At 39.3% G+C, this 72,089-nt stretch overlaps 2 protein-coding genes across 2 annotated transcripts; both read left to right on the top strand.

The window, feature by feature from the left end:
* The first annotated feature begins 28,688 nt into the window (after positions 1-28,688).
* LOC104446920 (zingipain-2) lies at positions 28,689-31,313 on the top strand. Its single transcript, XM_010060711.2, has 2 exons — positions 28,689-29,127; positions 30,724-31,313. The coding sequence occupies exons 1-2, from the start codon at positions 28,689-28,691 to the stop codon at positions 31,311-31,313; spliced, it is 1,029 nt and encodes a 342-aa protein (XP_010059013.2).
* Positions 31,314-35,408: 4,095 nt separating this feature from the next.
* Positions 35,409-37,101, top strand: LOC104431019 (cysteine protease XCP1-like). Its single transcript, XM_039302409.1, has 4 exons — positions 35,409-35,578; positions 35,628-35,845; positions 36,728-36,792; positions 36,841-37,101. The coding sequence occupies exons 1-4, from the start codon at positions 35,409-35,411 to the stop codon at positions 37,099-37,101; spliced, it is 714 nt and encodes a 237-aa protein (XP_039158343.1).
* The last annotated feature ends 34,988 nt before the right edge of the window (positions 37,102-72,089 follow it).

Genomic DNA, 72,089 nt, shown 5'->3' with positions numbered 1-72,089 from the left:
CATATGTCATCATACCACATGTACACACATCCTCATGTAATCATCACCATCATATCATACATGTCCCATCATGCCATAGGTGCACATACATCCATGCACTCATCATCATATCATGTCACATATACCATCATGCCATAGGTGCTTATACATCCATGCACTTACCATCATGCATCCATGCATACATATTGCCATACCATGCATGATTCAATTTCAATTTCCAAATTTTATCTTTTCATTTTGAACCACCACATTTCTCTTTTTCCCGGGACCAATATTTGCATCCCACATTTATCGCTTGCACCCCACCTGGCATCGCGAGGAACCTCCGGCACAAACCTCCTGGGCATCCGGCACACTACCTGCCAGACATCTCGTACCCCAACTGGCATCACGAGGTATCCCCCGGCACAAACCTATGGGCTTCTAGCTCCCCACGCTCCGGGCATCTCGAAACTCCCGAGGACCCTCCGGCATTTAGCCATTTAAGGCCACCGGGCATTCGGCCTTTACCCTTCTAGCCAGGCATCCCGACACTCCCGGGGCATCGTCGGCCCACACCTCCGACGGCCTTCTCACTTATCTTAGTTCACATTTTCAATTATAGCTCAATTTCAACATGGCATATGATGTGATGGCAAACAAGATCATTTTCATCATTTGATTCTTATATGCAATTCCAATCATCATCATACATGCAGCAAGATACAACCACTTATGACAATACAATCCATGGGGTCCATACAACTTAGAATAATCCATACATCATGTCCTTTTTGAAATTTATCAAATTCCAGCTTACACAAATTTGGAAAACATATAAATTAAATATCCATATGATCTTCAAAAATCATAAAATCAGAGTATGTAATAGACAAGACATAAAGGTAGCAATTTCATAAAGAACACGTGCCCAAAAGAGCTTCACACAATAAGATATGGCTCACACAATACAGCATGCAAAATTCGGATAAAGTCAGATTGCGCAGTTCTTGAAATATTTCGATTCAAATACCCGAATGACCTCCAAAAATTATGAAATTTTACCAGGTTATATTTAATACCCTAAGGTAGATTTTTCATGAAGACATCTAGTCCATATTCTCTCTAGATAATTAACTATAGATGGTCGAAGCTCCCGTTCCTAGTACCAAACAGTCCAGTTTAGCTATCTCCGAAAAATTGAGGTTTCGCCTACTTATCTTTCTTCATTTCCTCTGAAATTTTGATATGTTTTGCCTCAAGAGGTCCCCTACAACTTTCATAAGGGATCTAGGTGATATTCTCAAAGGATAATCACCATATAGTCCACGAAGTCTCGGGAATCCAGTACCGTACTTCCAGATCTTCCGTCTTCAAAAGAAAACCGTTTCACTAGGCTACACGTGCTCGTTTTACCTCATATTTGAGTATGTTAATCGTCAGGATGTTCTATACAACTTTTGTGAAGAAGTCAAAGTGATATTCTCGGTAAAAAGTGAGATGAAACACACAAAACCACCAAGAGGTCAACAAAACAGTTTCAGATCTGGTGTTTTCGTAGAGGAAGGGTTTCACCCCTTAAAACTCAGCCATTTTGTCCCCAATTTTAGCATTTTATACTTTGAGATGTTGTCTACAACTTTTGTGAAGAAGTTGAAGTCAAAATCTGACTCGAAACCCACATGCAAGCCTCTACAAAATTCTGGGTCAGGCGGCACACTCGAAAACAAAACACATTTTGAAGAACAACACACTCAAGGTTCGGTTTCTCACACCCTAAACATCCGAGATTCACCACCATTCAAACACACAAACAAGACACAACATGAAAGAGCAGAATATAGATCCCAACTTGACTTTGTATCGAGCAAGCAATGGCACACAGATGGCGACAAGCGACGGACACACGGCGACGGGTGACGGACGAGCGGACCTCCTCCTCCTTCACGCAGCTTCTCCCTTTCTCTCTCGGTTCCTCACTCTCTCGCAACTCTCTCTCTCTCTCTCTCTCTCTCACTTGGCTTGGGCGACAACCCCCTCAACCGGCCACTCTCTCTTTTATTTCCCCCCACAAAATCATCATTTGCAATGATTAAGAGCCACCCACAATGGCCAATGCATGAAGTCTCCTTTTTGCCACTTGGCAAGACCCATGCATAATGGGCTTGAAAGTGGGCTAGGCACTCCCCCTCTCCTTGGTCGACGGCAGCCCTATCCATGGGCTTCATGGGCTGGCCTTTTGGCCCATCAAAGATCCATACTCTTGGGCCTAAGGCCCAAGCCTAATTAAATCAAATTTTAACCCTTTTTTTAAATACTAATTAAATATAGTGTATAAATTAAATAATTATACACTTAAAATCACAAATCCATAGATTCTAACCCACAATACATATGGCCAAAGATAGATGATCCTTTTCTAAAATTTATCCATTAAATTTGGCCATAGTCCTTAATACAAGACATTAATTTGAGCACCCCTAATGACTGGTAAGGAATTTTCAAGATGCCACACGATTCATGACCAATCCCTATTATCGGCATATTGATCCCCGGACCAATTTTTATGACCAAAATAGGGATTCGGACCATGGATGTAACAATAGTTGTCACGACCTCAACTCCATCTCCAGGGTTACGAACGACGGGGGTTATTTTTGTGACATCCTAAGCACGTCGCTGTCCCATTTATTTTTATCTTTCATTAAGCACATGCAGAAGCATAAATACAACACCTAAATAACAACAAGCAGCCGAGAAAATAACTATTTACAAATATACAATTACATTAGTTACATCTATAAGCCCCTTCGTCATGGGCCGTTATACTTACAACCATGACATTTTCTAAGCTCCAAAGGCCGGGTAAACCTTAGCTCCTTTAGCAAGACTGCAAGTCTAGCACTAGTAGGAGACCTCAATGCCTACAATTCTAGAAAAAAAAAGTTGAGTCATAGACTCAACAAGTAAAACCCACTAAATTCCGAGTAAGGGGATGCCTCGCCTATCAACAAGCATATAAATCATCCAAAACATTAGTCAATGATAGATCAATAACAAAACAAAAGCTTTGTCTTGGATGAAACATGAGGAATCCCCAATCAATAGTATGCAAGCATAAACCAATATTCATTCACAACATGAGAAAGTCACGCCTCACTCAATATTGTACAAGCATAAACAAGATCTATTCCATAGTATGAGGAACTCACGCCTCACTCAATAATATGCAAGCATAACCAAAATCCATTTCATAATGTGAGGAACTCATGCACACAAGATTCATTTATTAATAGTCGAAATCCATCGACTCTTCCGGAATCCACCAAGTATCCGATCTTAATCGGACAACATCCCTAATCGAAGGGTGATGGCTAGAATTATCACAACATTCCATCCTTCTAACAAGGCATCCCGTTGGCGTGGGGGCATCCCATTGGCTAGGGCGCATGTTCACCAAATCCATCAGTCGACAACATAAATTAGTTCATCATGTGTCCATGCATCAAGTATCACAATCCGGTTCTTATCTTCACTTTTAGGTCAAGGGCCTGAAGGCATGCCATGCATAAGTGTGTGAAATGACTTAACGAAACCGAGACATTAAGCATGCCAAGCACGAATCAAGGATTGCGACTTGATCCGACAGTTTAAACACCGATCTAATACCAAACTTGCCCGGGAACAATATACCTCAATATAATACTAAGACCATAATAGGACTGGCCCGTCATGACATGTTCACCAACCTAATACCAAACTTGGCTCAAGAACGATACGCCTCAATAACGCACCGAGACCATGAAATGACTGACCCGTCGTAACATGTTCATCGACCTAGTACCAAAGTTGGCTTGGGAATGATATGCCTTGATATCACACCAAGGCTAGGAGAGGACAAATCCATTGTGATCCCACATACGTCAAGGCCAATAAAACCCTTTTCCAGAGCTCGGAGTGTGAACTAGAATATGCACTTGTGAAAGTGATTAGAAATAGTTTTGTAAGAAAATAGCAAGCTTTCACAAAAATGCTTTTCGAATAGGTTTGTATCAAAGCAAAAGCCAAAGCATATCCAAAACCACATGAAGCAGGCTTCTTCCAAAACAACTCAAACCAAAGCACAAGCTAAAGCTCATCAAACAAAAATCAAACTCAATCAAGGAACAAAATCTAAACTAGCCCAAGCAAACATAACCGAACCTCAAGCAAGAACATAGTCACAACATTTCAATCAATAACTCGCTACACTTGGATTAGCATAATGCAACACCCTACCTAGATATTAGTAAATTCTACTTACCACACTTCAAGGGATGACCTAGGTGACCGAGCAACATGTAGGCGAGCAAATGGGCAAAAGGGGCGCAGCCACAAGAAAGAGAGAGAGGGCGCAATAAGGGTGAGGTTGAGAGAGTGAAGGAGGAAGAGGAGGTGGTGTGTTGTGTAAATGAGGGAGGGATGCCCCTCCCCTATGTATAGGCAATCCTAACTTGTTCTCCAAGCCTTAAAAGTCAAGACTTCCTCTCTAAGTCAATAAGTATTAAATACAAGATAACTTGGCCACCAAGTTTCAAGATAAGATAGGGCTTTAGCTTGGTAGCTTAGGACACTTCATCTCGACATTGAATAACTAGAAGCCAAATGTCATGACCCCAATTATGTCCTTAAGGTCACGAGCAGTGAGGGTTATTTTCGCAACATCCCAGACACGTCACCATCCCATTTCTTTTTATCTTTTCAATAAGCACATGCTGAAGTGTACATATAACACCCGGAACAACAACATGCAGCCACGAAAATAACCATTTACAAACACACAATTACATCAGCTACGTTTACAAGTCCTTCTATCACGGGCCATTATATTTACAACTACCACATCTTTAAAAGGTCGGGGTAAACCTTAGCTTGTCTAGCGAGATTACAACTCCCAAAATTGACATGAGACTTTCACGCCTACAAGACTAAAGGATGAGGGGTAGTTTTTGGGAAACTCAGTAAGTAAAACCCCTAATTCTCTACTAGGAAGACATCTCATCATCAAAATCTAGTAGATACAACACTCACAATGCAATATCAATGACAGATGATTAGCAAACTTATTGATACACTTCGACTACATGTAGATGTCCATTGCAACACACTTCAATGCATGCTTACCTTCAGCTTGTCAATGAACACATCAACATATCATTCTTATGCATATACTGGCACTCATGCAAATTCATTTATCGTCATCGTGGCTCAACCAAGCCCTCCCGGCTTAACTAAGGTATGCAACTTCAAGCTACGCATCCTGGCTCAACCAAGGCATCTTGACTCAACTGAGGCATTTTGGTGCTAGCTCACCAAGGCATTTGGGCTTAACTCAGGCATTCTAGCTCAACCAAGGCATCCCGGGGCTAGCTTACCCAAGGCATCCAGGCTCAAACCCAGGCATCCTAGCTCAACCAAGGCATCCCGTTCAATGAATGAGGCATCACCACCAACGTTATGTGGCGACAGGTGCTTTTTACTCTTTCAGTGCACACACAAATGCATCACACAAGTCGGTTTTTCATCTCTTATATTAGCCAACATATGCAAGGCCCAAGGGCATGCTCATTCAAGTGAGTGTGACATGTTCCTCAACATCATATTATAAAATATGCCGGGAATGATTCTTGGTTCGTGGTTAGGCCATTGCGACTTGACATTGATTCCAAGCCGAGCGAACCTTGACCTCGGCCCGGGGCATGAACACACTCAAGTATGCAAGCATGAGTAAACATATAAAAGAACATTACAACATACACATGGCATACACGGGTGAGCACACCACTAAACCTAACGATGTAGGCTATCGCCCTAGCTAAGAGTTAGAGATTCTACTTACTTGGATGAACCTTGAACTAAAGCTTGAACTACACAAGATGGACGGCTTGCCTTGAAGGTCGAAAGAGAGAGAGAGCATGAGGGGGGAGGAGGGGCGTTCTAGGAGAAGGAAGGTGGAGAAAATGGAAGGCAAGTAAGCAAAATGGGAAGTGCTCCTCCTATTATAGCCCTTGGAGCCATCATTACCAAGCCAAGCGGTCCTCTCCCATGTTTCCAAGTGTCCCGCCTACTTTCCTTGGGTGGCAAGCCCATTTTGCCTCATGATTATATCTAGAAGATGAGTTGGCTAAGCTAAAGCCTTACTTGGCAATCTAGGCTCCTAGGCATCATTGATTATGTCCCGCTTTTCATTCTCTCATTGGTCCACCAATACCCTGCATTCAATGGGCATTTAATGAAGCCTAATGATGATAGTGCTAACTCGGGGGTTCTAGAATATTCGACCATAATGATGGCTCATGTAGTGTGTTCCAATTGGTCCACATGTATGTCACTTTCTAGAATATCTAAGATATTTTGGACCACAATCATGACCTTTGAAAAGTCAAGGGACACCTCACCTTCTTCATGAAGGAATTCTAGAGTTTTCTTTCTACTTTCATTTCCTTCTTTAAGAAGGCAAATTTTCCTTCCTCAAGAAGGCAATCTGGAAAAGTCTATTATCCAAGTTGATTCCGAGGTTGAGGAAGATATCATTAGGTACACCTCAACATGGCATTTAAGGACTTGAGTCCAAGCTTGGGCATGACTCATACCTATTGGATGAGAAAAATAGTTTTGAACAATTTCCAAAACCAATGTTTTTACCTTATCGAACGGAATCGAGAACTTATGAAATTTTAATATGTTTTAGAGAAGATCTTAAACGGCATTTTTCATGAGGAAGTCAAGTCCAATTTGTGCTATGGAAAGAGCATTAAATCATTGAACACAACCCAAATATTCATCCGTCGAGCAAATTCAACAGTCGAAGAGAGAGACTCATTTTGAAATCAAAATCTTCACAAAATTCTTTGAAAATTTAATATGTTGTAGATATAGATGTCATTTAAAACTTTCATGAATGAAGCATGGTTAAACTTGAAAGGGAAAACTTTATAAAAATTTGAGAAGGAAACCTGGTCACCGTTTTCACTACATGGGACAAGTTCCAAACGGTGAATGATTGGACATTTGTCCCTACCATTTAACCTCAGAAAAATATGAAATTTAAGTATATTTTAGACCAAGATGTTTAGAAAAACTTTCATGAAGTAAGTTTCTTTAAATTTGCACCACAAAAATCGGTATAAAATTGGCAAATAGCGGAGGTCCAAAAATTTTGAAAATCAAAGGTGGCAACCTTAGTTGGGAAAAGGAGGCATCCCACTTGGTCAAGAAGCATTAATTGTTGGGCATCCTTATCTTCCAAGTTTCCAACTAGGTTCTAGGTAAGCTTGGACACTTCATCTCGGCATTAAATAACTAGAAGCCAAATGTATTTAATGTGCTCTTAGCTTGTCTAAGAAGGTTTGACTTGCTTGCTCTTTCTTCCAATGGATGTGTAATCCATTTCTTGGCTTCCAAGATCTCCTACTTAGTTTAGGGTTATAACTAGGCTAGGCTATAGGGACACATAAGCCTTTACAGTCATCATCCTCATTTAATGCTTTTCACACTTGTTCACACTTATTTTCTAGGAAGGTTTGACTAAACTAAGGCCTATCTAGCTTAGCCTCCTAGTTGAGACCAAAATAAGGGTTGAAATTGAGGATGTTACACCAAATGTAATTGATGTGCTCTTATCTTGTCTAAGAATGTTTGACTTGTTTGCTCTTTCTTCCAATTGTTGTGTAGTCCATTTCTTGGCCTCCAAGATCTCTTAATTAGGCTTAGGTGTCATTCTTATTAATGAGTCAAAGTTCAAGTTTCAAACTTGTCTTCCAACGCAAGAGCCTTTCATGCCAAGTGTCCACCCTTAGTCAATGTACATTAATTAACTACAAGCCAAAGGCATTGAATGCACCTTAGAAAAATATCTAAGTTTTGAAGGCCTTGTCATTGGGTAGGGATTAATTAAGTTTGATCGTGATCAACAACCTTATTTGGCCCGAAATTCATGCCTAAGCCATGCCCAAACAAAACCAAACACAACCCAGCTTGATTGGCCATTCAAAATCCCCTTTATCAAGAAAAGGGGTTGCAGCTGGATTTGCTAGCTAAGTCTTGACCTAGTCGATCAGTCCTCTAATCGGTTCGTGGGCTAGCTCGTGGGTCAGTTCTACTTGGCTAGTCCTATGGTCAATCCTTGGGCCAATTGACCAATCTTGTAGCTAATCATGTGACTAATCCAAGGTTCTACACCACAAGTCCTAGTTGGTCTGAAATTGAACCACATTGAGTTTATTCAATCTATGGTCGATTATCGGTTGTCATGTAATCATGTGGAATCGATCGATTCGTATCAACTTATGGTCGCATGGAATCAGTTCTTGGTCGTTTATGACCAGCATAACAACCAAATAGAATCACCCGTGACCAATGCGATGACCAGATGGAATTGAGCCATGATCGTCTGTCGATCTGTGCTGGTACGTAATCGTCCCATGGCTAATCCTTATGATCAAACAACCTTTCCATGGTTGAATACTCTATAACTGGACCTTGGGTTACCAATCCTTGAATGGCCAAGTGACTCATGACTGGCCTGTAGGTCGGCTCATGGCCAAGTCTTTTCTTTGACATATCGAGCTTTGGCCTACTAGTCAAAGCCAAAATAAGGGTCAAAATGGAGGATGTTACAATAGTAATCACTATTAATCAATTTATAGTGGGTCAATTCGAAACCCAAGTAAAATAATGAGAAATTTACTTTACTCTTATGAACTAGCGATTTTAGATACAAGGATTTCGTTACACTAAATTTCTTTAATGCCTTTTCATCTTTTATAATAATATAAAAATTTTAGCAAGTAATTTGGATTCATTTATTAAAATATTATTAAAAATTTTCTACATTAGCATCAATCATGTCATATAGGATGACTAGCATCTAGGTTAGCAAATTGCGATCAATTTTGGCTGAATTGACTTAATTGACAAAATTTAAATGTTTAGGACTAAATTAGCAAAAGTGTAATAGGTTTAAGTCTTTTGAGACAATTTTTCACTTTCAATAAGGAGACTGTATGTTCTCTATATAAAACTATAGAGGATCAATATTACATGGTAGAACATAAAACTAAAATCAAGGATCCACAGTTGAATTCTTGAGATAAATCTCGTTGTAATTGACAAGGTAACTTTTTATATTAAACTTTATAGAGGTGCACATGTAAAGGTGTTAGGTGAAAGAAGTTTCACATAAAATATATGGTGGAAAGTGGAATAGCTTACACATTATTGTCAGCCCATAACTAATTGACTTAACTTTTTGTGTAAAGGTTGGTCTAATTGTATATGTTTACAGGTTCAAACTTGAACTCTTTCTTAGTAATCTCCCCAAATGGAAACAACTTATATTTCACAATAGCATATACAATAAAAGCATGCATTCATTCTTTACCTATCCTATTATTTAGGAATAAGCACAATAAATGTAACATTCTCGATTTCAACCTTATTTTGGCCCAACTAGTAGGCCAAAGATCGGAACGCCAATGGTGGGACTAGACCATGAGCTAGCCTGAGAGTTAGTCATGAGCCAAGTAACCTGTTTGAGGATCGGCAACCCAAGGATTGGTTATAGAGTATTTGACGATGAAAAGTTTATTTGACCACAAGGATCGGTTGTGGGATGATTCCACACCACCACGAATCGGTGGACGGTCATGGCTCGACTTTGCCCAATCATTGTACAGATCGCAGGTGATTCCGTCTAGTCGTTTTACCAATCATGGATGACCATGGATCTACCCAATTTGATCGTGAGTTCAGGCGAATCGATCGATCCCACAAAATTACATGACAATCGAGAACCGACCATGGATCAAATAAACTCAACGTGGTTCAGTGTCAAACTGGCCATAAGTTGTGGTGCAGGACCCTAGCTGGCCCGAGGACCGACCAATGGATCGATCAATTGATCCAAGGCTTGGCCCTTAGACCCTATTACGAGCCTTTTCTCGATAGAAGGGAAATCCGAACTCGGTTTCACTAGTTAAGCCCGGTTGCATTCAGCTTTATCCGATCATGGCTTAGGCACAAACCTCAGGCCAAATATGGTAATCGATTGTGGTTGGACTTGATCGACTCCCGCCCAAAGAGATGGCCTTCTAACTTGATATTTCTCATGGTGTATTTAATGTTCTTGGAAGGTAGCCTATTAATGCATGATGACTAAGTAGAACACTCGGCACCAATAGTCTTACTCTTGAAAGGTAGTCATGAAACTTTGGATAGTTACATATTAAGAAAGGGTGAGTCATAAGCTCATTAATGGAAAGGCGTGACTCATGGCCTAGAAGAATGATGATAAGGGATCTTGAAGGCTAAGTAGGGCGCCACCCTCCTCCTTAGACTTGCCACTTAAAATTTCATAGGTTTTGACTCTCCAGTTTTTTTTAAATTCCTAGACCTTTACCGTTTTCCAATTTTACAAAGCTCTTTGTGCTTCGAATTTGGAGAAATTTCCTCATAAAAATTGTTCAAAACATTTTAATCTATAACATACTTAAATTTCATATTTTTCTGAGATGAAATGGTTGGGATGAAGGCCCAATCAATTACCGTATAGAACCTGCTTGATATAGTAAAAACAGTGACTAGATTGCCTTCTCGATTTTTTATAAAATTCTTCCTTTCGAATTTGAACATTCTTTCTTCATAAAAGTTTTAAAGGACGTCCATTTCTACAACATATAGAAATTTTAAATAATTTTGTCAAGATTTGGATATCTAAATAAGTCTCTCTCTAACCATTGAATATGTTAGATAGACGAATTTTTGGGTTGTGTTCAATGATTTTCTGTTCTTTCCACAGCACAAATTGGACTTGGCTTTCTTCATTAAAAAAAAAGTCATTTAGGGTCTTATCTATAACATATTAAAATTTTATAATTTTTCGAGCGCATTTGATAAGGTATTGACACTTATTTCAAAAATTACTTGAAGTTGTTTTCACCCCAAGATAAGAGGGTCACACACCCGTTGACACCTAAATTTTGGCGCACCATTTAGTCATTTATTGCATTAAAAAATTAGGGATTAATTTTATCATTGAAAAACTATTCATTGCATAGCATATAGATTTAGGTACATTTGTTTTTAATTTGCATTTTTTTACACTTTTAGAGGCTGGATGACGGCGGCATATGGGTCTTTGGCTCCAAGTGGCAGGTGGATCGCGGTTTAAGCGAGACCGGGGAGGCATTGGGTAGCAACAACTCGTCAAGATCATGGGTCGGCGCGGCACGAACGAGAGAGCTTGGACGGACACCAGCGGGGCTTCGAGCGAGGCAGTCGTGGCTGGCCTTGGCTTCCAGGCCGCATCGGAGTGGCAAGATAGCGACGTCCGGCAGGCAACGTCGGTGGCGGTCAGGATGCTAGCGGAGCGGTGGTGGGCGCATGGGTCTTCGCGGATTGAAGTTGCAAAACATTTTTAAAAGAAAAAGAAAAATTGGCCTAAGTCCACTAAGTGTTTTAACACTAATCGCCAGCGGAATCGCCAAGTTGTCGCGACCTATTTTTCTGGTGCACCACCTAAAACTAGGTTAATGGACTACCAAGTCTTTAAGGTTAGCTTGGGCTCTCCCAAGCCCATAGCAAATCACGACTTAAGGTTCAATTATCTAATATGCGAATGATTAATAACTAGGAGTCTCCTCTAATCAGTTTTCGGTAGGTCGATTAGATACCTAATTAAAATAATGGGAGCATTATTTTACTCCTACGAACCAGAGACTAGGGGTATGGGGACTTGGTTATACTAGATTTCTCTAATGCCCTTTCAATACCATTTCATTTTTTAATTTTCAAAAGTGTTTTTGCAAGTAGCTTGAATTTATTTTAACCTAAATTACTATCATGCAATGGGATGACTACACAAATGCTCAATCATCATTAAACATTGAATAAAAAGATAAATAAATAAATTGCATCACACAAAGCAAGCAATCATTTTATTTTATTTTGGTTTTCTTGAAATTCGAATTTTTTCATAAAAGCAGCATTTAAACTACATGACCTAAACTATATGACATGAAAAAATGCAATAATTAAATGCAATCTAAATGACCTAATTCTAGTGACATACAATGCAATGCAATGACATACAAAATTATTTCAACTAAAATGACATGTAACATGCAATTTAATATGCAAGCTATATGTCATGTGACATTTATTAGATGACCTTGTCTAATGATAAGCAATTCATAATATAATGAACTTAAAAACAATCACTAAATGACGTGCATTTCATGAACTTAATTCTATATGACGTGCATATGATTTTTTATCCCAAAAATGTATTCTATTCTAAATAATGAAGTGAATTTAAAATGAAACTTGCAATTTTATCCTAAGATGCCATGACATACAAAGAATGCCCTAATTCTACATGATATATGCATGATGATTCTTTGTGTTTTTATTTTTATAAAATTCGAAATTCACAATTGCCAAATAATTAAACGTGTAATTTAAATTAAAAACTAACAACCTAAATGAATGCACTTTTTTTTGTATTTATATCTTTCTAAATTCGAACTAAAATCCATATTCTAGATATGCAAGATAACAAGAAATATTCCAAAATAAACTGAATCCTAATTCAAATATTTTTTGGATTTTTTTTAGTGATTCTCCAAAACAAGCAATTATCAAATAAACATTGTATTTAAACTAATGAGGACATTCAATCAAATAAAGGATTAAAATAATCGAAAAAATAGCCTTTTGTCCAATCCGAATTCTTACGGATCGCATTAATAATTATATTGATTCAACACTTAAAATACTATCGACAAACCCTAAAAATTAATATAATTAAAAAAAATGATCCGACATCTTATGGATCAAATTAGTAATTACAATAATTATGGGAAAGACCCTGCGGATAATGCCTACAAAATTCATGAAATGAAGATCACTTCAAATTTTCACAATAACAACTAAACTTAAAAGAAATAAATAAAATAAAGTTAATATAAAAAGAAAATAAAACTAGCTAATTTCCTTTTCTTTTCTTTTTTTCTTTTTCTTTTCCCGCTTTCTTCACCCACGGCCGAGCGGCTTTGGTGGATCACTAGGGGTTGGGTCGCCGGCGTTGAGAGCTCCGGCAAAGACTAGCAACTGGCTGATTGGCGGCGAGCGGTGGCGCCGCGAGGAGCAGCAGTAGGCAACCTCGTTCGGGCTCGGGCGGAGGATCGGCGTCGGGCTATGGCGAGAATTGGCGTTGGCCGTGAGTGGGCTCGACTCAAGCGACCGCCGGGGGTGTGTCATGGCGGTCGGCGCTTGGGTTGTCGTGAGGGAAAGAGAGCTGCGAACCGGGTGGGTTTGTTAGGGGGCAGCTCTGGCGGCAACGAGTAGTCGGAATCGTGGGTCAGCCGGCAATAGGGATCGCTCGGACTTTTGGAGGCTAGACGACGGCGGCGCATGGGTCTTCGACTCCGAGTGGCAAGTGGATCGCGGTTTAAGTGAGACTAGGTAGGCGTTGGGCAGCAACAACTCATCGGGATCGTGGGTTGGCGCGGCACGAACGGGAGAGCTCGGACGGACACCGGCGGGGCTTCGAGGGAGGCGGTCGTGGCTGGCCTCGGCTTCCAGGCGGCATTAGAGTGGCGAGACAGTGGCGTCCGGCGGGCAACGTCAGTGGCCAGTCGGGATGCTGGCGAAGCGACGGTGGGCACGGGTCTTCACAGATTGAAGTTGTAGGGGGGGGCGAGCGGCGAGGGAGACGATGAACAATCGCCCCTCTGCCGCTTGTACTTTTCTCCTCTGCCCCCTTTTCTTTTTTTTGTTTTTTGCTATTTTTGCTTTTCCGCTTTTCTTTTTTCTTCCAAAGAACCGAAAAATCCCCCCCTTTAAAACCCTACATACACACCCTTTTATAGGCCAAAACAAAATGCAACTTAAAAGATTGCCTATAACCTCCTAATCACAAAAATATTTTTATTCTCCTTATCTCCCAAATATCCTCTACTGATTTTATCGCCTATTGCTGAAGATAAGATTGCAATGCGATTTTCTTAAATTTCAAAAATTCACCCTAATATCGCATCAAATCTTAATTTCTCAGAGGATAATTAATTAAAAAAACAATAGGCTTGGGCTAATTTGCTTATTTCATGGGCTTAGTCCGGCCTGCTAATTAAAACCCAAAACCACTAATTCGACCCATCCGCCACCGGTCCAGTAAATAAATGTAAAAAAAATGCAAATTAAAAACAAATGCACCTAAATCTATATGCTATGCAATTAATTTTTTTTTTTAGGGATAAAATTAATCCCTGATTTTTTAATGCAATAAATGACTAAATGGATCGCCAAAATTTAGGTGTCAACAGCTGCCCCTCTTTGAAGGTGAGCTCGTAGAGGTTGCATTCAAAGATAAATTGAGACCTAAATTTTTATCATGCACATATACTGAATGATTTTTTTGTCGGGAAATGTATCACATTTTTTAAAAAAAAATGCAATTCATATGGTGCATGGAAATGCTAATGCAAATGCATGATGTCAAAGGAAAGAATGTACCTACAATTACTTACCAGTTAGTGCGGTAAAGCATCTTAAGGTACATGATAAATCGCTATTTATTCCACAAGTACCCAACTCTCACTCAGGTTCCTTGAAAAGCGTAACAGGTAAGAACATTCACATCCAAAGTGAAATGTTTAACAACAAGAATTAAGACATCTAGATCCAGACTGTGATGTCAAGATTTTGTGCTCGAAATACCTAGATCCAAACTAAGGTATAATGAGAAGGATTGACAAACATTCACATCCAGAGTGAAATGTTTGAATGAAAATAATCAAGACATCCAGGTCCAGACTGAGATATCAAGATTTTTGTACTCAAGATACCTAGATCCAAACTAAGTATAACAAGAAAGGTCGAAAAACATTCACATCCAAAGTGAAATGTTTAACGAAGAGAATTAAGACATCCAGATCCAGACTGAGATGTCAAAATTTTGGAATGCAATTTGTATGCAAATGGTAAAGGAACCTACCTGGAATATCTTACCTTCAAGGAGAGTAGAGTGATTCAAGATAGTTGGTGTTACATGTTCAGGACCCGTACATTTCTACGGTTGCCTAAAATAGTAACGAAGAGACTACTTTCCTAGGACTCATACCTTTCTACGGTCGCCTGAACTGAGGTAATTGCTTTTCCAGGACCCGTACCTTTCTACGGTCGCCTGTTAGAGCAATAAGGTTGTCTAGGACCGGTACCTTTCTACGGTTGCCTAAACTGAGGTTTTGCTTGGCTAAGACCCAAACCTTTCTTCGGTCGCCTAATGTTGCAGCATAGATTATTTGACCAGGACCCGAACCTTTCTTCAATCGCCTTAATCAGACTGAATCTAGAGAAAAATCTTTGGGGGATAGCTCGATCGAGTGTTGGTGTTTTCAAAAGGGAATACCTGCACAATGACAAGTATTTAAGGTATGGATAGAGATATACTTACCTGGTATCATCTCTGTTCCTGGGGGAAATCTCTTCTGCAAAACATGGTCATAAGAGAAGCAATATGCATTTGTGATCACAAACATGTATTAATTTAAGGGAGGCTCATGCGCTATGATTTATATCAAGCCTGCATCACCTAATTTCCATTAGGAGACATTTCACAAAGAATGTTCCAATCTGAACACGTGAGTGTCATGGATGTGCCAAATGGGGGATCTCTTGGTCTGAAAGGACTTTTCACTTATCCTCATTAAAATGGGTTGTTTTATCCTGACCTTTGATGCATAATTTTTGACAATCACTCTATCTTTCCATCATAATGCCAAAGAAGGGTTCGAGCAATCTCGCAAGTGGTACGGACTTACCAATCTGAGAGGTCTTTAACAAGGACTGTAACGCTGGCTTGGTCAATGGCTTAGCAAAGGAGACTCTTTGAGTCGAGGCTATTAAAAAATGAATGATATTTCACCATCATTTTGGGGTTTACAAGTCAAGAAACATGAGAAATGAAGCATAAATTGTCTTACTCACACTTCTTCAAGCCATGCTTTCAAACATATGAACTTCTACGTTAATTCAAATGCTGTAATCTGAAGAGACTTTGTAAGGGACGTAACGTAGGTTGGGTTCATGGGTTGAGAAATGAAATGATCATTTGGCTCAAAAAGTGTTTAGGGTGTCAAAGTTGGTGATCATCTTGACATTTCCAACAATTTTCCTCCCCATCATCGAAGATTTTCTTCACATCACAACTCCACTGATTGCAACATCTCAACATTTGAGTTTTTTTTTTTTTTTGGGTACCACCTTGTTGGGGATACGACTCACTTCATCAAGTGTTTGATTTTTTTTCTTTGGGCATTAGCCTTGCTTTTACTAGGCACACTACTTTTTCATGCCCCATTTTTGCACTCTTTTTTTTTTGGACAAAGTCTCCATTTTTATCAGCATTTTAAATCATGCTACTTGAGTGGTTTGATTTTCTTTCCTTGCCCCGGTGTGGGGGATGATTACAACTAGGTTTAATGTGAAATGAATTCATAGGCTCAAATGGGCTATGCAATGGATAAAGTGTATAGGATAGAGAAAGAACTGCTCTTCATCGTCCTAAGACACTTCAAATTATCGTACAAGTCACACTGTAAAAGCAATACTCGAAGATTGACGCAAGTGCGAGTAAGAAAATTCCTCCCATTCTTGACAAGGATAATTTAAAAAGCTTCATGTGTGTGGGCTCAAAGGGCTGAACAATGGATTTACCTGTAGTGTTTCGAGTAGCAGAAGAAACTACCTCTCATCACCTTGGTTGACGTACCCTTTGTGAATCACCATTTTCCTTGTGGGCATGGAATTTTTCCACACAACTCACTGGGGGTCAGTGTATGGAATAGGGTTTGCATTTCATCATTCCAAAGTATCTCATTTCACACATTTAATCCATCTCAGACAATTCATCAAGGAAGAAAAATGCAAGATTTGCAATAAATTTGAACAATTCAATTCACTGAGGCAATTTACTCATCATAGAAATGTTTGCAGCTCAAATCATGACATGGCAAATTCTATCATGGATAATACTTCTTGAAAGCATTAGAATTCACTGGAGTTTGAAAACTCATGACCATCCATTTCTGCTAGGATGGCACCTCCTGGAAGTACCTTTCTTACCATATATAGGCTGTAATTTGGAGCAAACTTGCCCTTAGGATCTTCCACCGAAGAATGATGGTTCTCTTTAACTTGCCCCAAATCTTTTTTCATTGCAAGTGCGCTCTAAACCTGTTGATCACAAATCAAGTTTATGGTCATTGAAACTTGATATGCCATTGTCATCAAGTTAAACAAATGCACTGAGACAAGAAGCAAATGAGTTTTAATCTGCTACAAGCTTTGGAAAAATGTTTTTTTCTTTCTTTTTAACAATGAAATGCTTTTGCTTTCGAAAAAGTTTTTGGGAGGAAGCATGAAAAAATCCAGCCCTCAGGATTCCTCCGTGGATGATAGTTTCTTTCATGGTTGGATATCGTCATTGGGCTGGTTTGGAGTACCCCATCATGCCCTCAAAACAAAACTTGTAATTTTATTGATGTTCATCAATCAAATTACATTTATTGGAATAAAAAATATGATATTCAAGCATTTGAAGAAATTTAAACCAATCCCTAAAAAGCAATAAGAATTCCCACGCAGGGGAAGGTGCAACCGAGCATGCCCCTAATTAAACAAGGAAAGTGAACTACTTAGGACCATGAATCATGTATCCTTGAGTTCTTCACCCTCCTTGATCGTGTGATGCGAACCCTTCAGGTCAGAGATTCTTCCTTCTAGATATGTCACTAGTCTCTTCATGGTGGCATCAAATTCAGCTACCTAGGGAAAATGAGTCGATTCAAAAGTTCTCTTGGCTCTCTTCTTTGAGTCGCAGATTCTCACTAAAGATGGAGTACATATGTCATCACAGCCCTTTTGCTTAATGAGAAAAGCCACAGTAGCAGACAATTCATCAACTTGACTTTGGAGGTATGCAATTCGCTTATTTATATTGTCGATGATACGGTCCAGCACCTCGTTTTGATCCACCATTTTAGCTCTCGACCGTGTATGGATGGGTGAGCGAGATCACTTCATAATCACCTAATTTAAATAAATGGGAACATGGAAGCATGAAGTGTAAATAGAGAGCTAGTCCATGACAACAATTTATTTTTAGTCAAGAAAAGTCCACATATGAAGAGGATTTCCTAAAAATGAAATAAGAAAACAAAGATATGGGATGCTCCAATAGGGACGAAATTTCCTAAATATGAACTAGGAAGAGCCAAAACATAAATTGAAAAAAAATTCATTTTTTTTTTTTATTTTCCAAATGATTCATTGTATGGCAATTTATTTCCTCATTTCATTCCTAATTGACAAAGGAATTAAATCAATGATTAACCTAAATTGTCATGAACGGACAAAACTGCAATAAAGTAAGTAAATTGCAAAGTGAGACTTTAGACAACTTACTTTCACCAAAAGGGATGACAATCACATAGGCATGCGCATGAAATGTGAGGCTCAATTTCTACCTAGACGGCTTAACAAAATGGAGCTAAGAGGATGATCTGACCGTTGCAGTCTCGCATTAACATGTCAAGTCCCCCTAACTCCGTTCAGTCAAATGGAATACCCAATAATCACGCATTCTCGCGGATATGGATAAACACATTCGACACCATGAAAGAAATTTCAAGGAAGAGAATGTCAACCTCTACATAGCAGTCTCGCTTTGGAGGAAGTATCATTCTCAACACTATCCTAGAAATCCTATTGCAGCCCAGGTCTGACCGCAGGTTGTGTGTGCAATAGTGTAGTGTTAAAGCAATAAAGCATGCACAACAGTTTAAATGCAAACATTCATCCCTAACTCCAACCTGCAAGACAGGGGTTAGCAAAGACTACTCCCCTTATACCTCCTATCTGCAAGAACATTTAACACTTTAGGAATGTTAGGGACGTACCTAAGATCCTTGCTGCCAAACAAAAACATTTAAAAAAAAAAGGAAGAAAAATTGGCCTAAGTCCACTAAGTGTTTTAACACTAATCCCCAGTGGAGTCACCAAGCTGTCGTGACCTTCCCGAGGGTGTTCGGGGCAGGGCGAGGTGGTTGAACATAAGTTGCATTAACCTCTACTATAAGTTCTTTATCATTCTTGGTTGAGACTCTCCCATAAGAGTTAGTTTGATCAGACGCCCATCCATCAAGTAATGCTACTTCAATTCGCTCGCCAACAGGGATTAGCTGATTGAACGACTCAGCAGTCGATCCTAACATCCGATTTTGATATTCAGGCGGGAGTGTCTTCATGAACAAATCCATCAACTTTTTTTTTTTTTTGGCTCTGGAGTAATTTGAGCAGCTATGGTCCTCCATCTCGTGACATATGCCTTGAAAGATTTCGTCCTCTTTTTCTCAGTGCGAAGTAAATCTTCTCGAGATGGAGTGACATCAATATTATACTTATATTGCTTAAAGAAGGAATCGGTCAAATCCTCCCAAGTCTCCAGCAGATTAATTTTCTTCATAATGTACCACTATAGTGCCAGTCCTGTCAGGCTTGCTTGAAATTGTTGAATCAACAAGGGCATGTTATCAACATATTGGGTCATCCTGACCACATATGTCTGCAAATGGATCTTCGGGCAAGAGGTGCCATCATACTTTTCAAAGTCTGGCATTTTGAACTTCTTCGACATCTTGACCTTTGCATAGTGGGACAAATCAATTGGGCTTTGGATAAATGAACCTTGCAGCTGCTTGAGTTTCTCCTCGATTTTTGCCATGCGTTTTTCTTGTTTCGTCTTCGGTACAACCGAGTGTATCACTTGTACCTCATCATCCACAACAATTTGAGGCGCGTCAGTAATTTTAACCCTAAAGGGATCCTCAGAGGTTGATGGTCCAACTGCGGTCGTATTCTTGCATTTATCTCTTGGATCAACCATGGGAGCATGCTGTGGTAACACCACTTCAATTTGCGGAGCTGGTGAGGCAATGTTTGCCTAGAGAGAATCGATTTGCTTAGAGAGCTGCTCAAGAACATTTAGGACTTGCTTCATTTCCGATTCGAGGGCAGCGATGCAAGTTTGTTCAGCAACACGTGTTTGTTCGGTGTTATCAACCATTGTTGCTCTGGAACAAGTACGGATTGGTGATCTTGGATTAGCCGTGTTTTGCCTAAGAAAAAAAATATGGTAAGCATTACTTGCAATTTCGTTGGTCCATGACATTAGGTTTCGTCGTCGGTCTTATTTTATATGCAATCGGGAAAACTGACGTACAATTCATTTCCACTCCCAAAAAAGAGCTCAAGAGGTGGTTGGACCAATTAGATCAAGATGGTCAGAGATATGTAAAAGCTAGGATCGCCCGACTTCTCCTATTGTTAGAGATCAACATCCATTATGGTGTTATACAGGCATTGCCTCACTTCTTCGGACTTGGAAATCCATTAGCCTTCTTTAAGTAATTCACCCTCGAGAAGGTCGCGACAACGCCCAACTTGGAAGGGAAGGTGGCTGCACACCCAACTTAAGGAGAAAAGTTAATCTAGAGTCTTCTTAATTTAGGATGAGGATGCATTCAATAATTTTGGACTTTAGTCATTCAATTGCAAGTTTAAGGTGTCCCTAATGGCGTAGAACTAATCATTCCCTAGGATAAGACTAGAAGACTAAGTTGCCTTGCATTTAGTGCCCTCCTTAAAAAAATTTGACTTAGGAAATATTAGAGGCCAATAATGGAGCCCTTCAAGAAGATCTTGGATACCAATTATTGGGGGAGATAAGGAAGATCAATTCATTTATTAAGAGCCATCAATATAAATCTAGATGGACCAATTAAGAGCTTGCCACTTGGAACTTAGAGGCCTTTGGAAAGAACCTATAGACTTGCGACATTGCTTTTAGACTTTCCACCTAAGCTATCGACGTTAAATGCCCTATCAAGACCATTATTGAAGGGTGTTCCATAAATAGAGGGAAGGTTTATTTGGTACTAAATCGGTGTAATAGAATCAAACCAAGCCACAAACCCTAATTCATGCTTGGAATGCTCAAGGACTTGGAACCGGTAAGACATTCCACACACTTATGCATGGCAAGCCTTCAAGCCTTGAACAAAAGACGAAGATAAGTACCGGATTATGATACTTGATACATGGACACACGATGGACTAAATTCTAGCCATCGACCAATGGATTCGGTGACGTTGCCTGATCAAGTTCGGATGCCCGACGGACTCATTGTCGAAGGATAGCCATCAACCTTGGACTAGGGGACATTGCTTGATGGATTTTGGATGCCTGGTGGATTCCAAAAGAGTCAATGAATTTCAGTTATTGATAAATAAATCTTATGTGCATTATGGAATGGATCTTTGGTCCATGCTTGCATTTACCTATTTTAGGGTCTCTCATGATTTTATATAAGGCATGATTTTTATCTTGCTATTAATTTGTCATGCACAAGTGTTTGGGATAAGTTATGTGCTTGTGGAAAGATGAGGTATGATCCTACCCGGATTTTAGTAAGTTTTACTTACTGAGTTATACTCACTAGTTGTCTCTTTTCAGACTTCTAGGATGGCCACGCCGCCCATGAGGTTCGACGTTGCTCTACTTTGCTAGTATAGATTGTTGAGTGTCCGGATTTGGTGCGATTTTCCCGTGCCTGCAGCAGCTTATCTCGACCAATGTTTGTCCACTTGCAGTACCAATGATGGTCTTCCATCACGTGCGGAGATCGGCTGGTTGGGCAGGTGAGGAGGATATGGTGGGGCCACCAATATGCCTACTTAGCAGCCCCGAATTAAGACGAACGACACATATTTTAAGCCAACTTAGGTGACTTTGTCATTTGTTAACTCCACATGCTGATGATATCATTAATCGTCAAATTCTCTTGGGAGAAAAGTCCTTGTCGAAATGACCCTAACTTATAAGAAAGGTTTGTTAAGTATGCCAAGTAAGGACCCCTAGTCAAAAAGGGCTTCTCGCATATCCTCAAGAAAATGGCTGTTTGATCCCATCTGTTCATGTGGGAAATAAACTGATCACTCAACCTCACTCTTCCAGTGCGCAAGGCTTTGAATCATTCACAATAAGTACACATTGACCAATCAAAGAGGGCTTTTAGAAGGACCGTAGTGCAGGTTTGGTCATGGTTTTAGCAATGGATAAGCATCATTGGCTATGAAATGAATTAATCAGCGATCGACATCTCCGCCCAGGTTTACAAGTCAAGAAACCTTAAGATGAGATAAGACAACCTTACTCCCACTTCTTCGAGCGGCATCTTCTTTAGGAAGTCCTTATTTCCACTTTGAATCATCCCAATCTGAAGAGACTTTGGAAATGGGTTGTAATGTTGATTTGGGGAAAGGTTCAAAAGGCTTAGCTCAAAAGGCTTAGAACTTTTTGTCAAAGTGGGATTTGGGAATTGGTGATTATCATGGCATCATTACCATATCATCCATTTTTTTAAAGCACTCAATGTTTAGAATTCAAATTGTCTCGAAAGTCCTTTGACTAATCATCTTAACATAATGGCTTTTGCATTTGTTTTTGGTTACCCTTAAACCTTGCAATTTCAACGGGTTCATGGGTTAGCCTTAAACCATGCATTTTCAAAGGGTTCTTGGTTATCCTTAAACCTTGCAATTTCAAAGAGTAACGGGGCAAATCACTTAAAGCAGAGCAATTCTGACCCATGAGCAAGATGAAACATAGTCAATTGATTCAGCACGAAAAGGGAGTATCGTTTCTAAATTAGTCCAATTCAATTTTGGAATATAAGTAACATGCCCTATCTCTTGTAAAAAAAGTGCACTTTGACCGATGGAGCAACACCTTATACCAAGAAGGCATGCTAAGGCCCAACTATCCATTTTGATGGAATAAATTGAGCAAAACATCCAAGGAGTAATGCCCTCACGTGTCGAAACAAGGAGTACCCCTCTCCTTTCATCTTTGACGCCCACTTAGAATGAGTGAATTCGATAACATCAAAGTGCACTTTTTTTACAAGAGATAGGGCATGTTACTTATATTCCAAAATTGAATTGGACTAATTTAGAAACGATAAAACTAATATACATGTACTTGCTAATTGATCAAAAACCTCGGCAAAATTGATGGATTAAAGCACTCAAACTAGTTACCAAAACCCAGCCCACGATTAGGTCTTAATTCGGGGTTGCTAAGTAGGCATATTGGTGGCCCCACCATATCCTCCTCACCTGCCCAACCAGCCGATCTCTGCACGTGATGGAAGACCATCATTGGTACTGCAAGTGGACAAACATTGGTCAGAGATAAGCTGCTGCAGGCACGGGAAAATCGCACATACTCCCTTTTCGTGCTGAATCAATTGACTATGTTTCATCTTGCTCATGGGTCAGAATTGCTCTGCTTTAAGTGATTTTCCCCGTTCATCAACTGCAAGGAAAAAGAGACGAATATGTTATTTTCATATTTAACATGATTTATTTTAGGAACGGGATACTCCCTTTTACGGCATATCTGATGACTACGTTCCATCCCGTTTCCTTGGTTATGGAGAGGGATTTGCTTTCAATCGTTCCAATAGGGATTTCTTATGCAACCACTAACTCAACCATCCATTTTTGTCAAACAAGTAAAATGATGGTTTTGATTGACATTTACTTCCTTTGGAAAGACAAAAGCGCGGGCCTTTCCCTAACAGAGCAAGTCATGAGATGCACCAATTCATGCTCATTTATGGGCATATTTGGTTGAGCCATGAACTACTTGAATAATTTCGCAACATATCAACTCAAACATTGTGATTAAGTGTGAAAAGAATCGATTTGGTGCGATTTTCCCGTGCCTGCAGCAGCTTATCTCTGACCAATGTTTGTCCACTTGCAGTACCAATGATGGTCTTCCATCACGTGCAGAAATCGGCTGGTTGGGCAGGTGAGGAGGATATGGTGGGGCCACCAATATGCCTACTTAGCAGCGATCGGCTTAACGATCATTGAAATGACTTGAAAATAAACGCGGAAAAGGTAAACCCGATACAAGTCGAGCAAATAATATTACATGGCCTTGTTATCACGCCCCGGGACAGGACCCCCATGAGCAAAATGAGAATTCAAATATGCATGAAATTACTTTAAATAGTTTTAATTTACGCAAAATGGATTATTTACAAAAATGGTTATAAAATACCAAAATAGCATTAAATTAGGAAAATGACCTTTTAAAATTAGGAAAATTTCATATATGTCATTTATATCCTAATTTGATGCTATCTAACATTTTTTTATATTTTTGAAATTTTCATATTTTTCTCCTTTTTAATTATTTTTTAAAAAATAATAATAATTCTGAACGGTCCGAGAGGTACGGGTTCGATCCCAAAACGGCAACGAGGTTGCCATGTAAAAAAAAATAAAATAAAAATAAAAAAATTTTGCATCTCTTATTTTTGCAAAAGAAGAAAATGCGACTTCCTAAAGAAGATGCTGCTCGAAGAAGTGGGAGTAAGGTTGTCTTATCTCATCTTAAGGTTTCTTGACTTGTAAACCTGGCGGAGATGTCGATCAGTGATTAATTCATTTCATAGCCAATGATGCTTATCCATTGCTAAAACCATGACCAAACCTGCACTACGGTCCTTCTAAAAGACCTCTTTGATTGGTCAATGTGTACTTATTGTGAATGATTCAAAGCCTTGCGCACTGGAAGAGTGAGGTTGAGTGATCAGTTTATTTCCCACATGAACAGATGGGATCAAACAGCCATTTTCTTGAGGATATGCGAGAAGCCCTTTCTGACTAGGGGTCCTTGCTTGGCATACTTAACAAACCTTTCTTATAAGTTAGGGTCATTTCGACAAGGACTTTTCTCCCAAGAGAATTTGACGATTAATGATATCATCCGAGCGTGATGACAGTTTTGCGAGTTTGTCAAGTTGTCGGAATTAGTTTGATTTGTTTATGCAATCATTGCCTTCTCATTACCGATACACTCTTGATATTGTTTCTAATGACATATGCTAAAATTGATCTCATCTAGTGTGCTTTCGCTACTAGAATACTTGTTATAATGAATTCTATTGATGTGCAGTATCCATTTTAGAATATTCTCGAATGACAGATTCCTCCAGTGATACCACACAATTTCCAAGGGTTCATGGATTAGCCTTAAACCATGTATTTCAAAGGGTTCATGGGTTAGCCTTAAACCCTGCATTTTCAAAGGGTTCTTGGTTAGCCTTAAACCCTACATTTTCAAAGGGTTCTTGGTTATCCTTAAACCTTGCAATTTCAAAGAGTTCTTGGTTATCCTTAAACCTTGCAATTTCAAAGAGTTCTTGGTTACCCTTAAACCTTGCAATTTCAACGGGTTCATGGGTTAGCCTTAAACCATGCATTTTCAAAGGGTTCTTGGTTATCCTTAAACCTTGCAATTTCAAAGAGTTTTTGGTTACCCTTAAACCATGCAATTTCAAAGGGGTTCATGGGTTAGCCTTAAACCATGCATTTTCAAAGGGTTCTTGGTTATCTTTAAACCATGCAACATTGAGTGCTTTAAAAAAATGGATGATATGGTAATGATGCCATGATAATCACCAACTCCCAAATCCCACTTTGACAAAAAGTTCTAAGCCTTTTGAGCTAAGCCTTTTGAATCTTTCCCCGAATCAACATTACAACCCATTTCCAAAGTCTCTTCAGATTGGGATGATTCAAAGTGGAAATAAGGACTTCCTAAAGAAGATGCCGCTCGAAGAAGTGGGAGTAAGGTTGTCTTATCTCATCTTAAGGTTTCTTGACTTGTAAACCTGGCGGAGATGTCGATCAGTGATTAATTGAATCGAGACACCACTCCCATGTCTCGATTGGTTTCTAGCCGACCCCAATAGGCTAGTGGCGACTCCTAGAAATGTTTGTCTACTTAGCAGTAACAATGGTCTTCCATTTCGCAGCTTATCTTTTTTTTCCGTCCGGGGGAAAAGGAAGAAGGTTTAGGGGTATTTGCCTAAAAAAGCGGACTAATGGCCCTAAATTAGGCGCAGGCTCTCCCAAGCCCATACCTCGCTCGACGTTGGATTTCATATTTCAATTATTAACATAGATAAATACTATCGGATGGTCACTATGACCGTTTGGGTGGATGAAGGGCTGAATGAACTCGTTCCCCACAAGTACCGAGCTTGGTACGAGTGTTTCAATAGGGATTTTGTTGGTCCACTCTATGGCTTCGATGGTCTACCAGGGCCTGATGGAGATGCTCCACCCAATAGTGCCATAGAGGACTACTAGTTAGCCGGTCCTTATAGGGGAACCATTTTTGGTTAGAATCTCATAAAAGGAGATAGGGTTACCCTGAAGGTGATGTACTTTTGGAAGGGCCCATATGCTTTTGTAGTGTAAAGCTTAGCTCAAGTAGATGGGCTTGTAATATCAAAAGGAAAGACATGTAATCACATGTAGTATGCCGTGTATATGTAAATATATGGTTGCACGTGTGTTTTCCTACTAGTCTTGATGTTGCGATACTATGGTGATTGGGTGTTGATTTATTGCTTCCGTGTGTGCATAACTCAAAGACTTATAAAAAGAAAGAAGTATGGGTCGGCGACACTCCTAGGAAGTCGCGAAAAATATAACCCTTACCACTTGTGACTTTGGAGATGGGGTGGGGGACGTTATAATAAAATTCATAAAACTTGTCATGAAAGTGCAATTTAATTTCAAAACTTTCAAAAAGTGCAATAAATCCTAAAACTTGTCAAATTGGTACAATCAAATCCCTTAATTAATTCCATTTTGCTAATGAAAAATGCTGACGTTGCTTTTTTTATCAGTTTCTTAAGACATGTGGCACCTACCAAGTGCCAATTGGGAAAAAAAAAGGAAGTTTCAAAATTTAAAAAGAAAAAAAATTGAAATAATTAGACAGTCTATCTTCTTCTTTCCTTCATTGATGCGCAAGCTACAAAAAGTTACTCTTCATCTTCTTCCTTCATTATCTATCTTGATGACTGGAAGCTTAAGTGGTCATAGTTGAGCTCAACGAAACTCGAGTAGCCATGGCCATGGTTAGAGAGTTAACAATGACAACAAACCTGGTATTCCATGAACGAACAAAGCACATTTAGATTGACTGCTACTTTGTTTAGGAACATATGTAGCCTAAAAGACCATCAGAACTTAGCACATACCGCCAAAAGGCATGCAGCCCCGCTAGTGGGGCGGGCGGGGGCCGGCGGCAGGCCCAGAGAGTAGCAAATCTAGGGTTTGATTCTCGTGAGCATCACACACACATACACATAGTAGAGAGGAGCGAGATTGGAAAAAAAAAAAAAAAAGCTGAACACAAATCCACTAGACTTCAACTGGCAAACATCTTTACCAAGATTTAGTTCAAGCCAATTTACATTTCTTGTTAGCAAATTGGGCATTCAAGACCTCCATGTGCCAACTTGAGGAGAAGTACAGGAAAAATTTACTTTTTGATTTTTTAGATAGCATAATAATTGGCGTATCTCTTCTAATTCATTCCTATTATTTAATCAGCACAATATTTGGTGTATATCGTAAATAATATGTTAGGGAAGATTTGGTAGATTTTTCCCTTTCATTTTCTCTTGAGCAATACCTTATACACATTTTTGCTTTGTACGTTGAGTAATACAAGCCATTTACAAATTCTCTTGGTAGATCCATTCAATCGTATGATTAAAAAGATACCTCGTTTTTTTATTTATTTAAGATATACACACAGGGAAATTCGAGTCCATCCAATTGATTGTTAGCTAGACCTTTCACATCTCACATGCTTTAAGTATTCATCTAAAAAAGGGAAATTTTATTTCAATGGACATTAATAAATAATTGGAATAAAAACACCAATGGTCCTTGAATTTTGACTCAATGTGATTTTTCAATTTTTAATTTGTTTAATGTGATCCTTGAACTTCATGTTAACGTGCAATGTGATCCATGAACTTTTAATTTATTCAATGTGGTCTCTAAATTTGTTTGTACAAGTTTTTTTTTTGTGACCCAGAAACCACCATACAGCCGATGGCATAAATTTGGGACGGACTGAGCCACCACCACAGACCCAGCTACGGGTAAGTCGTGCGAATGCGATGCCTCTAGAATTCAAACTCCTCCCCTTTGTGAGGAGGAGAGAGCCCGAAGTCAACTGCCCCACCACGGGCGGTGGTTGTTTGTACAAGTTCTAGTCCATAAATTTATGAAAAATTTTAATATTGCATTTCAATTGATTCAAGTTCGAAGACAATGTTGAACATTTTTCTATAATTCAAGGACTAAGTTGAATATATATCAAAAGCTCACGAACCACATTAAACAAATTAAAAGTACTGGAATCACATTGCGCATTGTGCCAAAGTTTAGGGATCATTTGTGTTATTTTCTTAAATATTTTCTGGTGCAAAACATTCGCGTTTGAACCTAAACAGTAGCATTCATTTGGGAAAGAAACGAAGAGTTCAGAAGATAAGCAATGAAGGAAATGAATATGAACGGGTCATTAAGGAACTTCCATGATTCATTAATTTGATGATGTGGTTCTATAAATAGACATAGCTTGCTCCTATTTCTCTACATTGCCCAAAAGAGCACTACCAATCCATCAATCCATCTTTGATACGCTTCAGCATCCGATAATGGCTCCATGGCTCGTGGGGCAAATTGAGGTCTACATGTTGATAGTATCATTATGTGCAGGGGCTTCGACTTCGGCCACGACGCCCCCGAATTCCACATTGGCCGAGTTCGAGCAGTGGATGGCCCGCCACGGACGGATTTATGCGGATAATCGCGAGAAGGTGAAGCGGTACGAGATCTTTCTGGAGACTTTGCGCTTCATCGAAGACTTCAACTACAAAGCGGCTAATCGGAGCTACAGAGTGGGTCTGAACCAATTTTCAGATTTGACCACGGATGAGTTCGTCGCGAGATACACCGGGTTCCGAGCGGAGTCTAATAGCTCAAATTCATCTGCGACTGCTACTTTCAAGTACCAAGGTTCGACTCATGTCCCGTCTAGCGTAAATTGGGTGGATCGAGGAGTTGTGAACAGGATAAAATACCAGGGCGCATGCGGTAAGGCAGTAACAAAATCGTACTACATTATTGTACAAAGACACTTTACTTTCTTGTCGTGATTTTCTTTTTTTATTTCAAAGCAAGTGAAACAATATAATCCTTCCATGTCCTTAACTCAATATTTTCTTGTCTTGTGATTTTGTTTGCATAGATCCTTTCATATGAACGAACTAAATATTCTTTATGGCCCTTGAAAACAATCAACATACGTGTATAACTTAAACGTTAAACCCACTAAAGCAATTTAAACATTAATGAAGTAATACTTAGATGAATAAGGTGACAAAGGCATGATCACAAGCTTCATACTTTTCCAAGAGCCATCACTCTAGGTGTCTGCAAAGAAACCGAAAACCATCCAGACTGCCCCAAACCGATCTGGACCGGTCCAAACAGGCAGTTCCCATGGGGACCAGTCTAGTTCTCGATTCCAATTTATTGAAATTGATGAGTACCGGTCAAGTTTCTAGTTCTAAGCATGGAACCCCCCACTTGTCCACCCAAACCGGTCCAGTATTTATATTTTAAAATTTTAACTCTTTTCTCAAGTCTGTCGCTTTACTTGTTAGTCCTTAAAAAGAAACTGAATAGCAGTGAAACTAAATAGTAGTGAATGGATTGTAGTTACACACCCAGAATGGATATTGACTACTATAATGTTAACTTGATACCAGTGAATAGCACTTTGAGAAACTGAATAACATCAGTATTTAATGAACACCAAAGTGGTACTTAGGATTTTGCAGTTGCACACCCAAAATAGCATTTGAGAAACTGAAATACTTAATGTTGACTGCTATTCATTATGTAGTATTCAATGTCATAGACCCAGAATGGATTTGCAGTTACATGCCAATTACTCAGTAGTGAGCGGTCCAATTCCCGAGTAGGTTCATGAAACCAATGGGTGGCTTCCAATTTGTGTAACCGGTCCTTAGTGGGTAGTTTCAGAATCTAGAATATGACCGTCCACCTTAAAACTAATCACCCCTACTCTAAACGATAATGTTTCATAATATATAGTGGATAAGAGAGAGGTTCGAAAATATTATTTCACTATGTCAACACATTTAATTTTTTCTCTAGGTGGCTTGGAACCATGGAATTCATGGGATCTATTGGTAAAAGAATCATTACAATGTCATATCTTGTCATGTAAAGCTAGTGAGCTCTCGTTCCTTTCCATAAAACTAAGCTATATTCTAATTCAAAATAGTTCATCGCATACTGCGAATTGAATCACATTACCGTAGCACTCTCCATGCCTAGTATGTGAGAAAAATTATGGAATGTAACCTCAATTCTAGTATGTTACACCATTATTACAAAGAGAAATGATTGCATAATAATCTTTAATTTACTGTGAAAATAGCAGTCTATTTTGAACAATAAAAAACTAAATCACAAATAATTATAAATTATTGCGAGACCCATTTGTGGCTCATAATAAATCGTTATTCTCACAGTACCCAAAGATTATCATACTAGCAAAACCCTATTATAAAACAAGTATTCTAATCATGGTATTAATCCATCTACATACATACAAAGGCCATAACCACCGTAGCACTTCTCGTTTTATTTCTTGTGTAGAATCTTGCTGGGCATTCTCAGCAGCTGCAGCTGTGGAATCGATCACAGCAATAAAAACCGGTGTACTACTCAGCTTGTCCGAGCAACAGCTTATTGACTGTGCCACAAACGGGGGAAACCATGGATGCGAAGGCGGTCGGGAGGACGATGCCTATAATTACATTGTCCAAAACAAAGGCATAAGCTCTGAAGACACTTACCCCTACATAGGCGCTGATAACGCTTGCAACACACAAGCCGCCTCCTTTGCTGCAGCGCAAATATCAGGGCATGAAGACATCCCTGTGAGCGAAGACGAGATATTGAAGGCCGTGGCAATGCAACCGGTTTCAGTTGCCCTCGACTCGAGCAGTGCCGGATTCCAGCATTACGTTGGGGGCATCTTCGAGGGCCCTTGTGGGGTGAACTTGAACCATGCGGCCGTGATAGTCGGATACGGGACAACCCCGGATGGTGTCGACTATTGGCTGCTCAGGAACTCGTGGGACGTGACGTGGGGCGAGGAAGGATACATGAGAATTCTGCGGAACTCGGGCATCCCAGGCGGTCTCTGTGGACTCGCTATGCAAGCTTCTTATCCAGTTGCATGAGTAGCGCAGTTCAATGGTGCTATTCGGTTTGCTCCTACAGATTTAAGCATTATAGTTTCACCAGCGTGGCTGTGGTGCTGTAATTTTTAGTAGTGGATAAGACACTTGGGTTTTGTAATAAGTTCGAGCCGAAGCACCTGCTCCTTTCTCTTTACACATTGAACATTCTGCCGAGGTCGTTCGGTGTTGGACGATGTTAGTGGTCTTTATTTGTTTTTAATCTGATGTAATCCGATTGCTAGCGAGAGAGTGATAATAAATCCTTAAATCAAGGTCGAATATGGTCGTTCGTGTTACGATTTCTTCGCACTGACTGCGTGTGCTCTAAGCTTCCTTTCACTTTTCCACGATCGTGTTGATCTTTTGGGATTGAGTGGGAGGCTGCGACATGCGCATCTTAATGTGCTAGCCGTCTATGACATTACTGCACGTATGACACACGTGCTTGTGTTGATGATGAAGAGGTTGTCCCCACTATTCTCAACATCGTATCTCATACAACAGACCAAGGCCCATTTTTCGCCCTATCTAGACAATTCTATTATTATTATTAGTTTGTGACCAGCTTTCATAAGATGAAAATCCAAATTCTTACAATGGATTTATCACTCGGGTGTCTTAATTGTTGAATGACGTCTTCACTTTTCAGTATCATAAAATAAAATAGAATGAAAATATTTTGATCCCCTTTTTAAATATAATTTAAACTGTTGCAAAGGAAAAGATGAGAGATTTGTGGGATACTTGACAATTATTTTGATCTCACATATAAAAGGCAAAAGATTCATTGATTTTCTTCCCAATTATCCATATCATCTTTGGATATCGTAAGTTAAGATTTTGTCCATTATAGTTTCATGTGGTGTGGGGTATTTTAACCGTATGCATGGATTTCTATGAAATTACTTATGCAAATTTGAGGTTGAAGTGGCTGGTGAGTTTGCTTAATTAATAGAAAAGCTATAGATAATTGCAAGTACTACATGAGTGTGCATATAATAAGAATCGACAAGTTAAGCTTGCGCTGAAAGTACAAAAAAAATGGTCAACACCATCTATTTATCCGATTCCTACCCCTTCATGGGAAATATCGATTACCTATTCTGAAGTCAAAACTGAAGTAGGTAAATTTTGTGTAATAGTATCATATAGATAATTAAGTTGTTTTCATCTTCTTTTTTGTGTAAAATGTAAGTATTATAAAGCAAATGAAGTACAACAAATTAAGGGCATCCCTAGTGTTATAAATATAGCTAATAATTTAAAATGATGGAGGTAGGAAGTCTCCATATAGTAGCTAATACAACACTAGTCTGGGAAGGTTTGATTTTATTTTTCTTTTAGAGCAAAGCTCTACCTCTTATATTTTTGCACACCTTAGTCAAAATAATATGGACATCAGAGGACTTGTTTTTAATCCATCTACTAGTGCGCTCCATCCAAATATAGTATATGGTTGTTAGGAAGGATACCTTAAGGAGTCTAGCCACCAAGTCATTGCCCCTTGCTGCCCTAATCATCCATTCGAGCGTCATTCCATCCTCCTAAAGGGTATCTAATCTCACGTTGTGCATGGATACAATGACATACGCTGCTTGTCCACTCACGTCCGAAGAAAAAATGTGTTATGTCTTCTATAACAGCCTTGCAAAAATTAAACTGGATATCAATTGAGGACATCCATTATGCGACAATCTCTACTATGGGTACTTTAGTCCTACAAACTAGCCAGCCAATAAAATTATGTTTGCTAATGTTGCTGCTCCGAACTAGGTGATACACTCCAATACCAATCCCACATGTCTGAGTTCGTCATGTATATCTTGACAACAATACCTTGAGCTAGGGATAACCAACATTAAGAGGGGTTGCAATTCAAGGAGACATCGCCAACTCCGAGCCGTATAGCCCCTAATTACAAGCTACCTAATTGGGGTGCCTCTGCATTTGGTGTTGTGAACCCATATACTCCAACGGGCAGAGGATGAACGATTGATGAAGTTCCACATTATACGACTTAACAACACCTCATTCCATACGTTCAAATCGGGCAATCCTAATCCTCCTTCCCTTTTAGGGAGCAAACTACCAGCCACATAAATTATTGTCTTCAAGGACAGAAGGCACGGCTATGGGGCTTGGTTAGAGAGTATTTCATAAACGAACAAAGCATATCGAGATTGACGGCTACTTTGTTCGAGAACATATATAGCCTAAAAGGCCATCAGGGCTGAACATGTACCCACAAGACTTCAATTGGCAAACATCTTTACAAGGCGTAGGTTCAAGTCAGATTATGTTTCTCCATGGCAAGTTGGAAATCCCGGACCTCCATGCGCCAACTTGGGTATAAGGAATATTTACTTCCTATTTTAAGTTAGGGTAACAATTGGCATATCCCTTCTAATTAGTTAGCAAGATTTGATTACTGTTTTTTAGTCAGCATAACATTTGGTGTATCTCTAAAATAATACCTTATTATATATTTTTGCATTGTACCTTGAGCAATACAACCCAACAACGAATTCTCCCAAAAGATCCATTTAGTTGTATGATTAAAAAAGGGCAACACTATTTCCACCCCTAAATGACTGCATTCATCCCCGTTTACGCTAGAAAAACAAACCTGCCCAATCTTTCAATTGCAGTAAAGTAGTGGCCCTACTCCTCTTTTCTATTTTTTTCCTTTTTCTATTTATGATAGTTAATATTATTAAGCATTTTATATATTTTATTTTTTAGCAAATTAAAAAAAAAAAATGCATCTATAACGTTTTACATACTCCTTATAAAATCATCTCGCTAATAGTAAGGAAAAAAGACTCTTTTTTTTTTTTTTTTGGTAAAAAGACATTCTTTGATATAGTATAAAACTAAGAAGTCTCTTCTTCATCATTTATCTTATAACATATTATCTATTTTTTGTCCCTCTTATCTCAAAAGCTCACTTTCTTGGTAAACTATATATAAATTGCATTTCTAAAATATATATCAAGTCTCTTTATTTACTATATCAAATAATTAATCTTTTTTTCCTTATTATACTGATGAAATGCTTTTATACAGAGCATTTAAGACATTGGAGGAATATATAGAAATACACTAAAAATTATACACAATGATGTATCTTGATATTTTTCTATAAATAGTTCATAAATGGTTTTAATTTTTGTCAATAAAAAATAATGATATTTCACTACCAATTTAAAAAAAAAAAAATCTTACTTTATGCAATTTTTAATTTAATAAATTTAATTTACTTAACAATTTACCCATAAATATGATTGACACGGTGGAAAAGAATAGATTTCTTTGATATTTCTTGATATTTCTTTTTTGACAAAACATATTAGTATGGAAGTAAACATATGAAAATATTATTTATGGTAAATTAATCCTGCATAGATGTAGAAATAAATTTAGGATCGTTAATTTAAATTGGAATTGAATAAGAGAGGGCAATTTTATCTTTTTGGTAAAATGGGTGGACTTAATCATATAGGGATTGGAAATAGTGCCGCCCTAAAAAAAATAACCCGTCAATTTAAGCTATACTGGCAAATTTGAGTCTATCTAACTGATTGTTAGCTAGACCATTCACATCTGATGCACTTTAAGTATGCATCTACAAACCCGCAATTTTATTTCGAGTGGACATGTATAAACAATTTACAATTGCAAAACATTCGGTTTTTAACCTAAACAGCAGCATTCATTTGGGAAAGAAAACGAAGAGGTCAAAAGCTAATCAGTGAAGGAAATGAATCTTGACTGGATCGACTGCAAAGTTCCATGATCAATCAAGTTGCTCATGAGGGTCTACAAATAGACATGGCTTGACATGTATAGACAATTCACAATTGCGTAACATTCACTTTTTTACCTAAACAGTAGCATTCATTTGGGAAAGAAAACGAAGAGGTCAAAAGCTAATCGAGGAGAAAATGACTGACCGGATCATTCGCAAAGTTCCATGATTTATTACCATGATCTTGAGAATCTGTAATTAACGCGGCTTGCTCATGTTTCTCTACATTGGCCCAAAGCACACTACCAATCCATCAATCCATCGTTGATACGCTTCGGCATTCGACAATGGCTCCATGGCCCGAGAGGCAAATCAAGGTCTACATGTTGATGGTATGGCTATGTGCAGCGGCTTGGACTTCGGCCGTGACGCCCCCGAATTCCACATTGGCCGAGTTCGAGCAGTGGATGGCCCACCACGGACGGATTTACAAGGATAATCTCGAGAAGGCGAAGCGGTACAGGGATCTTCCTAGAGACCTTGCGCTTCATCGAAGACTTCAACAGCAAAGCGGCTAATCAGAGCTACAAAGTGGGTCTGAACCAATTTTCGGATTTGACCACGGAAGAGTTTGTCCCGAGATACACCGGGTTTAGAGCGACGTCGAGGAGCTCGAAATCATCCGCGGCCACCACTTTCAAGTACAGTATGACTCAAGTCCCGGATAGTTTAAACTGGGTCGAGAAAGGAGTTGTTGGCAGCATAAAAGATCAGGGAGAATGCGGTAAGAGAGTAACAAAATCATATTATATTATTGTCCAAAGGCACGTTATTTTCTGGTATTGTGATTTTTTTTTCTTTTTATTTCAAAGCAAGCGAAACAATATAATCCTTCCAAGGTCCTTAACCCAATATTTTCTTGTCTTGTGGTTTTGTTTGCGTACAATTTTTTTAGATGAACCAATGAATATTCTCTGTAGCCCTTGATAACAATCAACAGATGTGCTACCTAAGCTCAATAAAACATTTTTAACAATAATGATGTGTAATGTATTATATATGGTGGATAAGAGAAAATGGTTTTTTCACTACGTCAACACATTTCTCTTTGGGTGGCTCAGGACTGTGGGATTCAATGGATGTATTGGTAGAAAATTTATACCATTTCATAATTGGTTTAATTCAAACCACATAATTGGATCCATAAAACTAAATCATGTTCCAATTCAAAATAGGTCATCTAAAGTAGTTCGAACCACATAGTTGCATGCTGCCATTTGAATTACATTATTGTGGCACTAACCGCAAGTAGTATGTGAGAAATATTTCGGCATAACTTTAATCCTATTGACTCCGAATCATACACTATCAAGCTAATTCCAGTGTTTATTCCATCTGCATACATACACTAGCCATAACCACCGTTGCGCTTCTCATTTTAATTATTGAATAGGATCTTGCAGGGCATTCGCAGCGACGGTAGCTGTGGAATCGATGCTAGCGATGAAGACCGGTAAACTGGTCGACTTGTCCGAGCAATAGCTTATTGACTGCTCCAAACAAAACCACGGATGCGGGTGGGGTTGGATGTACCTAGCCTACGAATACATTGCCCAAAACCATGGCATGACCTATGAAAGCAATTACCCTTACATTGGCGTCCAAGGCACTTGCAACGAGCGAGCCGCCTCCATCGCTGTAGCGCGGTTAAAAGGGTATGAGAACATCCCCGTGAGTGAAGACCTGCTATTGCAGGCTGTGGCGAGGCAACCGGTCTAGAGCGCCATCGAGGGTTTCAGCCCTGGATTCAAGCAGTACAGCGGGGGCGTCTTCAATGGCCCTTGTGGGGAGAACATTAACCACGCCGTTGCAATCGCCGGATATGGGAAGACCCCCGACGGTGTCGACTATTGGCTGCTCAAGAACTCGTGGGGCGAGACTTGGGGCGAGAAAGGATACATGAGAATTCTGCGGAACTCGGGCGTGCAAGGCAGTCTCTGTGGACTCGTTACGCAAGCTACTCTGCCAGTTGCATATTAATAGCGCAGTTCAATGGTGCTATTCAACTTGCTTTCATAATTAAAGTTGATGATTAAAAGAAAAATAAATTCAGTAAATGAATCAAACAAGAGTTGGTGACCCGTAACCTTAGTAGCACCAACACCGACACACAACATGCGACATGACACAACTCGACATGCTGACACATTGTTTATAAAAAAATAGAAAATTCTGACACATTGGGACACGTTGTATATTATATGTATATTTTATATATTAATAAATTATTATTAATCTGATTCAAATTCACAAATAAATAGATAATAATAAAATTCTAAAATAACTTTACATTGAAAACATTAATTCACCATTTATTAATATCCTTCGTTGTTTCAATTTGACAAATTCTTCTCCATTTCAATAAATCCATAAAATTTGAAAAAAAAAAAAAAAAAAGGTAACTCACATTCTAGACTTGCGTGTCATACGTGTCGAAAGAAAAAGAAAAAACTTGTGGGTAAATTGTATATCATGGAAAGTGAAAGTAAAAAAAGAAGAGAATAAAATGTTAGGTTTTTCTTCTTTCCTAATTTGTTATTTTTATATTAATTTTTATTTTTTCACATATATATTTTGATCTTTCATTTATTGAAAATTTTAAAATTGACCTCGTATGTTGGAATCATGTGTCGAAAACTTGCATGTCGAAATTCTGACTCAAGTGTAAAAGAGTGTCAGAAAAATTGACTAGGTATCAAATTTTCCATCACGTGTTGACCAAGTGTCGAGAATATCCAAGAGTGTCGGACACGTGTCGAAGTATCCGACACCACACGAAGGCTTTCAGAAAGTGTCGATGCTTCCTAGCTCGTAACTAATGGCCAAAAAATGGAAAATTTTGGTAATCGACTTTAAATCAATTCGGTGATTTTTAAGGAAAAAAATAGGTAAATTTAACGTGTTGTGACAAAACACGTGCAAAAGGAAAAGAAAAGTTGGAAAACTAAGTAAAGCTCGAATTGTAGTTGGTAAACCAGTATTGTTATGGAAGAAATTTTGATGAATCGTACCAATTTAGATTTGTAACATTTAAAAAGCGTTAGTAAGGTGTTGCTAATCAAGGCAAATAAAGTTGACAACTCAATACAAAGTAGGTAAAGTAGAAAATGATCATAATTAATTCAAAGTATTGTTGGTAATCCAAAACTCATTGATAAGCTTTTAATCTAAAAAATTTCGTGAATTGCTATAATTTAGGTTTTTAAGTTCATACGAGAGAGAGAGAGAGAGAGAGAGAGAGAGAGAGAGAGAGAGAGAGTAAATTCAAAGCGTTAATAGCTTATACAAATAAAAGTTGATAATTTAGCACATTAATTGGTAATGGACTCCTGATAAGCCATTGCCGTTCAAGAACAGGTGCTTGAGCCGTGGCAGGCAAGCCACAGTGGGATCACTGGTGATGTGCCATTTTAGGGCAAGAAGGGGAGAAGTACACTATTAGTGTCATAAGTTGTGTACAGCACTCACTTTGGTGCCAAAAGTTTCCGTCTTATCACTTAAGTACCAAATCAGAGGAAAAATGATGTGGTGCCACCAACGAGAAATTCCGGCTAAAATGATTATGTGGCTTATATATATATATATATAAAATCGACGTGTCTTAAGATTGTCCACAGTGGATGGAACAAAACGACGCCATTTTCCTTTCTTCGTATGAAACAACATCTTTTCTTGCCATCCACCCTGGATTCACATAAAAAATGACACCGCATTGCTCCATAGCAAAAAATGATGTCGCTGAAGAGGGAGTAATATAAGGTTCGTATACGGTTCTCGACACCGGCTATAGGTCACTCACCCACCGTTGTTCACCCACCATCATTCGCTCGCCCATCGTCGCTCGCCCGCCATTGCTTGGCCACCGCTGTAGTTGTGCCGTCGTTCACAATTGTTCGCTAGCTAAGTCCCCAACTCTCGCTCACTCATGTTTGTCATGTTCTCTACGTGGGTCAATTTAGCGAAAAATTTAGGGTTCCAACGGGCAAGTTAGGGCGCGGAAGGCAAATTGAGGGCTCAGCTCAGGGGGAACGTAGTGGGGAAAGTGATGGGGATGTCACTTTTTATGGGGATGGAATAGAAAAATTGATTCTTCTATTGTTCATTTGCTTTCTGTTGTGGGGACCAAATAGAAAAATAGGACGCGGAGGGGCTTGACTTGGAGGGAAACAATGGTGACACTGAATTTGTTTGTTTAATTAATTGGACTGGGGGTACCGAATGTGTATGTGGTTGAATTGAAAAATGGGTGATGGGGACCTCACTTTGTTTATTTAATTCGGTTTCTTTTGTTTCTGTAAATGCACCAAATTGAGGAAATTTTAGTCGCATTTGTTTCTTGAAACAAAACAACAAGGACCTGCATGTGAAGTTGTCGATTCTATCATGTGGTCCCAACAAAACAACAATGACTCTTTTTCTTTTTCTTTTTTCATTGGGTGCAGCATCGACATGGACACGAATCAGGTAGGCGTCATTGTTTGCTATGTGGAGAGTTTGTTTTTGGCACTGAAGATTGGGAATATAGTGGTGAAAATAAATGTACTATCTATATCAATATTTGGAAGCCATCATATATTGATTTTCTAAGGGATTTGGTGTATTTTTTATGATACAAAGTGCAAAAACTACATTATTGCGTTCCTGGGAAGGATTTGAAGGATGGGTTGAGATTTTTTAATGATGATAATGGTATTAAGGATATCATTTACCATTATCTTCACGGTGAAGAAGCTAAGGTATATGTTGAGTATTATAGTGAGGATAAGGATGAGAATGAGGATGGTGGGGATGAGGATAAATATGGGAATGAGCAGACCACTATTGAAGGAGGAGAAGTGAGGGATCCTGTTCAATCGAGTAATCAAGTCAGAGATGAGTTTGGGTTAGATGAATGGCAAAATGAAAGGGAGAGAAGTCATATTGATAGAGATGAACAAAGAGAGAGATGTCCTGAAATCTTGGGTGAAGATTTGGGTGAAGATGTGAGCGATGAAGACTTCATTGGATTAGAATGGAAAATTGCTTTATTCAATGAATCGGAAGATGAATGTTTGGCTTTAGTAAATTTCCCAAGTAACGAAGATGATGATGAACTCACACAACCAAGAAAAAAGCAAAGGGAATTTCTGAGAAAAAAAAAAAACTTGCTGTGGCACCCCTCGACAGCCCCCGATCCGTTAGGGTCGCCACAGTTCGCTTACCTTTCACTTTCCTTATTAACATGTCACTCTGATACCATTTCAATTGCAGCGGGTCCATACAACCATGGGGGTTTATATTTTTTTTTTCTTTTGACTAAAGGTCCCTTTCGCAATTCATATAGCAGAAGCACATCCATTAACTCCCTTCCCTACATATAGAAAATGATGTACACCTACTAAACATCTTATATAAGTTAAAGCCTAACACGTTTATTTACATAGAGCAGATGGACATCTTTAGTCAATACATCAAAATGCCGTAGTCTTCTATACTCGGCTACACTTCAAAGGATGACCAACATCTTCTCCAATAGTTGAATACTTAAAGTCCATTGATCAGTATCGGCGTCCAAAAGTTTCCTCCCTTTGCTATCCTCCTCCTTAGAATTATAACCAACCACTTGATTCATCTACTGGTAGCAGTGACAGCAGAGGTATCTTTTCTAGTCTGAAATGTTATTCCCCAAAAGGGGTGAGTACAACCACTCAGCAGGTAAATGAATCCAATAACCACTCAATGCATCATACAAATCATACATGCATCTCAGGCATTACTTACCTTGAAGCCAGGCGTATACTATCATGCATCATCACTACAATCATAACACATACATGTGTATCATCATGTCATACTCATATATCATCACCATATCACATCGTACATCATCATCATCATGCATATCATCATGCCATGGGTGATCATCATATCATATCATATCATATCATATCATGCATGGTTCAATTTCCACTTTTAACTTTTAATTTGATTACACATCACATCACATCTCATATTTTACACTCGCATCCCATGCGAGAAAACCTCCGGCTTCCATTCCAGGCATTTACACTCGCATCCCAGGGCCGGGCATCCCCTCGCAAAGACCCCAATTTACCTCCCTAGCATCCCGTGCATCGCATCCCCCAGGCACAAACCTCCAGGGCTTCCAGAATTATGTACTGACATACCACTAGGTCTCCCCTGGAATTACGTATCGTATACCACCGGGCATCCCGACACTCCCGGGGCATTATCATCCGCCACATCAATTTCCTCATTTAACATTACTCATGTTCACCAATTTCGGTCTTAATTTAGCATGGCATATGATGCAATGGCAACCAAAAATCATGTTCAACATTGAATTCACACATGCATCTCAATTGTGACACCCCGAACCCTTCATAGGTCGTCACCAGCGCCGGTGTTACACCTTATTACCTTTCTTTCTTTCGAAGAAGTGTCCTAATTCGTAGACACATTTTTTTTTTTTAAATAATCGGTCCCAACGCGACTCATTAGCGGAAGCAAATTAAAATATCATCGTCTCTCCCCCTAACAACCATGATACAAATACACACCACTAAACATCGTGATTTTTATAAACATGCCACGACACTTCGTTTACATACATATATAACAAGATGGGATTCCCTTCGGGTCGGTACAACAAAAGGAAAGGCTAGGACTCAGCCACGTCCAGCCTAAAACCTCAAAAAGAAACTATCGACCCTCAACATCATACAAGCATAAAACCCCCCATCGAAAGTGTCGGCTATCTACATCAAAAAGATCCGGCTCCTACTCATCGTGCGCGCGCGGGTCTCACACCCAACCCGGTGCATCAGGCGGTGGCAGCGGCAACATCCCTCGCATCGCTCCATCCCGACGAACGTGCACGAAATGAACTCCCGAATGACAAGGCCCCCGGCAGGCCTATGTCGTACATCACAAGACAGCGTACTCGAATAAAAGTCAGTCCGGGAACAGAGGGACAGTCTATCTCAGTACACTCGACCTCTACATCGGATGGTAGACCATAAAATATACCACGCGTGACGGCAGGAAGCGGCATACTGGCTAATCTAAAATGTTATCCCCAAAAGGGGTTAGTACAACCATTCAGCAGATAGGGAAATCTAATAACAACTCAATGCATCATGCATATCATCATACATTGCAGGCATTCTTTACCTTACAGCCATGCGCATACTATCATGCATCATCATATCAATTCATAACACATTCATGTATATCATCATCATCATACATGTCATCATCATCGTTATCATCACCATGCATATCATCATGCATATCATATCATCATATCACATCACATATCATCATCATCATCATCATGCATATCATCATGCATATCATATCATGGGTGATCATCATATCACATCACATATCATCATCATCATCATCATCATGCATATCATCATGCATATCATATCATGGGTGATCATCATATCACATCACATATCATCATCATCATCATCATCATCATCATGCATGCATATCATCATATCATATCATATCATGGCATTCATTTTTCATCTTTTATCTTTTATCTTTAAGTTTGATCACCACATCACCCATTCCTCATATCATCAATTTTATCATCCCTTCGGGCGAAGACCTCCGACAGGGTTCCCAGCATTCCAGCCATCCCATGGCCACCGGGCTTCCGGCCCCCCACATTCTGGGCATCTCGCATCTCAACTAGCATCACGAGGCATTCCCTTCGGGCAGAAACCTCCGACAGGGCTTCCGGCCTTTACCCTTCTAGCCAGCATCTCACACCCCAATCCCGGCATCGCGAGGCATTCCTTTCGGGCAAAGACCTCCGACAAGGCTTCCGGCCCCCACATTCCGGGCATCCCGAATCTCCCGGGAATTCCGGCAATGCATCTCTGTACATTCCGGCCTCATCCTCCACCACAACCACTTCCTCACTTATCATTATCCACATTTATCATTATTTTGATCTCATTTTAACATGGCATATGATTCACACATGCATCACAATTCATGGTCATACATACACCAATGTCTTATCATACATGCAACAATGCATAATTATTTACTAATAAATTCAATGGAATTTATGGCCAATAAAATAATCCCTTTTTATTTTATTATTTTTTATTATTATTTTATTTAATTTTATTATTATTTTATTTATTTTCATAAATAAATATTAAATTCAATATCTATGATTTTCCCAAAATCATAATATCCAAACAATCATTAAAAAACCAATAGGATGACAAATTTCATGCAAAATTCATGGCCAAATTGAATTTCACAATTTCCACAAAATAGCACATGATATTCGGATAATAACCAGAATGCACAGTTTCCAAATAAATTCGATTAAAATACTCATACGGCCTCCAAAAATTACGACATTTGACAGGGTGATAGCCAAGACATTTTCGTGCAACTTCCATGCAGAACTCCAAGCCATATTCCTTATAGATTATTTTGTACAACCTCACGAAGCTTCTGGAATCCTTACCGCATCGTCCAGAATACACATCTCCTAAATATTAAGGTTTAACCTACCTAATCTCTTTTGTTTCCTCTGAAATTTTAATATGTTATGTATCAAGGTGTCCTTTACAAGTTTTGTGAAGAGATCTAGGTCAAATAACCAAATTATGGTCACCATTTAAGTCCATGAAGTCTCGGGTGTCTCGGAACGCATAATCATCGTCTCCATGATCTAGCCGATTTACTAGGCTATACTGGTTCATTTCTCTTCAAATTTTATTATGTCGTAGTTTAAGGTGTTACCTACAACTTTCATGAAGACATCGAAGTCAAATATTCAACTAAAATCAACATGCAATCAAGAATCCAACAAGAGGTCAGTGAAAACTTCACAGATCTGGGGTCTCCGTAGAATAGGACTTTGACCCCTCATATCTCCATCATTTTCCATGAAATTTCAGTATGTTATAGTAAAAGATGTTATCTACAACTTCCATGAAGACATAGAAGCAAAAATCGGACTCCAAACACACATGCAAGCTCAAACAAGTTACTGACTCCCACAACCCGAGCAAGAACAGTCACTCGACTTGAGAACAAACCAACCTTACCTCGGTTTTTCTCACTAAAAACATCCAAAATCGAACATGCAAACCATATACAAACATGCAAGAGAAGTTATAGGACTCCACTTTCCTCTAGGATGGACAAACTACGGCGTACAGCGGACAGATACAACGAACGGACGGCGGCACACGGCGGCTCCTCCTCGGCTCCGCCTCCTCTCCCTCTCAGTCTCTCCCTTTCTCTCGCGATTTCTCTCTCTCTCTCACCCTCTCTCTCGGCCGAATGAAGCAAAAACCGGTCACTCTCCTTTCTCTCTCTCTTTTATATCCCCAAATCTCCATCATTGCTAATGATTACATGCCACTTAAATGGACCAATGCATGGCCTTCCCCCTTGCCACTTGTCTTTATCCATGCATGGGCCGGCCACCTCTCCCTTTGGGCCCTTAATGGGCCGGTCGAACTCCCTCTTGGGCCGACTAGCTTGGCCCACCAAGCTTAGGCCAATGGGTCTAAGGCCCATTCGAATTTTAACCCCTTTTTCCTTTTCTTTTTTTTTGAATTCCTTTCTATAATTATTTCAAAATTCAAATTCTATCTTGGCCAAAGTCTTGGGGCATTTTATTCATTGAAATTTAATTTTTAAAGCACATGGCCAAGCATAAATTATTAATCTATCGAATTTGAATTTTTTACAATCATAAACACAAATCATCCAATTAAAAGACTAATGGCTAAAACATAAGCCATGGAAATTCGATCACCTAATTAAAGACTTTAACACACCTTATGGCTTGGATTTGAATTTTTGGGATGCCACATCAATGCATACATCAAGACCTCATCACACATACTACATGGTGCAATTATTTATAAAATAAAATTCATGGAATTTATGCCAATTAAAATAATCCATTTATCATGCCCTTTTTACATTTATTTAAATTCCAGCTTGTGCCATTTTCAAAAATATTAAATTTAATTATTTATATAATCTCAAAAATCATAAAATTTAAGGCAAGTAATAAATAAGACAATAGGATAATGATTTCATGCAAAATACATGGCCAATGAGAAATCCACACAAATCCATAATTTACACAAAACAGCATGTAATTTTCGGATGAAACCAGAATGCACAGTTTCCGAAGAAATTCGATTAAAATATCCATACGACCTCCAAAAATTACGAAATTCTACCAAGTTACGGCCAAGACATTTTCGTATATCTTTCGTGAAGGTTTCCAAGTCATATTCTTTTTAGATTAATTTCTACAGTCTCACGAAGCTTCTGGATCCATCGCCGAATCGTCCAGTACATGCTTCTCCGAAATACTAAGTTTTCACCTACCTATCCTTCTTCGTTTCCACTGAAATTTTGATATGTTCTACATCAAGATGTCCTCTACAAGTTTCATGAGAGATCTAAGTCAAATAACCATATTATAGTCGTCATTTAGGTCCATGAATTCTCGGGTGTCCTGTAATACATCTCCAGAATTACCATCTTCAAGATCTAGTCGATTTACTAGGTTATAATTGTTAATTTCACTTCAAAATTTGAGTATGTTGTATTTTAAGATGTCCCCTACAACTTTAATGAAGAAATGGAAGAGAGATTCTTAGCAAAAATCAACATGCAACCACAAATTCATCAAGAGGTCAGTGAAATCGTTCCAGATCTGAGGTCTCCGTAAAATGCGATTTTAACCCCTTAAATATCCATCATTGTCCACTAAATTTTAGTATGTTGTATTGTAAGATGTTAGCTACAACTTTGATGAAGAGATTAGAGCCAAAATCGAACTCTAAACATGCATGCAAGCTCTCACAACATTCTGACTCGAGCGGATTCAAACGAAAACAGCAACCTTACTCAAAAACAAGTCATCCAAGCTTTGGTTTTCCTCTCCTAATCACCCAAAATTTGACATACATGTAACACACACACATGCAAGAGCAGCAAAGGACCCCAACTTGCCTCTAAGACCAAGCAAATACGAGCACACGGACGGCACACCGGCGACGGATGAACGGCGTGCGGGCGGCGACGGGCGAGCTCCTCCTCCTCGGCCTCCCTCTCTCTCGCAACTCACTCTCTCTCTCTCTCTCTCTCTCTCTCCCTTTCTCTCTCTCTTTTTGGTTGATATATTTGCATGCACCCCCTCTTTGCATGGGGGACACTTGTCCCTAAGAAGGAGACAAGTGTCTCCTTGGTTGAAGACACTTGGAGGAAGCCATGCGGCTCCTCCTCCCCCCTCCATGCGCGACAATGGGCCGGGCTTATGGCCCACTTTAGGCCCATCTCACTTGGGCCCTAGGTCCAAACTTAAATGGCCCAAGTTTATTTTTATTTTATTTTTATAATATATCTTAATCATCATTTAAATAAATATCTAATTGCATAAATAATAAGGCCATTAAACTTATAGTCACAGATCCATAAATTCCAATTTATGATGCACATGGCCAATGATAGAATTTTCTTTCCTATCACATAATTATCCCTTAAAAGCTTGGCCATATATCTTATTGCAAATTATGGATTAAATGGCCATAAAATAACTTGATGGTACTTCCATCACCTATTCATAGACTTTAATGTAACTAGAGGTCGTTAAGAATTTTGGGATGCCACACTTGCAGCTTCAACAAAGAGACTTGAACCAGTAAATAGGGATGGAGATCTAGTTGAAGGTAATAGAAGTAAAGATGAAGAAAGCTGCGGCAATGAAGTTGCTGGTTTGGAAAATGAGCTTAACAATGATGATGAAGAACCTACTCGCTGAAGAAAAAGTAAGTACCTTTGCTATGATCTGACTGTTGATAAACCTATTTTGTTGGTGGGCATGAGATTTGACAATGCCAAACAGTTCAAGGAAGTTGTTGTGAAGAACTCCATTGGTGAACAGAGGAGCGTTAAATTCATTAGAAACATGAAGGAATTTGTGAGAGCTAAGTGCTTACAACCCAATTGTTCATGGAAGCTTTATGACGCGCTGAGTAAGAATGGGTCATTCTAGATTAGATCCTTACATGGGGAACATACTTGTCCAATTATCTTTAACAATAAAAAGGTAACAAGTGTATGGTTATCAAAGCATTTTTTCAATACTATCAAAGCAATGCCCGAGATCAAGAGTTCTCGATTTCAATAGTTAGTGAAGAAGCAAATGGGGGTTAATGTGTCGAGGAATCAATGTAAGAGAGCTAAGATGATGGTGATGAAGATATTAATGGGTGGGTATAATGAAGAAATATGCGCAGGTATGGGATTATGTTGGCGAATGCATGTTTCAAAACCCATCTAATATGGTATATGTAGAGGTTGTGAAGAGGCCACTCCTTGATCTTGGGCCTAGATTTGATAGATTTTATGTCTCTTTTGATGCGTGCAAATAAGGCTTATTGGCTAGTTATAGAAGAGTTATAGGATTGGATGGATGCTTTCTAAAGGGTTTATGCAAGGGAGAGTTGTTGGCTGGTATGGGGGGAGATGCCAGTAATCAAATGTTCTCGATAGCTCGGGCGGTGGTGAAGATGGAGAACAAGGATATTTGGTCTTGGTTCCTAAAAAATTTAATGACTGACCTTGATATAACTGATAGGGGAGGATAGGCATTCATAAACGACCAACAAAAGGTAATTTCATTGTCAATTAATTCACTCCCTTTTAATATTAATCACTTGCATATTTTTCATGACTTGTATTTATTGGTTTGAATTTTTGTAGGGACTTATTCCTGCATTAACTGAGTTAATGCCGCTTGATGAGCATAGAATGTGTGCGAAGCACATATATGCAAACCGGTCAGGGAACTTCAAAAGAGATAGGCTACAAAAGCAGTTCTGGCAAATAGCAAAGAGTACGAACGTGGCTAATTTTAGATTAGCCAAACAAGGATTGTTGCAACTGAAAAATGATGGTTTTGATGCACTCTTCTAGACAGAAGCTAAGCACTGGTGTTGGGCCTTCTTCAGTGAAGAGTTCAAATGCAATATCATTGATAACAACCTCAGTGAAGCTTTTGATGGCAGAATTTTAGAGACTATGTGCAAACCAATCATCAGCATGCTTGATGATATTCGAGTTATGGCTATGATTAGACTGCTTTCAGATTTAGCCAAACAAGGATTGTTGCAACTGACAAATGAATGTTCTAATGCACTCTTCCAGACAAAAGCTAAGCACTAGTGTCGGGCTTTCTTCAGCGAAGAGTTCAAATACGATATCATTGATAACAACCTCAGTAAAGCTTTAATGGCAGAATTTTAGATACTAGGTGCAAACCAATCATCAGCATGCTTGATGATATTCGAGTTATGGTTATGACTAGACTGCATAGATAAAGAGATGAGGCTATGAAATGGAGTAGAGATTGTGGCCCTAGGATTGTGAAAAGATTGGATGCAAATATTGCTACTAGTAGATTTTGCCATTCAGTTTGGAATGGAGATAATGGATATGAGATTATTCAAAATCAGGATAAGTATGTTGTCAACCTGGATAGAAGAAAGTGTTCATGCCGAGCCTGGCAACTGAATGGAGTTCCCTCTGCCCATGCCATTTGTGCTATTCAGATGAAGCAAGAAAACATAGATAATTACCTACATGATTGGTACAAAAAAAAGCTCATACCTTGCTTCATACCAATTCATGATGCAACCTATCAAAAGCAGCAAATTTTGGGAGTCAACAAATCATGAAAGCCCTCTACCTTTACTCCTGAAGAAGCAAATAGGAAGCCAAAAAAAGAGACGAAGAATGCAGCAGGAAGAGGCATCAAGTTAGAGGATGAGTAGAACTGGATCAAAGATGAAATGCTCTTATTGCCGCAAGGAATGGCACAATAAGAAAGGTTGTGATGAAAAAGCAACATCAACAGCAAGATGTAATAGCTTATTCAGTGCTAGAGACAGGACCTACTGAAAAGTTTCTTGTTGGGCCTATTGAAGGGAGGACATAAGGCTCTACTGTAATGCCTACTGAAGGGCAAACGGAAAGTCATGCTGTAAGGTAAGTATTCTCTTTGTCTTAGTAACTTTACAATTCTTATTCGATAGATTTTGATGGTTGACCATGTGTACTGGCTTCTCTTGTGCTTTTCCTCTGTCATGCACTTGTAATTTGAGAAGTTTTCTCCATTTGTTTCCACCATGAAAATGTGTAGATGTCTAATTATTTGTTGTAGTTAGTTATAATCATAATACAATACATTGTTGTAAGGCCTACTAAAGAGCCAAAAAAAGCCCTGTTATAGGCTCAAGTGCAAGAACAGGGACTAGAATGGGCAGGACAGCAACAACAACAACTGAATCTACTATTGAGCAAACAAGGAAAAAATATCATGTAAGTTGTACATCACTGTGTTTGGTCTTTTATGAGCTGAAATTTACATTTGTTATATGTTTCTCAAGTGAGAAGACAAGCAACTGCACAAGTTGCAGAAGTTGCTATAAGGATTGTTGCTGCTGAATGTGATGCACCACAGCGAGCAAAATGGGCTCTTGGAAAAAGATTAAGGCAATATGGTTATGGAATTTACACAGATGAATGTACTGGAATAACTATTTTGAATGTAAGATTTATAGGCCTCATACATTTAATTTGTTGTACTTCAATTCATTTGGTTGACAATATCACTATGTTCTTGTAGCTTAGGAGAACTTCGAATGTACTTCTCTCAAAAGGTGGACCAACTCAAGAATCAAGGCGCAGCCAAAGAAGAGTGCTCTAAAGAAGAAGAAAACAGCGGGTATAACTGCGAAATAGCCATCCAAAAATAACCCAGCACCAGTTCCATCTCAACCAACAATTGAGAGCAGTAGTGATGATATGGACCAACACATGACACGTGCTAGAACAAAAATAGCCGCCATCAAAAACAAGGAAAAGGAAAATAAGGTGGCAAAAAGCCCAGTTAAAGAACCTACACATCCAGTTCGAAAGAGTGCTCGGATTATGAATCAATTCAAAACTCCAAGAGGAAAAGGAGATCATGGTGTTATCAATATTGACTGATGGGAGGGTGCTGAATATTATATCATTGATGGTAGTTGCTGCCTACATATTGCCATTGTTTTTTTTTAAGAAGGTGCTGAACTTTCGGTGATTGGAGAGTGAAGTTAGACATGTTTTTCTTTTCTTTTGTAAACAATCAATCAATGTTAATGGCAAGTACTTGAATGATTATTTTCTCTTGTGTTGGTTTCGGCTAGAATGCTAGCAAGTCAGTTATGATGTATATTTTATTTTTGATGTTGCTGCAATGTTGCTATTACTGGTTGAAGTTGTAGATTGTAATGAATTTGTGGGATTCTGGTTTTATGTGCTACTGTAAGAACATTTTGGGTGCTGGTACATTTTGTTGCATCAATACTTGTATGGACTGGTGTAAGAAGATGCACTAGCAACCCAACTGGTGCAATAATAAGGTGCAAGAACAAGGTGCATTTGGAATGTGACGTTTGGCACTAACATGTTCTTTTTTAAAAAACTTGCGCAACATAAGTGATCACTTTATAATCGTGACTGGCACTTAAATGATCACTTTTATAAAAACTTGGCACTCAAGTGATCACTATTTACAACTTATAGCACTAAAATGGTCAATCGTGAATTTGCCACCATCCTTTAATTTCACCATAGTTTGTAGTTGCAGCAAACTAGCAAACCAACAAACTAGCAAACCAGCAAACCAGTAAACCAACAAACCATTATCAAATAAAAAATGCAGCTAACCATTACCAAAAGTTTTCAATGTAGCAAACTATTACCAAATAAAAAATACAGCAAACCATTATATTTGAAGCAAAAACTAACCAAAACAAATATTGACAATACACAACTAAATAACAAAACTTTTAAATGCCCACAACTAATACATTCTAAGTCCAACCTTGCATTTCTACCCATAAATTACAACAACAAAACCTTCTGCTCCATACAAAAATTCCAACAAACCAAAAACACATTTTACTTATAAATAATCAAATACAAGTACATATTCCAAGTCTTCGAATATGGTAGACATACAAACTTCTTCTCATTACTCACTTTACATTTGAATAAACTACCCACGAGAATAAGAACATAATCAATGCTCGATAAAAGTTTCTTTCAATTTTCAGCCTTGAAACCTCCCTCTTCAAATGGTCCACCAAAGATGTTAAACCGTTCATTTGAGGTTGCATTGAATCGACATCCTCCAACTCGTCCATTAACGTAGGTGGAGGTTGATTTCGGTCTTCAAGTAACTCCAATATCACCTCTGTCACTTGATTAGAGAATTTCTTATCAAACCATTTGAAATATTGGCACTTCAACCCTTCTCTATATCTGCCGCACCCATGAAATCTATTCCCGGGATTCAACCGAGTCCAAGAAGTTGGTAACCCACAAGAACAGTAACACTCACCATCTAATTCGCTTTTCTTATAGGAATGTGAGGCGCTGCTGAAGCTTCTGTCCTCCATTTGCAAGAGCGAACTGATAACTTTTGGAGAAAATCAAAGTATGCACTCGAAATGGTCGAATTGGGGATTTAAGGTTTTCAACTTCCAGTTATAGTTGAAATTGGGGATTTAGGGTTTTTTCTTTGGGGGAAAATGGTAAACGGCGTTGTTTTGTTCTTTATATGCTGATTATATTCTCCGGCGATCCACATCCGTGTCAAAAATTAATAAAAAACTGCCATGTCGGATTTCCAGCCAATTTAAATCGACAGTGGCACTAAAGTAATCGTTTTTCAAAAATTTTGGCACTTAAGGGCACGCATGACAAAATTTCTATTTCTCGATTTCTCTGTTTCTCTGTTCCTCAAAATAGATTTGGAATAGAAATCCGTTTGGTAATGCAATTTGATTTCTCTATTTCTGAAACAAATTTCTATTCCAGAAATAGAGAAATCGAAGAAATCAGAAGCTGGAATTTTTAACTTCTCAATTTATGAAATAGAATTCAAAAGCTGAAATTAGACCATATAAAAGAACATTGTGCTTTCTTACTAACGTAATTCACTCATAACCACAACTTCACAAATTATTGCTAATTTTTTTTCTTATTTTGATCATGTTTTTTTTTTTTTTATAACTTCCTCGTTAGGATGAAAGGCAATCGAATGGGTCCCCAATTTTCAAAAACGACCAAAGTTCTTAAGTGCTTACTTAAAAACAATGGGGCTCTTTCCTCCGAGAAAGGGCACACGTATGGCCAGTTGAAGAAAAAGTTTTTACGCAATAGATGAATAAAAAATGTGCCTAGAAATTTAACCTTGTTTCTTTACGGATTCAAAATTCTTGCAAAATCAAAATAATTAGATTGTTACACAATCTCGAATTTTAATTCGAAGGCAAGAGATTCAAGAGAATCTCTCTCTTTGCTATGTAAGGGCCATTAAAGGTTTATTGAGCAACAATAAAAAAATTAAGCATGAGCAACTGGACTGATTTAATTTGAGAATCAAAATAAACCGACCTTCCTCCGATTGGTTCCTAACCATAAATGTTACTTCAAGGTAGAATTCTCATATATTCCTTTGCACTATCAATTTTATTTTGTAGATAATCTTGTGTAATACTAGTCTTTGATAAAAATGACAGGGCTATATAGGCACTATTGATGGCACCCATATTCATGCTTCCGCAGTACTTGTCTAAACTTACGCAAGATGAGTACATTGACCGAGGAAGGAAACCAAATAAATACGCTTAGGAAAACCATTGCCAATAAAATGGCAATGGATAATAATATACTGGAAATTCCATGAAATTATATTTTCAACTTTTGTAATGTATTAGTATTATTTTGACTATTATTTTGTATTTGAGGATTTCCTATGTTGTTTTAGTATTATTTCAACTATTATTTTGTATTTCAGGATTTCCTATATTGTTATCTAATCAATTTTTATTCCTAGAAATAGAAATTTATTCTATTATCAAACGAATTTTTGTTCCAGAAATAGAAATTTTGAGTCATTATTAAACGAGTTTCTTTCTTCAGAAACTTGTCCGGGGAATAGAAATTGAGAAATCAATTTCTGAAATAGAAATTTTGTCATGCACCCCCTAAGTGATCCGGCAGAAACTTTTGGCACCAAAGTGAGCGTCATACACAACTTATGACACCAATAGTGTACTTCTCCCGGGCAAGAAGGGAGGCCTGGCCTATGGTGATGCTAGTCTGTTAAACATGGTGGGTCCAATGAGGCATTGGAGAGAGATGCCGTCCTCCATGTTCACTCGAACCAACGCGTCCACAGTGGGGTGGGTTACATTCTTTGATATAGTATAAAACTAAGAAGTCTCTTCTTCATCATTTGTCTTATAACAAATTATCTATTTTTTGGCCCTCTTATCTCAAAAGCTCACTTTCTTGGTAAATTGTATATAAATTGCATTTCTAAAATATATATCTCAAATTATTAATCTTTTTCCTTATTATACTGATGAAATGCTTTTATACATAGCATTTAAGACATTGGAGGAATATATAGAAATACACTAAAAATAATACACAATGAGGTATCTTGATATTTTTCTATAAATAGTTCATAGATGATTTTAATTTTTGTCAATAAAAAATAATGATATTTCACTACCAATTTCAGAAAAAAAAATCTTACTTTATGCAATTTTTTATTTAATAAATTACTTTACTTAACAATTTATCCATAAATGTCATTGACAAAGTGGAAAAGAAATAGATTTCTTTGATATTTCTTGATATTTCTCTTTTTGACAAAACATATTAGTATGGAAGTAATATCTAACAATAATAAAAACATAGTGCCTTTAATACATATGGAAAATTTGCTATAAACAAAAATTAAACATATGAAATTATTATTTATGGTAAATGAATCCTACATAGATGTAGAACTAAATTTAGGATCCTTAATTTAAATTGGAATTGAATAATAGAGGGCAATTTTCTGTTTTTGGTAAAATGGGTGGACTTAATCATATATTAGGTTCATTATAATTATATGCCGTTTATATAAATAAAAAAACATGTACATGATATGATGTAAACATATCCAACTTTAATATTGCGATTCACCAAACAATGAACATGATATAAAAAAATCCCAAGATTTCATATCTTATCCTATCCAGTCATATTCAAATTAGAAACCCGGATAACCAAACATAGCCATAAGGATTGGAAATAGCACCACCCTAAAAAAAATACCCCGTCAATTTAAGCTATACACACTGGGAAAAAAAAATTTGGGAAATTTGATTCTATCCGATTGATTGTTAGCTAGACCATCCACATCCGATTCGCTTTAAGTATGCATCTACAAACCTACAATTTTATTTTGAGTGGACATGTATAAACAATTTACAATTACGAAACATTCAGTTTTTAACCTAAACAACAGAATTCATTTGGGAAAGAAATCGAAGAGGTCAAAAGCTAATTAGTGAAGGAAATGAATCTTGACTAGATCGATTGCAAAGTTCCATGAATAATCAAGTTGCTCATGAGGGTCTACAAATAGACATGGCTTGACATGTATAGACAATTCACAATCGTGTAACATTCACCTTTTCACCTAAACAGTAGCATTCATTTGGGAAAGAAAACGAAGAGGTTGAAAGCTAATCAATGAGAAAATGACTGACCGGATCATTAGCAAAGTTCCATGATTTATTACCATGATCTTGAGGATCTATAATTAACGTGGCTTGATCATGTTTCTCTACATTGGCCCAAACCACACTACCAATCCATCAATCCATCGTTGATACGCTTCGGCATTCGACAATGGATCCATGGCTCGAGAGGCAAATCAAGGTCTACATGTTGATGGTATTGTTATGTGCAGGGGCTTGAACTTCGGCCGTGACTAGGGGTGTGCAAAATACCCGAGAACCGCCCAGAACCGGACCAGAACTGCCCAAAACCGACGGTTCTTGAGGGAACCGGTCCGGTTCCCTGTTCCAATTTACGGGAACCGATGGGTACCGGTCCAGTTCCCAATTCCATGGGCGGATCCGCCCGCCCACCCACCCGGACCAGACCGGAACCTTTTTAATATTAAAATATAACTAAAACAAAACAAACCCCAACCTAGACCTCTCTCCTTTGTCCATCTTCGACTTCTCTCCTTTGTGACCATCTGTCTCTCTTCTCTCTCTCTTCTTCTTGACTTCTTCGACTTCTTTGGTTCTTCTGTGACTGTCTCCGCCCAGCAATGACTCGCGACTGCTGCTCGCCCCCGCGCGCGGCCGCTACGCTATTCGCCCTCGCATCGGCTACCACCCGCCACAGCCTTTGCTCCGCCTATGGCATCCCAAAATTCAAGACATCCTCTAGAGGAATTAAACCCTATAATTAGGTAATTTCATTACCTATGGTTTGTGCTTTAACCATTAGTCTCCTTTTAAGACTAAGTGATATATGCTTGTGTTCGTGAGATTTTAAATTAGATAAATTAATGAGAATAATCTATGCTTGGCTATGCACTTTATAGACTAAGTTTCTATAAATAAAATGTTACAAGATTTTGGCCATGTAGAATTTAGTAATTTAATTCTTAAAATAAAGGATAGAAAAAGGGGTAAAATTGATTTGAATTAGGTTGGGCCTTAGGCCCAATAGCTCGAGCATTTGGTGGGCCGAATGGCCGGCCCAATTAGGCCCAAGGAAAGGTGGCCGTCGACCAAGGGGGGGGGGGGGAAGAAGTGGCCGGCCCACTTCTTCCAAGCCCAAGCCCATTGCATGGGCCTTGCCAAGTGGCAAGGAGGACTTGCATGCATTGGCCAATTTGAGAGGCAATCTAATGATTGCAAATGATGAGGAATTGGGGGAATAAAAGGGAGAGGAGAGAGAGAGGGTGGCCGGTTGAGTTGTTCGGCCAAGTGAGAGAGAGAGAGAGAGAACCGTGCAAGAGAGAGAGAGGCCGAGAGAGGAGAAGCCGAGAGGGAGGAGGAGTCGCCCGTCGCCGCCGCACGCCACCCGCTCGTCCGCTGTGTGCCGTCGTTCTCCTCAGTCTAGAGGCAAGTTGGGGTCATCTTGCTGCTCTTGCATGTGTGTGTGTGTTACATGTATGTTGTAGAAAAGTCGAATTTTGGGTGATTAGGAGGGGGAAACCGAAGCTTGGATGACTTGTTCTTGAGTGGTGTTGCTGTTTTCACCTGAACCGCCTGACCCAGAATCTTGTGAGAGCTTTCATGCATGTTTTGAGTTCGATTTTGACTTTGATATCTTCATTAAAGTTGTATCTAACATCTTAAAATACAACATACTAAAATTTGGTGCAAAATTATGGAGATTTAGGGGGTCTAACTCTCATCCTACGAAGATGCTAGATCTGGAATGTTTTCGCATGGACCGCCTGACCCAGAATCTTGTGAGAGCTTGCATGCATGTTTTGAGTTCGATTTTGACTTTGATCTCTTCGTGAAAGTTGTATCCAACATCTTAGAATATAACATAATAAAATTTGGTACAAAATGATGGAGATTTGAGGGGTTAAACTCTCATCCTACGGAGACACCAGATCTGGAACGATTTCACTGACCTTTCGGTGGATTTGTGGTTGCATGTTGATGTTTAATAAGAATCTCTTTTTGACTTCTTCATGAAACTTGTATAGAACATCTTGAAGTTTAACATACTCAAAGTTGAAGCAAAATGAACGAGTGTAGCCTAGTGAATCAACTTACTCTTGAAAACCGTAGATCTGGAGACGCGGTACAGGTTACCCGAGACTTCATCGACCTGTATGATGACTATAATCTGGAATTTTGACTTAGATCTCTTCATAAAAGTTTTAGGGGACATATTTTAGTAAAACATATCCAAATTTCAGATGAAAATAAGAAGTATAAGTGGGTAAAAACTCAGTATTTTGGAGAAACATGCACTGGACGTTTCGGTGTTAGATCCGGAAGTTTCGTGTGACTGTAGAAAATAATGTAAAACTAATTTGGCTTAGAAGTCTCCATGAAAAATATACTTTAGTCTCTTGGCTATAACCTGGTAAAATTTCATAATTTTCGGAGGTCGTTTGGATATTTTAATCAGATTATTTTGGAAACTGTGCATTCTGTTTTTATCCGAAATTACATGCTGTATTTGTGTAAATTATAATTTTGTGTGGAATTCGATTGGCCTTGGGTTTTTCATGAAATTATTACCCTATTGTCTTTTCTATCACTAGCCTTAATTTCATGATTTTTGAGAATCATATGGATATTTAATTTAAATATTTTCGAAAATGGTACAAGCTGGGATTTAAATAAATTTAGAAAAAAGGGCATGATAAATGGACTATTTTAAATTGAATGAATTCCATGAATTTTATCTTTATGGATGATTGTACCTTGCTGCATGTATGATGATGACTGATAATGCATGTATAGATTGAAGGATGAAAGTGATTTTGTTTGCCATTACATTATGTGCCATGTTAAGTTGAGACCTAAATTGGTAAACATGATCAATGATAAATGAGGAATTTGTTTGTGGCGGATGATAATGCCCTAGGAGTATCAGGATGCCCGGGATGGGGGGTGCCGGATGCCCGGAATGTATAGAGATACATGGCTGGATGGCCCTGGGAGTATCAGGATGCCCGGAATGGTTGGGTGCCGGAAGCCTCGGAGGTCTTTGCCCGAGGGGATGCCTCATGATGTCAGTTGGGATGCGAGATGCCCGGAATGTGGGGGTGCCGGATGCCTGGTGGCCTTAAATGGCTAAATGTCGGAGGTTTTTCTTGCGATGCTAGGATGGGGTGCAAGTGTATAGTATGGGATGAAACTGATGATCCCGAGAAAGAATGATGTGGTGATCGAATTGAAAGTTAAAGTGGAAATTGAATCATCCATATATGACATGATATGATGATGATCACCTATGGCATGATGATATGCATTTATGACACGATATGATAATGGTATGCATATATGACATGATATGATGATGATCACCTATGGCATGATGATATGCATATATGACACGGCATATATGACATGACATGATGATGGTATGCATAAATGACATGATATGATGATGATCACTCATGGCCTGATGATATGTATGTGTTATGATTGTGATGAAGATGTATGATGGTATATGCATGGCTTCGAGGTAAGTATGCTTGAATGCATGAGTGACATGTATGATGTTGTGATTGTATTGTATGATGCATTGAGTGGTTATTGGATTCCTTTACCTGCTGAGTGGTTGTACTCACCCCTTCGGGGAACCAACATTTCAGATTAGCAGGATGCCGCTCCCTATTGTCACGTGAGGCATATTTTACGGCTACCTTCGAATGTAGAGGTCGAGTGCGAGGAGTTTGACTGTCCCTCTATTCCTGGTCTTACGTATATTCGAGTGCGCTGTTTAGTTATGTACGATGTAGGCCTGGCTGGGGGCCCTGTTGTCCAGGAGTTCATATCCGTCCATGTTCGACGCAATGGAGTGATGTGTGGGATGCTGCCGCCGCCACCGCCTGATGCACCGGGATGGGTCTGAGGGCCCGTGCGTGTCAAGTAGGAGCTGAAACTTTTTGGAGATGGTTAGCTGACATTAGTGATGGGGGATCTTGCACGTGAGTTGTAGTGGGTCGACTGTTTCTTTTTGGGTTTAGGTCGAGTGTGGTTTCATGTCCTGGCCTTTCTTTTGATGTACCGACCCAAGGAACCCATCTTGAAAATATGTAAATAAAGTGTCGTGGCTTTGTCTTTTCTCATGGTATTTAGTGGTGTGCAATTGTATCATGGTTGTTGGAGGGAGAGATTACAATGTTATATTTTGCTTCCGCTAATGAGTCGTGCTGGGACCATTTTCAAAAAAATAAAATAAATAATGCCTATGATTTACGATGCTTCTTCTAAGAGGTGTAGCTAGTGTTCCATTAGGTTTAACGTCAGGTGCCTGTGGCGACCCTAGGTGGTTCGGGGTGTCACACTGCCCAACAGTGACCCGTGACTCCACGGCTCGCCTCCGCACCGACCACCACGCCAGCAGTGAGGGAGAAGTGGATTGACATCGAGAAGGCCAAGATCCTGCGCGACCGTGTCAAGTGGTGCTACCGCGTCGAGGGAATTAACCACCTCCAAAAGTGCCGCCACCTTGTCCGCCAGTACCTTGAGTCCACCCGCGGCATCGGCTGGGGCAAGGACGGCCGCCACCCCTATCTCCACGGTCACCTTCCTCTTTCCCCCTCTCTTTGACTCTGTTTCTATGCCCTAGGAATTGTGTGGCTTTGGCATTGAGTTGATTGATTGTGGTCGGTTTGAATTAGTTGAGGCGTCAAGATCGGTTCCATGCATCCACTCGGGAACCGGACTAGACCGGCGGTCCAATTCCCAGGTGAATCCATGCAACAAACGGGTGGATCCCAGTTTCAATTTCTTGGAACCGATCCTTAGCGGGCGGTTCCCGGTTCTAGGTCAGGAACCGTCCGCCCGGACCATGCACACCCCTAGCCGTGATGCCCCCAAATTCCACATTGGCCGAGTTCGAGCAGTGGATGGCCCGCCACGGATGGATTTACAAGGATAATCTCGAGAAGGAGAAGCGGTAAGGGATCTTCCTAGAGACCTTGCGCTTCATCGAAGACTTCAACAACAAAGCGGCTAATCAGAGCTACGAAGTGGGTCTGAACCAATTTTCGGATTTGACCACGGAAGAGTTTGTCCCGAGATACACCGGGTTTAAAGCGACGTCGAGGAGCTCGAATTCATCCGCGGCCACCACTTTCAAGTACAATATGACTCAAGTCCCGGATAGTTTAAACTGGGTCGAGAAAGGAGTTGTTGGCAGCATAAAAGATCAGGGAGAATGCGGTAAGAGAGTAACAAAATCATACTATATTATTGTCCAAAGGCACGTTATTTTTTGGTCTTGTGATTTTTTTTTTTTTTTTTTTAACAATATAATCCTCCGAGGTCCTTAACCCAATTTTTTCTTGTCATGTGGTTTTGTTTGCGTACAATTTTTTCATATGAACCAATGAATATTCTCTGTAGCCCTCGAAAACAATCAACAGATGTGCTACCTAAGCTCAATAAAACATTTTTAACAATGATGTGTAATATATTATATATGGTGGATAAGAGACAATGGTTTTTTCACTACGTCAACACATTTCTCTCTGGGTGGCTCGGGACTGTGGGATTCAATGGATCTATTGGTAGAAAAATTATACCATTTCATAATTGGTTTAATTTTTTTTAACCCACTAAAGGGGTAACATTTGTTGGAGAGTCTAGACATAAAATAAAACATAAGGAGCGAGGGGGAGTAGCTATCCAGTTGCGAGGAAGCAAATTCATTCAATGGGTTTTGGCAACCCAATCCGCGGCTTTGTTTGTGTCTCGGGCCTCATAGATAATCGATACTCCAAGAAGTCGGCCCAAGATATCCTTACAATCTTCTACTATGGGCTGGGCCGACCAAGGTGGTTCCTCCAGGCCTCATATGTTGTTCACAAGTGATAGGCTATCAGAGGAAAGAAGCACGTGCAGATCAGCTTCTGTTGGTTCGAAGACTTCACCCATTCATGCAGAGCTTCGGTCGAGAACCCACTGTGCCGCCTCTCTCAGAGCTAGGGCTTCAATTACCCACGCGGATGGAGCTGCAATCGACTTCACGAAGCCAGGGAGGAGGATGCCGGCTTCATTCCTACAAATTCCAGCGATCGAACCTATTGTGGACGCTTCACACCAGGACCCATCTATGTTCATTTTCAGCTCATTAGCTTTGGGTGGGTTCCATTTCTTCTCTGAAGATGAGTGTTCGACTAATCCTCACTCTGTTTTGTTCCCCAGTAGGTGCCATTTCATGAATAAGGGAGCTATGAGATGCGCTTCTTCTTGAGCTGCAAGTGGGTCGGGCTTTCGGCCTTGAAAAGCTAGAGCGTTCCTGCATTTCCAAATCTGCCATAAAGCTGCAGCAAAGAGGGCTTTTGAGGTTTGATCCGTTCATGAGGTAAGATTTTCAAAAACCCACTTGTCTATTCGGTTGATCCTCTCTGGAGATGTGTCAGCATGAAAATGGGGGTTTGACCATAGGCTTTTTGTCCAATCACAGAGGGTGAAGAGGTGTTCTGCTGATTCCGAGGCTTGTTTACATATCTGACATGTAGGATCATCAAGTATCCTCCTTTTCTGCAAGTTTGCTTTTGAGGGGATAGAGTTACTGCAATTACTCCATAGGAAGTGTCTGATTTTTGGGAAGGTTTTAATGTTCCAGATCTTACTCCAAAGCGACTTAGGGGTTTGGTAGGATGAGGACGGGGTGTTTGTAGTAGGAGTATCAGCTTTGTTGTGTAAGTGGTTATAGCCACTTTTCACTGTGTATGAGCCTGATTTGTTTGCTGTCCACACTAGTCTATCTGGATGGTGCGTTAGGCTTATGGGGATTGCTATGATCTCTTTAGCGACTTCTTCCTCAAACAGCTCGTGTACTTGTTGGGTATCCCATGCACGTGAGGCATGATCAATTAACTCAGCTGCCAACTATGGTTCATCCCGATTTGCTGGGCCAGAGAGCTTCCCTGTTGATAGCCAAGTGTCTTGTTTGATTCTGATTTTCTGTCCATCCCTTACCGCCCACCTTGATTTAGGTTCAATCGTTTCTCTTCCCATTAATAGGCTTTGCTAGCCCCATGAAGGTTGAAATCCCTTATTTTCTGTCCAAAACTCCCCTCTTGGAAAATAAATACTTTTCAGAACTTTACACAATAGTGCTTCCGGTGTTTGGATAAATCTCCATGCTTGATTTCCCAGCATTGCTTTGTTAAACTCCGCTAAATCTTTGAAGCCAAGACCCCCACAATCTTTCCTATTTTTCAATTCCTCCCACTTTTTCCAGTGTATTCCTCTTCTGGCAACATTTTGTTTCCACCAAAAGCAAGAAATTTTCTATTCTATAGCACGACATATAGATAGTGGAATTTTGAAAACAGTCATTGCATATTGAGGGAGTGCTTGAATAACTGTTTTGATTAGAACTTCCTTTCCTACCTTTGAAATCAGCCTCTCTTTCCAACCTTCAAGTTTCCGTTCAACTCGAGTAAGAAGCCATGCAAACATTTCCTTCTTGGTCTAGCCCCAATCCGATGGTATCCCCAGATATTTACCTGATTTTCAAGGATAGGGACTCTAAGTTTAGCCGCTAGATTCTATTTGAGGCTTTATGGGCAATCTCTTCCTGTGAAGAGCCCTAATTTGTTAAGATTCATGGCTTGTCCCGATGCATAGCAATACTAGTTTATTACATTTGCCACATTCTAAGCTTCTCTTATCATTCCATTTAAGAAAAAGATTGCATCATCGGCAAAGAGGAGATGTGATAGAATGGGGCATGTGGGGTTTAGTCGGATACCTCTAATACTTCCATCCACAATTGCTTTGCTCATAAGGGTAGATAGGACGTTAGCCATAAGTATAAATAGATAGGGGGAGAGCGGATCACCTTGTCGAAGCCCCCGGGTTGGCCGAAAGTCAGCTAATGGTTCCCCATTGACTAGGATACTAAAGGATACCGATGAGATACAATACTTTATCCATTTCACCCACTGCTCATTAAACCCCACTTGCAGCATATAAGCACATAAGAAATCCCATTCGACCCTGTCATAAGCCTTCTTCATATCTAGCTTTAGAATGGCCTGAAAATGACGCATTCTCCTTCTCACCCTGAGTTGATGAATAACCTCTTGTACAATAAAAATGTTATCTTGTATATGGTGGTTGTTAAGAAAAGCACTTTGCTCCTCATAAATGAGTTTTGGGAGCCAAGGTTTCAATCTATTTGCCAGTACCTTTACTATGATCTGATAATTGAAGTTGCACAGACTGATGGGTCAGAATTGGGTGATATCTTTAGGATTTGGTACTTTAGGGATGAGGGTGATATGCGTTTTATTTAGCTCGGGATCAAAGGTGCCATGGCTGAAGAAAGAGTGGACCATGTTGAAAATGTCTTCATGTATGATAGTCTAGTGACTTTGATAAAATTAAAAATAAAAATAAAAAACTCCATTTAGTCCATCTGGCCCTGGTGCTTTTGTTGGCCCTAACTAGAAAACAGCTTGTTTAACTTCCTCTCTTGTGATTGGTTTGATCAAATCTGCATTCATCTCCTCATTCACCATTACCGGGCATTGGTCTAATACTGGTTGATAATTCATCTCTCCCACCGAGCTGAATAGGGACTTATAAAAGCTGCAAATATGTTGGTTAATGGTAGAGGGGTCCCAGCACCAAGTCTGGTCATTAAGTCTTAGCATAGTGATTTTGTTACGTTGACGTTGTTGCACTGTTGTAGCATGGAAGAACTTTGAGTTTTGATCTCCCCATTTCAACCACTGAATTCTCGACCTCATACACCATACATCTCTTCTTGTTGCCATAAATCTTCAATTTTCCTGGCAATATCACGTGCTTCAACTCTATTTTACTCCTCATCAGTGCTGTTTGTCAAATCTTGGAGCCTTTGTTTGAGTGGGACAAGCTATTTTCTAGCATTTTTAAAGTTCCTTCTGCTCCATCTAGTTAAATCAGTAGCTACTTTCTTTGTTTTAACTACCATAAGAGGCTGGTCTGCATTATATGTATGCCAAGCTTTCTTTACCACTTGTTTTTCCGGATGATCTAGCCAATATGTCTCGAATCTGAATGTTTTCTTTCTTTTCAGCTCTGTGGGATTTAAAGATAGTAAAATTGGGCTATGGTCGGAACCTATAGCAGGAAAAGCAAAAGCCTCCGCATTTGGGTAAAGAACCCGCCACTCCATATTGCATATAGCTCTATCTAGCCTTTTTTTTACTAACACATTACCTTCTCTATTATTTGACCAGGTAAAGGTGCACCCCTTACTCTCAATGTCCATCAATGAGCAAGTGTCTAAAAAATCCCGAAAAGCCTCAATGTGATAGCGGTCCACTTCTTTCCTCCCGAATTTCTCCCAGTGGTAGAGCACTTCATTGAAGTCTCCTATGCACAGCCATGGACTTGAGGTATGATTGTAGTTGCTGTCTTTCAAAGAACTCCATAATCTGATCCTTTCCTGAAAGTTGGTGGATGCATGTATGAAGGATATCCTCATTGAGCAGCCCCTTGTTTAAGTCTTGGCATATGATGTTTATTACCTCATTTGAGAACCCCTCCACTTCCACCTTGACCTCTTCATCCCACATTAGTGCTAGGCCTCCCCCAATGCCAATCGGATCGATAATCATGGAATGAGGGAGCTGAACCCGTGCCTTCGCTCTTTCTACAACAATTTTCTTATTTTTGGTTTCCATGAGGAAAACTATATTGGGCCATTCTTGAGCCACTAAGGCTCTAAGGTGCTGAACTGTCATGGGTGTGCCCAACCCCTAACAGTTCCAGCTCAATAGTTTCATCTATTCTGTGGTGGCTGTTTCGGGCTAGCCACCAAAGCCCCATCATTAGCTCCTTCCCATGAGTGAATTGGGGCATCCAGGAGTTGTTCTTCGTTTATGAAGGGTTCCTATGAAGTTTTCTTCTCATAAGGACCAATTCGCTTTAGATTTTTAACCACAGGAGCTTTGTACACTGCCTTCCCTTTCTTTATCTTCATGTTTTTCTCTTCATTCTCTGCAGAAGATGTTAATAAGAGTTGGGTCTGTTGTGGTCTTTCGTTGCTGCATGTTGGGGTTGGATTTATCTTGTGAGCCTCCATTCTACTTTCCTTAACATTTGGAGAAGCCGGGACTATTGCTAAAGCGGTTGGTTCTTCTTGCTCAGTTCTCAGGGGATCGTTAGCAACCATCATGGAGTTTCCAACACAACCTCTTCCTCCATTGCGGTGATTTCCACTTTCCCATAAAAGATCTTCCAGTAGGGGCTAACCTCTCGTTCAGCCATTAGCCAAGACCCATACCGGCCCCGGGCTAGACCGGTTTCCTCATAAGGTATTTCCGAATAGTAATTTGCATAATGTCCAATGCGCCCACAAGAAAAGCAGAAAGGAGACGTTCGTATTTAAAATCGATCCACCATTTTTTATCCCCCACAGTAATAATAGTTCCTATTTTGAGTAAGCTTGATAGATTCAATAGCACTTTGGCCTTGCCTCCTTTTTAGGAATTGTTGTTTTTCACCTCAATTTTTATCTCTTCAACTTGCCTTAGCTTTGAAGCTAAACGATGTATGGATTCTTTAGTTACTCGAGCTCGAGGAAGGCCAATGAATGCACCCAGAATGTGTAATGGGAGAACTCATAACAATGTTCAAGTATATTTGGATCGCCTTCTTTAAGGACCAGTAGACTACTTGAAAATGACCACGGACCTGATGCTAGAACCCTGTTTTTCTCTTCAATGGTGTTAAATAGGAAGGAGAAGTACCCTGGCTCAATTTGTTCGCATTTTACAGTTTCTGTTTACCGGACTCGTCTCATAGTGGTAATGAATGCCGGGAAATTAACATTGGGTTTTGAGTAAAGTTTCCCATAGAGGGTTAACTCACTTTCTCGCTGTTCTTCTTTTGGAATTTCAGCCCCAAGATCAGTTATATCCGCTTCGACCATAGATCTCCATTTCTTTGACACAAAGCTGCCATTCGGAGAGGGGTATCTTGGCCAAACTGCCTTCCCTTTCTTTATCTTCATGTTTTTCTCTTCATTCTCTGCAGAAGATGTTAATAAGAGTTGGGTCTGTTATGGTCTTTCGTTGCTGCATGTTGGGGTTGGATTTATCCTCTGAGCCTCCATTCTACTGTCATTAACATTTGGAGAAGCCGGGACTATTGCTAAAGCAATTGGTTCTTCTTGCTCAGTTCTCAGGGGATCGTTAGCAGCCATCATGGAGTTTCCAGCACAACCTCTTCCTCCATTGCGGTGATTTCCACTTTCCCATAAAAGATCTTCCAGTAGGGGCTAACCTCTCGTTCAGCCATCAGCCAAGACCCATACCGGCCCTGGGCTAGACCGGTTTCCTCATAAGGTATTTCCAAATAGTAATTTGCATAATGTCCAATGCGCCCACAAGAAAAGCAGAAATGTGGGAGACGTTCGTATTTAAAATCGATCCACCATTTTTTATCCCCCACAGTAATAATAGTTCCTATTTTGAGTAAGCTTGACAGATTCAACAGCACTTTGGCCTTGCCTCCTTTTTAGGAATTGTTGTTTTTCACCTCAATTTTTATCTCTTCAACTTGCCCCAGCTTTGAAGCTAAACGGTGTATGGATTCTTTAGTTACTCGAGCTTGAGGAAGGCCAATGAATGCACCCAGAATGTGTAATGGGAGAACTCATAACAATGTTCAAGTATATTTGGATCGCCTTCTTTAAGGACCAGTAGACTACTTGAAAATGACCATGGACCCGATTCTAGAACCCTGTTTTCTCTTCAATGGTGTTAAATAGGAAGGAGAAGTACCCTGGCTCGATCTATTCGCATTTTACAGTTTCTGTTTACCGGACTCGTCTCATAGTGGTAATGAATGCCGGGAAATTAACATTAGGTTTTGAGTAAAGTTTCCCATAGAGGGTTAACTCACTTTCTCGCTGTTCTTCTTCTGGAATTTCAGCCCCAAGATCAGTTATATCCTCTTCCGACCATAGATCTCCATTTCTTTGACACAAAGCTGCCATTGGGAGATGGGTATCCTCCCCCCTCCATTTCTACCAGTTGTTTTAGGCTCAGTGAAGTGTACTGGGTGATATTTGTGGATTGAAGGGAGTTTGAGTTTCGGTGTGCATTTGCATCGGGGTTATGTGGTTTTATGGGTAGTGGTTATGTGGCTTCAGGAGATTTCTGTAGTCTGATTTTCTGGTTTTGAGGCTCGTTGGTTCTAATTTAGGGCAGGTTTTGGTTGTTTTCCAGGAATTTCTCTACAAGATTGTTAAAACTAGGCAACAACAAGGCCAGCAAAGTGCGTTTCTATGCTTACTACGATCAGCAGCGCAAGAAACTTACGGTTTCCTCCATTCGGATTCCCCGGTGGCGAGACTTGCACTGATATGCTGGGTAGGCCATGGATCGTCTAGAAGATTGGAATGTGTGAGTTCGCTGCTCCACTCCCGAAGCTGATGATGGCCGAATGGAGTAATCAGAGCGTGGGGAAATTTGTCAGGTAGGAGTCTCTGCGTCTCCCCAGGGTGTGGGTCGCAGCTTGGAGAATGGGTTTTGAGGTTGGTGTCACGCTGAGAAACTCAGAGATGCAGATTGGCTAATCTGGTGGGAGAGATCCAGGATCAGCCATGGATTTGGGTTTTAGGGTTTGGGCAAATGGGTTTTCTGGGGACAAATTTACTATCACCCAGAGGGATAGAGGAGTAGCTCAACAGCAGTAGAGAGAGAGAGAGACCTCCGAAGAAGGAGAGATTCACTATTCAAACCGCATAATTGGATCCATAAAACAAAATCATGTTCCAATTCAGATTAGGTCATCCTAAGTAGTTCCAATCACATAGTTGCATGCTGCCAATTGAATTACATTATTGCGGCACTAACCGTGACTAGCATGTGAGAAATATTTCGGCATAACTTTAATCCTAGTGACTCCGAATCATACACTATTAAGCTAATTCCGGTGTTTATTCCATCTGCATACATACACTAGCCATAACCACCGTTGCGCTTCTCATTTTAATTCTTGAATAGGATCTTACTGGGCATTTGCAGCGACTGCAGCTGTAGAATCGATGCTAGCGATGAAGACCGGTAAACTAGTCGACTTGTCCGAGCAATAGCTTATTGACTGCTCCAAACAAAACCACAGATGCGGGTGGGGTTGGATGTACCTAGCCTATGAATACATTGCCCAAAACCATGGCATGACCTATGAAAGCAATTACCCTTACATTGGCGTCCAAGGCACTTGCAACGAGCGAGCCGCCTCCATTGCTGTAGCGCGGTTAAAAGGGTATGAGAACATCCCCATGAGTGAAGATCTGCTATTGCAGGCTGTGGCGAGGCAACCGGTCTCGATCGCCATCAACGGGACCAGCCCTGGATTCAAGCAGTACAGCAGGGGCGTCTTCAATGGCCCTTGTGGGGAGGCCACTAACCACGCCGTCGCAATTGTCGGATACGGGAAGACCCCCAACGGCGTCGACTATTGGCTGTTCAAGAACTCGTGGGGCGAGACTTGGGGCGAGAAAGGATACATGAGAATTCTGCGGAACTCGGGCGTCCAAGGCGGTCTCTGCGGACTCGTTACGCAAGCTTCTCTGCCAGTTGCATATTAATAGCGCAGTTCAATGGTGCTATTCAGCTTGCTTTCATAATGAAAGTTAATGAATAAAAGAAAAATAAATTCAGTAAATGAATCAAACAAGAGTTGGTAACCTGTAACCTAAGTAGCACCAACATCGACACACAACATGCGACATGACACGACATAACATGCCGACACGTCATTTCTAAAAAAATAAAGAATTCCGACACGTTTGGACACGTTCTATATTATATGTATAGTTTATATATAAATAAATTATTATTAATCCTATTCAAATTCACAAATAAATAGATAATAATAAAATTCTAAAATAAATTTACATTGAAAAAATTAATTCACCATTTATTAATATCCTCCGTTGTTTCAATATGACAAATTCATCTCCATTTCAATAAATCCATAAAATTTGGAAAGAAAAAAAAAAAGTAACTCACATTCTAGACTTGCGTGTCAAACGTGTCGAAAGAAAAAAAAAACTTGTGCGTAAATTGTATATCACAGAAAGTGAAAGTAAAAAAAGAAGAGAATAAAATGTTAGGTTTTTCTTCTTTCTTAATTTGTTATTTTTATTATTAAGTTTTATTTTTTCACATATATATTTTTATCTTTCATTTATTGAAAATTTTAAAATTGACCTCGTATGTCGGAATTGTGTGTCGAAAATTCGCATGTTGAAATTTTGACTCAAGTGTCAAAGAGTGTAAAAAAAAAACTATGTGTTAGATTTTCCAACACGTGTTGACCAAGTGTTAGAGAATGTCTGAGAATGTCTGATACGTGTCGAAGTATCCGACACGACAAGAAAGCTTTTAGAGAGTGTCGGTGCTTCCTAGCCCATAACTAATGGCCGAAAAGGGAAAATTTTGTAATCAACTTTAAATCAAGTCGGTGATTTTTAGGAAAAAAAAAGGGTAAATTTAATGTGTTGTGACAAAACACGTGCAAAAGTTGATAAAAGGAAAAGAAAAGTTGGAAAATTAAGTAAAGCTCAAATTGGAGTTGGTAAACCGGTACAGTTATGGAAGAAATTTTGATGAATCGTACCAATTTAGATTTGTAACATTTAAAAAGCGTTAGTAAGGGGTTGCTAATCAAGGCAAATAAAGTTGACAACTCAATACAAAGTAGGTAAAGTAGAAAATGGTCATAACTAATTCAAAGCATCGTTGGTAATCCAAAACTAGTTGATAAGCTTTTAATCTAAAAAATTTGGTAAATTGCTATAATTTAGGTTTTTAAGTTCATATAAAAGAGAGAGAGAAAGAGAGAGTAAGTTCAAAGCGTTAATAGCTTATACAAATAAAAGTTGATAATTTAGCACACTAACTGGTAATATCCATACTATGGAAAATGTTGATAATGGACTCTAGATAAGCCATAGCCGTTCAAGAATAGGTACTTGAGCCACGGCAGGCAAGCCATGGTGGGATCATTGGTGATGTGCTGTTTCAAGGCAAGAAGGGAGGCCTGACCTATGGTGATGCTGGGCTATTAAACATGGCGGGTCCAATGAGGCATTGGAGAGAGATGCCGTCCTCCATTTTCACCTGAACCAACGCATCCACAATGAGGTGGGTTACATTCTTTGATATAGTATAAAACTAAGAAGTCTCTTCTTCATCATTTTTCTTATAACAGATTATCTATTTTTTGTCCCTCTTATCTCAAAAGCTCACCTTCTTGGTAAATTGTATATAAATTGCATTTCTAAAATATATATCTCAAATTATTAATCTTTTTCCTTATCATACTGATGAAATGCTTTTATACATAGCATTTAAGACATTGGAGGAATATATAGAAATACACTAAAAATTATACACAATGAGGTATCTTGATATTTTTCTATAAATAGTTCACAGATGATTTTAATTTTTGTCAATAAAAAATAATGATATTTCACTACCAATTTCAGAAAAAAAAAAATCTTACTTTATGCAATTTTTTATTTAATAAATTACTTTACTTAACAATTTATCCATAAATATCATTGACAAAGTGGAAAAGAAATAGATTTCTTTGATATTTCTTGATATTTCTCTTTTTGACAAAACATATTAGTATGGAAGTAAACATATGAAAATATTATTTATGGTAAATTAATCCTGCATAGATGTAGAAATAAATTTAGGATCGTTAATTTAAATTGGAATTGAATAAGAGAGGACAATTTTATCTTTTTGGTAAAATGGGTGGACTTAATCATATAGGGATTGGAAATAGCGCCGCCCTAAAAAAAAATAACCCGTCAATTTAAGCTGTACTGGCAAATTTGAGTCTATCTAACTGATTGTTAGCTAGACCATTCACATCTGATGCACTTTAAGTATGCATCTACAAACCCGCAATTTTATTTTGAGTGGACATGTATAAACAATTTACAAGTGCAAAACATTCGGTTTTTAACCTAAGCCGCATCATTCATTTGGGAAAGAAAACGAAGAGGTCAAAAGCTAATCAGTGAAGGAAATGAATCTTGACTGGATCGACTGCAAAGTTCCATGATCAATCAAGTTGCTCATGAGGGTCTACAAATAGACATGGCTTGACATGTATAGACAATTCACAATCGCGTAACATTCATTTTTTTACCTAAACAGTAGCATTCATTTGGGAAAGAAAACGAAGAGGTCAAAAGCTAATCAAGGAGAAAATGACTGACCGGATCATTCGCAAAGTTCCATGATTTATTACCATGATCTTGAGGATCTGTAATTAACGCGGCTTGCTCATGTTTCTCTACATTGGCCCAAAGCACACTACCAATCCATCAATCGATCGTTGATACGCTTTGGCATTCGACAATGGCTCCATGGCCCGAGAGGCAAATCAAGGTCTACATGTTGATGGTATGGCTATGTGCAGCGGCTTGGACTTCGGCCGTGACGCCCCCGAATTCCACATTGGCCGAGTTCGAGCAGTGGATGGCCCACCACGGACGGATTTACAAGGATAATCTCAAGAAGGCGAAGCGGTACGGGATCTTCCTAGAGACCTTGCGCTTCATCGAAGACTTCAACAGCAAAGCGGCTAATCAGAGCTACAAAGTAGGTCTGAACCAATTTTCGGATTTGACCACGGAAGAGTTTGTCCTGAGATACACCGGGTTTAGAGCGACGTCGAGGAGCTCGAAATCATCCGCGGCCACCACTTTCAAGTACAATATGACTCAAGTCCCGGATAGTTTAAACTGGGTCGAGAAAGGAGTTGTTGGCAGCATAAAAGATCAGGGAGAATGCGGTAAGGGAGTAACAAAATCATACTATATTATTGTCCAAAGGCACGTTATTTTCTCGGCTTGTGATTTTTTTCTTTTTATTTCAAAGCAAGCGAAACAATATAATCCTTCCAAGGTCCTTAACCCAATATTTTCTTGTCTTGTGGTTTTGTTTGTGTACAATTTTTTTATATGAACCAATGAATATTCTCTATAGCCCTCGAAAACAATCAACAGATGTGCTACCTAAGCTCAATAAAACATTTTTAACAATAATAATGTGTAATGTATTATATATGGTGGATAAGAGACAATGGTTTTTTCACTACGTCAACACATTTCTCTTTGGGTGGCTCAGGACTGTGGGATTCAATGGATGTATTGGTAGAAAAATTATACCATTTCATAATTGGTTTAATTCAAACCACATAATTGGATCCATAAAACTAAATCATTTCCAATTCAAAATAGGTCATCTAAAGTAGTTCGAACCACATAGTTGCATGCTGCCATTTGAATTACAT

This window comes from Eucalyptus grandis, chromosome 9 (assembly GCF_016545825.1).
Source record: "Eucalyptus grandis isolate ANBG69807.140 chromosome 9, ASM1654582v1, whole genome shotgun sequence".
NCBI lineage: Eukaryota > Viridiplantae > Streptophyta > Magnoliopsida > Myrtales > Myrtaceae > Eucalyptus > Eucalyptus grandis.
The sequence above is the reverse complement of the archived record's forward strand: the minus strand, read 5'-3'. Positions and strand labels throughout refer to the sequence as shown.

Excerpts from the sequence above, each read along its gene's own strand:
- LOC104431019 (XM_039302409.1), top strand. The coding sequence starts at position 35,409 with ATGGCTCCATGGCCCGAGAGGCAAATCAAGGTCTACATGTTGATGGTA. Across the intron at positions 35,579-35,627 it reads AATCTCGAGAAGGCGAAGCG|CAAAGCGGCTAATCAGAGCT; the intron begins GTACAGGGATCT and ends AGACTTCAACAG. Across the intron at positions 35,846-36,727 it reads AAAAGATCAGGGAGAATGCG|GCACTTGCAACGAGCGAGCC; the intron begins GTAAGAGAGTAA and ends TTGGCGTCCAAG.
- LOC104446920 (XM_010060711.2), top strand. The coding sequence starts at position 28,689 with ATGGCTCCATGGCTCGTGGGGCAAATTGAGGTCTACATGTTGATAGTA. Across the intron at positions 29,128-30,723 it reads AAAATACCAGGGCGCATGCG|AATCTTGCTGGGCATTCTCA; the intron begins GTAAGGCAGTAA and ends TTTCTTGTGTAG.